The 72,089-nt window shown below is 39.2% G+C and overlaps 2 protein-coding genes and 1 long non-coding RNA gene across 3 annotated transcripts; 2 read left to right on the top strand and 1 right to left on the bottom strand.

The window, feature by feature from the left end:
• The first annotated feature begins 20,811 nt into the window (after positions 1-20,811).
• LOC149834245 (uncharacterized) lies at positions 20,812-34,149 on the top strand. Its single transcript, XR_016432517.1, has 2 exons — positions 20,812-21,133; positions 33,820-34,149. It is a non-coding gene; the product is annotated as an uncharacterized LOC149834245 (long non-coding RNA).
• Positions 34,044-42,874, top strand: LOC149834244 (uncharacterized; the record flags this gene model as incomplete). Its single annotated transcript, XM_090009323.1, has 9 exons — positions 34,044-34,152; positions 34,393-34,658; positions 35,990-36,121; positions 36,463-36,585; positions 37,824-37,973; positions 39,466-39,671; positions 39,855-40,008; positions 41,265-41,577; positions 41,763-42,874. Coding segments are annotated over 8 exons (1,359 nt in total), but the record flags the coding sequence as incomplete, so codon positions are not given.
• Positions 42,875-58,360: 15,486 nt separating this feature from the next.
• LOC149834243 (aspartyl protease family protein At5g10770-like) lies at positions 58,361-60,579 on the bottom strand. The gene is made up of 2 exons (XM_090011290.1): positions 60,377-60,579; positions 58,361-59,769 (listed from the first exon to the last, which is right to left on the bottom strand). Exons 1-2 carry the CDS (start codon positions 60,528-60,530, stop codon positions 58,718-58,720), a joined length of 1,206 nt encoding a protein of 401 aa, XP_089867416.1. The 5' UTR covers positions 60,531-60,579; the 3' UTR covers positions 58,361-58,717.
• Between the last annotated feature and the right edge of the window lie 11,510 nt (positions 60,580-72,089).

The raw sequence follows: 72,089 nt of genomic DNA, 5'->3' as shown, positions 1-72,089 counted from the left end.
GACCTTTTTAAGAAAAACAATGTGATGGTTTTGGTTGTGCTAGAACGACTAGAAGATGCATGGAAAAATGATTCCTAACATGGCCGATTGGTGTGAGTTTATGATTACAACAAATCTACGTTAGCTGCCTCAGGTTTCAAATAATTTGACATAAACCACTCAAGTTTTAAGAGTTTGATAGCATTAACGCTGAGAGTTACTTTCTGTTCACCTAACTCTAGCTAACTCTTATTTCTTCTATTCCATGACATAGTTGGGAAATTAAGGGCCTTCCTTGTTTTACCACAGTTATTCAACCATTTAAACATCAGTAGGTTTCGAACTTGCAACACCCCCCACCCACCCCCGGTTGATAACTCTAGCTAATTCTTAAAAATTACAGTTTTATCTTTTCCTTGGAGCAAATAAGATGGTGATTGAAAGAATGAAGATGACAGCTTTGTTGGTATAGAAGCAGAGAGAGAGGGGTCAACTTGAGGGACCCACTAGTTATTTTGAGTAAAAAATAAGACAGGTGTCAGGCCATTTGTTAGGGTTTTACAATAGCAGTGTAAAACAGCATTTTACCTGAACCGCTCACCCCCACGTAGTTGGTTTGGGCATTCAATACCGGACCCCCTAATGCAGCTACTCTTCTTCTTATGCAACTGTAGCGGTTCAGAACATAGGTAATTTTGTACATGTTATATCACGAAGGGTACCCCTTCAATTCATTATCACAAATATAATAATGCATTCCATTCTCTCTCTCACAAAGCGTGCACTTCAATCTCATTATCACAAATATATAACAGTGCATTCCATTCCCTCTCTCTTTCCTCAGAGTTGTTGACATCCATGGCCTTGGCTGATATTTAAGTTGTGGGTTTTAATTCAACAGCTTAGGTTGGCATTAATTATTAAATTGATTAATGTTAGCCAACCATTATGCGCGGTGTAGAACACAGCAACGTTATCACAATTAGTTTCTGCACCGAATCAATTTTGAAAAAGTCAGAAAACCAGCTTGAGCCAGATCAAATCCTATCAGCTTGAATCGGTATGCTTAAAAAACTGATTTTAAAGAATCTCATAGTTACAAGCTGTCCTAGGAGGGGAAACGCGCTTCCGAAGTGAGAAGTGCCATGCTTCTCCTATAGAGGAACTCGTTTCCTACTCGCTTTTCAATTGGTTCTTCTACATCCTTTTTCTTTCCCACTCAATTCCTCTACATTTCCTCCTTGCTTCCTACTTATTTCTTGTGTTTTCATGTTAATATTTTTTTTTTTGCATTTCCCTCACTCCTCATTTCGGCATCCCTTCCTTCTTGTTTCCTATGTTTTTCATGTTAATATATTTTTTTTGTTTTTCCCTCGCTTCTCCCTCATTTCTTGTTTTTTTTTTGGCTTCTCACCTGCTTTCTCAATTGTTTCCAAAACAAATCCCCTTGATACTTTAACACTCACTTCCCCTTTTTCTATTTAGGCATTGCTTCCCCTATCCATTTTGCTTCTTAATAATGAAAAAAATCAGAAAAATAATTTAAAAAGACAATTGATTTTGATTCCAATGGGAAACAATCATGACTTGATGCTTTAATAAGTTTCTTTGCATATATGAGAGAGAGAGAGATTGCCAATCAACCTTATTAACCATATAAAAGTAGGGATTGATGTTTCACAAGTTCTGCAATACATTATATTTTGTGCCTGTACATAAATGCGAGTGACATCAACCTTTTCTAGTTTAAATGGTTTATTAAACAGGTAACCTGACTCTGACCCACCAACCCGTTTAATAAACAGGTTGGGTCGACATGACACGATTACACGACATAGTGACCAGTTTATTAAACGGGTTGATGGGTCGGAGTTAGGGTTAGATAAGTTAATATATATAAACGGGTCGGCGGGTTGACCCGCCCGTCTAACCGGTTTATTAAATGGGTCAAACGGGTTGGCAGGTCGGAATTAGGGTTAGATAAGTTAATATATATAAAAATGGGTCGGTGGGTTGACAGGTTCATGTAAACGGGTTGACCCGCCCGCCTAACCCGTTTATTAAACAGGTCAAACGGGTTGGCGGGTTGGCATACCCCTAACATGAACACGACACGTTTAATAAACGGGTTAGGCGAGTCGACTCGTTTACGACACGAACCCGTTTAAGCCAAACCTTAACCCAGCTAAGAAGCGGGTTGGCGGGTCGGGTCAAATTTTGCCACCCCTAGTCGCTTGTAAGATGAAAAAGAGCACAAGGGGGTTGGCATAGTGGGGGTGGGGCCTGGACACTAGATGGGTGGTTAAGGTTCGATTCTCACGGGTTCTCCTCCCTACACAAGCCAACACCCTGCAATAGGTGTCGGGGGTAGGAGGCCCTAGCATCGGAGTTTATGTCATCGGTAAGACGACCACATATATGGCAGGTTGAGCCAGCACGACCAGGTCTTCCTCCCGAATGTATTTTGATGGAGTTATAAATAATAAAACAAAAGATGAAAAAGAAATGAGATATCAATTTGCGTCAAATTTATTAATGTTTTTTGTTAGTTGGTCAGTCTCTTTCATTTTAAAAGCTGAAAGAGAAAGCACTTTTTTTTATAGTTTGAAAGAGAAAGCATTTGATCCAGCAGAATAGATAAAAAAAAACCTTTGGGCATAAACAAGTACACAACGTGCATTTTAAAAGTAAGAACTTCATGGTACTTGGTCAGAAGGAACATTTCCTACAAAATAACATCCCTCTTATCTAATATTACGCGACTATGCTATTGCCTAGCATGTATTCAAATGAGCAACGTCTCTCTCTCTCTCTCAAATGTTGTATCTTTCAGTGATGTGGCGCAGGTGTGTACCATGGAGGCAGGTACCTCTTCATTTTCGGCGGTTAAGATAGGTTCGCTTTGGGTACCGTTGAAGGCATCCAGTGTCGTCTGTCCATCCCATGATGTCGGTCGGTCGTCAGAGTTATACCGCTCGTATCCTAAAGCGTCCATCGAGAAGCGTCCTTCCAAGCCGACAATCTGTCTCATCCGCCCTGATGAATTAATGAGTAAAACTGCTTTCGAGATGGAGTGTGGGTCCACTTGCGTTGAGAATTTTTCGGGCTCTATATGTTCATCTGGTTTGCCTCTTCAACTATTGGGCCGCCAGCACGATCTTGCGTCTGGGAGTTGTGCTGCATCTGTCGCCCATGATGGATCCTGGGCCCGTTCATTTTTCGATCATCATGGGAGCTTGTGTTCAGTCGATTCTATAATTCGTATTCTGACGATATTCCTACCATGCAAAGGCGTCCTGGTGTGCATGGGGTCTGCCCCAACGTGTGTTTTGGGTTTTACCTGCGTGGTCTCGTTGTCACCTTGCATGCTGCACCCAACTCACTTTTTGAGTTCGGTGGACTGCTTGCCCGATCAAGACGGGGGTTGTCCCATGGAGGGTTTCGGAGCATCGGTTCAGGGAAACTCGGGGGCCTCCTGCTTGCAACCAGTGCATCCACAACCTTGCCCAGATTCGTCAAGTTCGGGAGGTGAGTCGCAGGGGGTCGATGACTTGTTTGACATATGGGGTATGTCATTCGTCGAGGCTGTGCAGGCACTAGGAGTGCAGATTTCAATCGGGCAGCTTTCTTCGATCCAACAACAGATTGTTCCTCGAGCACGATCGGCAGTCAGGGTCACAAATAGTCTTCGTAGAGCTAAATCATTGGCACGTTCGCAAGCCCAGATTCAGGCAGATGGCTCCAGCTCAGTTCGACGCTCAGCCAGGCAAAGGCGTACTAGGGTGTTGTCTGATTATTTATCATGAAAATGTGTATTTGGAATACTAGAGGCATGAATTGCCCCCGTAAGCGGTTGTTTTTAGCTAATTGGATTAGGTATAAAAGTCCGGATGTCGTTGCAATTTGTGAAACCAAAATGGAGGATATTCCATTATCAGTGGTATCTTTCTTATGGAGAGGTGCGGCATATGCTTTTAAACCGTCCGTTGGGTTTGCTGGGGGAATCCTGGTTCTTTGGAAAGCTTCTCTTAAGGTGGCGATAGTAGATATTGGTCTTTATTCAATCTCCCTTTCTGCAAACTTGTTGTCGTCGCTGCAAGATGTTGTTCTCACCTTTGTGTATGGTCCTGTCGTGTCTACTTCGCGACCAATGTTTTGGGCTGACTTAGATCGAGTTCTGGTTATATTTGGAGCTCTTCAGTGTTTAGGAGGGAATTTCAATTGCCTGTTGTCCACGCAGGATTCTAGTTTACTGGTTCTTCTCAACCCCTCCATTAGGGGGTTTCAAGAGTTTGTTCAGCGGAACCAACTTTACTCAGTACCTCATGTGGGGGAGAAATTCTCGTGGTCAAATATGAGGTCTCGCCCTTGCTTGCGGATACTTGATCGTGTTTTTCTCTCCCTAGAACTATTTCACGCAGTTCCGGATGTCACTGCTTGTCTGCTGCCACGGACCATGTCCGATCATGGACAAATGACTGTTTCGTGGGGCGCCGGCTTCAAGGCGTGTCGTAGGTTCTTCTTTGAGGAATGGTGGCTTCAGATGCCAGACTTTCAGCAGTTGGTAGGTCAATCGTGGGCTCAACCTGCTACGGGATCTTGGGTGGCCATCCGCATCCATGCTAAGCTTCTTCGTCTTCGGAAACGTATTAAGGAATGGCTAAGTTTTAATAACCTGAACAAGTTTAGGCTCATCGGCCAGTGGGAAGCCGAGCTCTCCGATTTGGCCCAACGTCAGGTCGATCTTGTTGGTGTACCGGAGGGTCAAGTGCTTCAGTTGCAGGAGCGTATTGTCGTACTCTCTGCTCTCGTTGCAGAATGGAGAGCACGAGATGAGCTTAGATGGAAGTTGAGGGCTAGAGTTGCATGGTTGGCTAATGGTGATGATAATACACGTTTTTTTTATATGAACGCATCAAATAAATACAGTAAGAACCGGATACTCTCGATCGAGATCGATGGATGTCAGTTTGGTCCGCACAATTGCCTGCCAGCTATTACTTCTTATTTCTCCAGGTTGTATTCGGCCGACTTAGGCGTCGGGGGTGTCATCGGCGATATGGGCTATAAGCGGTTGGCGGCAAACCAATCAGTTTCTTTGCAGGTTAGATTCACTAAAGTGGAGATTTCGAATGCTATTAGCGAATTATCGGGATGGAAGGCACCAGGCCTTGATGGTTTTCACATCGACTTCTTTAAAGCATTTTGGTCAAGTGTTAAAACTGACCTGCTCCACTTGTTCGATGAATTCTATCGTAATGCGAGGTTGCCTAAACCATATCATGTGGCAGTCATCTCTTTGATTCCTAAGAGGCAAGGGGCGTTAGACATATCCAACTTCAGGCCAATTTCGGTGATGAGTGCTCTGTATCGCATTATATCTAAGGTGTTGGCTAATCGATTGCGCGCTGTCATTGATCAACTTGTTTCTCCGAACCAAGGTGCTTTTATTCCAGGTCGAAGTTTGCAAGGATCTTTTATTTGTGCAACTGAGCTTCTTCACTCTTTACAGTCGACTGGATCACCGCACTTCATGCTAAAATTGGATTTTCACAAGGCTTATGACAGTCTGGCATGGGATTTTCTGATTGAATCTCTAACAAATATGGGGTTTGGCAGCCGGTTTATAGCATGGGTTAAGGAGTTGGTCACAAAATTCGTATCATCAGTTTGCATCAATGGAATGAGAGGGGAAGAATTCAAGTTGGCTAGAGGTGTACGACAGAATTGTTCTCTAACACCTATCCTTTTTAATATCGCGGTAGATGGTTTACCTATTCTCATGAAAAGGGCAAAAGAAACAGGCTTCTTGGAATCCTTGGGCATTCATGGTTTTGTTGGTCACACAATTCAATATGCAGACGATACTTTAATATTTGGACATGCGAATGTTAATCAAATGTCCAGGTTGTGCTTCATTATTAAAGTCTTCGCTGCAATTTCAGGCCTTCGCCTGAACGAGAGTAAGTGCGCTCTGGTCTTACTCAATGTTGATTCTCTTCTCCAATCGGCTGCTGCAAGGATCTTCAACTGCCCAATATTTGACCTTCCTGTCAATTTCTTGGGTCTATCGTTGCACTCTCTGCAGCTAACAGGAACTTCTACTTGGATGTCTACCATAGAGCGGGTGCAAGGGAGATTGCAGGCTTGGAAGGCTCGATATTTATCTTTTGCGGGACGAGTGACGCTCATTTGCCATGTTTTAGCCAGATTATCAGAGTTTCGAATGAGCATGTCTATTATACCGACGATAGTAGAGCAGACGATTAACCGTTTGCTTTCGCACTTCCTTTGGTCTGGGAATGTGTCGCACAAAAAGTACCCGTTTGTTTCTTGGCAACAGATCGTTCTCCCGAAGCAGCGATGCGGCTTGGAGATTCCAGCTCTGAGAAAGAGGAGCATCGTTTTAGTCTTGAAGTGGGCTTGTGAAGCTTCCACATCTCAATCTTCTTGGGCTACGTTTGTTAGGCAAAAATATGGTAGTCTACATGAATCCTTTTTTTCCACACCCAGTTTAGTGTGTCACTCGTCCCTCTGGCTGGAGTGGCGGAAGACACTTTGATCCTTCAGTGGCAGAGATCTTAGGCCGGTCCATGGCCTGCCGTGGCTTCACTGGGCCATGGCGAGCGAAGATAGGTTCTCCATTAAGCAAGTTTACCATTCCTTGTTGTCGTTCGGGATGGACTGGTTTCCCAGTGATTGTATGTGGGGTAAGGGGTCAGCTCCAAGGGCAAAAGCTTTGGTGTGGCTTGTGGCTCGGGACCGTGTTCAAACCCAAATTAATGTCAGGAAACGGGGAATTCAATTTCCAAGCATGTGCGTTCTTTGCGAGAAGGCTGTAGAGGATACGACTCACCTATTTTGGTTCTGCCCGGTCGTTCTAGACTTATTTTTTCAAACTTGGGGTGCGTCACCTGTTCAAACTCGTCCGTGCTTCGTTATTCGGGACCTCTTGCTTGGTCCCAGGATTGTACGACAAAAAAAAAATGGAGATTATTGTGGCGGGTTTGGTTGCTTTCAGCATGGTGGGTCATATGGACCGAAAGAAACGACATCTTTTTCAGGGGCATCAAATTCGATTTCGGAAGGCTTCGGCAATGGGTCATGTCTGATGTGTATCTGGCTCTTAAGTTACATAGTAGGGGGGAGGGGCTGATCGACTTGTACTCTGATCTATGCACAATCACCATCTAGATTGTGGTTGTTTTGCTCTTATGTTTCTCTTTTGTCTCTCCCATCCAATATTCTGTTGGATGTATTTTGGTAATGTTGAATGGTGAATGTTCTCTCTCTCTCTCTATCTATATATATATATATATATATATATATATATATATATATATATATATATATATAGGCTAATGATATGGTGCTCTGGGTGTACCTATTCCCACCTAATAGAAGCTTTAGATTTTCAATTTTTTTGAACTTTTTTAGTTGATCGGACCCTATAGATATGATCTACAAGCATTATTTAACAGAAAACAAGTTTTGGATCATGTGATTATAGCATAATGTTAGTTTTTGAAGATATTTAAAAAACCAATGGCTTACAATATATAAAAATTTGATTACTTAAAAAATCTTGTTTTTATGTTAAAAAAACATGATCTCAACCATGATTCTTATCAAATAAACTACGTTGAATACATCAATGGTAATGAGAAGATGCAACCTGCAACTATGATTTCTAGTATGTAAGAGTAGGTGCTCCAGAAACACAGTAGCATTACTCTCTCTCTCTCTCACACACACATATATATATATATATATATATATATATATATATATATATATATATATATATATATATATATATATATATAAGTCCTTTTTCTCGTTTTGCCTCATAGTTTTGAAGTCATGCTCGATTTAGTAGGAATCAATTCCTGGATCATGTTTTTTTGACAAAAAAAATATAATTTTTATGAGCCGGGAAAACTAGTACCTTCATAGCCATTGATTTTGGATCACCGGAAAAACCTGTATACAGGTCAGATTCACGGTGTTCCAAAAGCGGGTTCCCACTAAACAAAACCTATAAATCACATATATGGTGTTAGATGTGAGAAAAAATGCCAAAAACAATAATTTTTGAAGGGGCAGAACGAGAAAATGGGCAAAACGAGCGCATTACTCTATATATAATAACATACTTGTGTCTAATATTACCAAGACTGCCATTGACATATATTTCAAAGTAGTAGAACTCACATTCAAATCATCATCACCCACACTCTCTCTCTCTCTCTCTCTCTCTCTCTCTCTCTCTCTCACACGCATATACACACAATTATTTCAGAGACATGATATCAGTAGATTACGGTACTTGGTACAAATAGATGACACATGCCAAAGAATATTACAATCCTACTCATTCAGAAATGGGCACCTCTCAAAGGAACTTTGTCATTGCTCAGGCTAAAACTTTGGCTTGGAAAGAAGGAGCTCCATTATTAGATTCCTGTTGGTACCAATCACACGCTGGAGGATGCACAATAGCTTGTGTATTATAACATACATATCTTGGTATTAAGTTTTAACGAGTAAATCCGTAGGTCATTCATAGTCCTTTTTAATGAATTTCACTCTCTCTCAAATCATTTAACTTGGAAGCATACCCACAAGCACAATGAAACGTTAAGCCCTTTAAAAAGTATTTTAGCAGCATTCAACTAATTGAAATAATGAAAAGACACTTAAAAAATGATGGCATTTTTTTAAATATAAACTTGCATTTATGGATATTGTAGGTCTCTCACACATACATGCGTGCACACACACACACACACATATTTGATACTTGTGAAGGATGAGAAAAAAAGTGAAAATGAGAAAAAAAAAGAGGTAAATAAATGAGAAAACCATTTTCAAAGATAAATAAATGAGAAAACCATTTTCAGTCAGGGTTGGACAGTGCCTCCCAGCAAGGCTGGTATTAGCCTGGCCATTTCTTTGCCAGTGGCTTGCCGGAAAAGTGAAAAACGAAAAGAAAAATAGGCTATTTTCAGCCAGCCACTAATTGAGAAATAGCCCATCATTTTTCAAAAATAGTGGCGATTTTGAGAACATATAATTACTTTTCTTTGGGATAACAAAGTTATAATTTTTACTTTTCAATTTCAAACTATTAAAATGTGCTTTGTTATTGTTTGAAAATGTGTTCAATTTTTTTTTTAACAAATGTCTCACCCAACTCCCTAATAAAAGGTAGATTGTTTTTAAAGGGACAATGTTTGCACATTTGACACCCTGGTGAAAAACTGTAATATTTTTATTGTTTTTTAGTTTTTTTGCACATCTTACCATCAGATATGATATACATATTAAGTTTAATAGAAAATGACCTTTGGATCTTGTTTTTCTGACGTAGATGTCAGATTTTTACAAGGGTTGAAAAATAACAGCCTACCATGTACCAAAATTTCAAGCCTAAAAAAACATTTATTTACTTCAAAAAACTATGATCCAAGGGCCGATTCTTACTATTTTGACCATGCCGAACATCGAAAAACTATTGTTTGGGTTTTCATTTTTTATATTCACATTCGACTATTTGGATTCGGGTCAAGTCTATTGATGGCCCCTGGATCTTGTGTAGTAGCACGATCCAGGACTGTATGGTAACCATGTTTAGGGTTGCAAATTTTCTGTTTGGGATGAATGTACCAGATGAAATGTGAGTCCACTTAATCCATTTTGGTAAACAAAATCATATCCGAATAGTAATCGGGCTTTGATTTCTGTTTAGCGTTCTTGCATGTGAGTTTCAATCCAATACAAGTTCGACATGACCCGACTTGATCATATATAAATATAAATTCGATTAGGCCATGTTCTAATTAGATATGTGTTCCATATAAGGTTTGTTCATCTTAGTCTGAATGTCAGTAAATTTTTTTTTTTTAATAAGGAGGACGTTGCTAGTAGGGGTGGGCATGGGGCCAGGTCCGGCCCGGCCCAAATCCATTTGTAAATAGTAATAATTAACAAGTTCTCAACTTTTCATGCACTCAATTAATTATCTTTCTCGTTTTCATAAAATTAATATAACTAATTAGGTAAATAATAATAGTTACCAAGTTACTATGCAATAATTAATTTTTTATTTTTATGTTATTAAAAATTAATAAATAACTCAACCCCATCAGGCTGGCCCGACCCACATATATAACGGGTAGGGTTTTGGCCCGGTACCTAAGAGGCCCGGGCCTAAAACCTTGGCCCAAACCTGCCCCATGGTAGGCTGGGTTGGCTTGGCCCATCGGACTTTCCGGCCTGTTGCCCATCCCTTGTTGATAGAAAGCTATGTCACTAATGTGCCCACCTCCCTAAGAGGTAAACCTCGAGTGGGATCGAGAGCATATCAGGTCAAACAATGGGTGACATTACCAAACTAAAACACCACTAGAACGCACCACGTGTCCTAACTGGTTCTCACTAAAAAAGATGGTGTAACAGAGTTGTTACTGCCATTAACCCCATTTCTTTTCATTTTCCGTCTCTCTCTCTCTCTCTCTCTCTCTCTCTCTCTCTCTCGACCTCGGTCAGTTTTGGATGTGATTGCTATTTGTGAAACAAAGATGCAAGAGGTTTCTATTGCTTCAGTTTCAGAGTTGTGGAGGGGTGCAAGCTTCTGTTTTAAAGTGGTTGTTAATCGTGATGGGGGTATTTTAATTTTGTGGAAGTCTTCATTGGGGCAGCTCAAGTCGACCTCGGTCAGTTTTTGATTTCCATCGCTTTCACTGTCCAGGCTCTGAACCGTATGGTCGTGCTTACTGCGGTGTATGGCCCAAATTGTGCTTCTAGAAGATCATTGCTATGGGAGGATCTGAACTGAGTGCTCACTCTGGTTGGTGATTGCCATATTCTATTGGAAGATTTTAATTGTTTATTGTCCATTCAAGATTCGAACAATTTAGTGATGTCTAATCCGTCGATCAGAGGATTCCAAGATTTCGTTGCCGCAAATCAACTATACCCCATGCCATTGTCTGGAGAAAGGTTTACTTGGTCTAACCGACGGACACGACCATGTTGTAGGGTGCTAGATAGAGTCTTAATTTCAACTGGATTCCTCAAAATCATCCCAGATATAAAGGGGTGGATTATTCCCCCAACCGTGTCCGACCATGGTCAGGTGATCGTGCAATGGGGAGGAGGCTTTAGATCAGTTCATCGATTTTCTTTCGAGCAATGGTGGTTAACTGAACCAGAGTTTCATTCAGTGGTTGAGGGGTCGTGGACTTCGAGGTTTCATGAAGACAGGGCTGCTATCCGATATCAAAAGAAGCTTTTGCGCCTAGCTAAGGATATTAAACTTTGGTTGCAAAGGCAGGCTGTGAGTAAGTTTCATGAGATGACTGAATGGCAGGCAGAGATCTCATCATTGTTCACCCTATTATCTTCCACCGAAGGATTGTCGGACGAGCAGTTGAAGGAGTTGCAAAGCAGACTTGCTGATTGAACGACGTTATTGAAACGTTGGAGGATAAAAGAGGAGTTGAAATGGAAGCAGCGTGCTCGGGTGAAATGGTTGGAGGCAGGGGATGAAAATACTCATTTTTTCCATTCATGTGCTTCTGATCAGTTTAGACGAAGTATCCTTCAATCGATCACAATTGATGGGGTGTTATGGGAAGGGCAAAATCTTCTGTCGTCGATCTCTAACTATTTCGAGAAGCTTTATTCTGTTTCGCCAAATATGGGAGGTAATATTGGGCATGAGGCATTTCCTTCTCTTCAACCAGATCAGGTCTTAACCTTGCAACATAGGTTTTCAGAAGCAAAAATCATGAACGCAATTAAAGATTTGTCGGGTTGGAAGGCACCAGGACTATATGGTTTTTCTGTAGATTTTTTCAAAGTTTTCTGGAGAGTAGTGAAGAGTGATTTGTGTACAGTGTTTGATGAGTTTAATCATAACTCTAGACTGCCTAGGTAGTGTCATGTCGGATTAATCTCTCTTATTCCAAAAGAAAGCATCGCCACAGATATTATGCGCTTCTATCCCATTTTCATAATGGGAGCCTTGTATCGTATAATCGCAAAGGTCTTAGCATCAAGACTAAAATTGGTGGTATCTAATCTTTTCTCTGATTTTCAGTTTGCGTTTATTTCAAATAGAAGAGTTCAACAATCATATATATCGGCTTTAGAGGTCATTCATTCCATGCACGAGAGTCGTACTCCTTACTTCGTGTTGAAGCTTGATTTTAATAAAGCATATGATTCTGTGTACTGGCCTTTTCTTTTGCAAGTGGTGAATCACATGGGATTCGGTAGCCGTTTTTCCAGATGGGTGTCAGAGCTCCTTACCAATGCACAAGCCATGGTGTTCATTAACGGGATAAAGGGTGAGCAATTTTCATTGCGGTGTGGCCTACGACAGGGATGTTCGTTATCTCTGCTTTTGTTTAATGCAGTGGCAGGACTTGCGGTGGTTCTTAGACGCGCGCATACAAGGGGCTTCGTACAGTCATTGGATATCCAAGGTTTTTTTGGGCATATTATACAATATGCAGACGATATGCTAGTCTTTGGAAGGGCTTCAGTGCAACAGATGCTCCGCGTAAGGCTTATTCTCATATTTTTCGCAACTTTGTCTGGGCTGAGGCTCAATGAAAATAAGTGTTCAGTTACGCTTCTAAATGGCGATCTGACCAGTCAAAATGCGGCGAAAAAAATTTTAAACTGCGCTTTAGGGCTGTTGCCGATTAAGTACTTGGGGCTACCCCTACAAGTCAAGGCAACCTCTAAAACATCATGGGCACCGGTTGTTGACAAGGTGTGTCTTAAGCTTCAATCTTGGTGTGCCAGATATTTGTCTCTTGCAGGCAGAATTACTTTGATCAGGCATGTTTTGTCAACGATTCCAGAATTCTTCATGTCGGTTTGTGTCATGCCAGTCAATGTTGAGCAACAGCTTAAGCGTGTCCTGTCAAATTTTTGTGGCATGGTGTAAATGGACCTTATAAGAGGCACTTGGTGGGATGGGACTCCATCGTTATGCCAAAGACTATGGCTGGCTTAGGAATTTTTGCTTTGCGTAAAAGGAGTGTGGCATTGGCTGTGAAGCAGTGTTGGTTGGTTCATAATTCACAGGATGCATGTGCAAACTTCCTCCGGCTGAAATATAGTCTAATTGATTCACTTGCTATGCGTCAGGGGGTTCGTGGAGCATACACATCGCATCTGAGGAAAATGTGGTTTAGGGCATTGCGTTTGTTTCATGATAGAGATTTGGACGTGGGGGTAAACAGTTCTTGGCTTCAATGGACAGTCTCAATTGTGGGAGTTTTCCAAGTCCACAAGGTCTACCCACTAAAAGAAAAATGCTACTTAGCGACTGAAATTTGCGACGGATTTTTTTCGTCGCCAATTAGCGACGGATTAGCGAGCGAAAACTATTTGTCGCTAATGTTTAAAATATTTGCAAAATTAGCGACGGAAATATCTTCGTCGCTATAGCCGTCGCTAATTAGCGAGGGATTAGCGACAACATTTTTTCGTCGCCAAAACACTACAAAAAAATGCTAATTAGCGACAGAATTAGCGAGGGAATTTTTTCGTCCCTAATCCATCGCTAATTAGCGATGGATTAGGGACGGAAAAATTTCCTCGCTAATTCCGTCGCTAATTTTCGTCCCACCTGAGGCACGAAATTTTCCCTCTCTCCGTTCAAAAATTTTCTGCCCTTTGTTCCCCCCCCGTTCAATTTAAACCATCTCCACTTGAGGCGCTTCTCAGGACGCCAGAAGCCCCGCTGATGACACACGCACAAAGAGTCGATCCCCACGAGAAGTCGCAGATGGAGCCGTCGTGGCTTCGCCGAAGCCGAGACGTCAAGGGGGCGACGAAGAGGAGGCGTTGGGGAGCCACTGCAGCCTGCCGGAGTCGAAGAAAGTGGTGACGAAGAGGTGGCTGCTGTTGGAGAGCCACTGGAGCCTGTCGGAGTCGCGAAGATCCGCGCGAAGAGCCTGCCGGAGTCGCGAAGAGCCTGCCGGAGTCGCGAAGAGCCTGCCGGAGTTGCAAAGATGTCATACTCGTTGCTTTTCCCCCTGTAGCTCGCGAAGATCCGCGCAGAGTCTCAACTGAAGCTGAGTGCCCCCGCCGTGAAGCTCTTCGGATGGTTCTCGTGGCAGACCTGAAACTTGAAGAGAGGAGCTCCCCCCGAAACACGCCACTGCCGTGAAGCTCTTCGGCTGGTTCTCGTGGCAGACCTGGAACTTGAAGAGGAGCTTCCCCCGGATCTGCGTGGAGTCGCAGCCTGCCGGAACGCGCCGGTTCTGTGCAAAAAATAGCGCCGGCAGCGAGCATTTTTTTTTTAAATTTAATGACGGATTAGCGACGGATATTATCCATCGCTAATTTAAAATGGCGAAGGACTCGCGATGGATCATATCCATCGCTAATCCGTCGCAAATTAGCGACGGACTTAGCGGCAGATAAGTTCTGGCATGGATTAGCGTCGAAAAATTCGCGATAAAAGTTTTCAGTCGTTAATCTGACGCTAATCCGTCGCTAAACAGTTTAGCGATGAATTAGCGTCGGATTAGCGACGAATTTAGGTCGTCGCTAATCCACAGGTTTCTTGTAGTGACCGTTCTCTTTTACCTACAGGTCCGAGCTCGATCCCCAAACATGCTTTATGGGCGAAGAGACCACCTCCGAGGACCAAGGTATTGGCTTGGTTGATTCTTTATGATCGGATACAAACCCATAACAATATCAAGAGGATGGGGTTTCAGTTTCCCAGTTGGTGTGTGCTTTGTCGACAGGCTGAAGAAACCACATAACATCTTTTTTGGTTGTGTGAAGTGTTTCGGGAACTGTTTTCTAAAACTTGAAGGGCTCCATCAGTTGTTGTGCGGGAGGGCTGCTTTGCGTTAGATCTTATCTTTGGCTCTGCTATAATAAGACGCGAAAAGAAGTGGAGGACTATTTGGAGAGTCTGGTTATTTACAGTGTGGTGGTTTATATGGATGGCCAGAAATGATGCTACTTTTCGGGATGTCCCGTTCAACCTTAACCGTTTGACTCATAGGGTCTTGGCTGATGTGTATGCTATCTTACGCATATATCTCAAAGACCTGCCTCTGCCTCCAACCGATCCTCATGTAGATGTTTGTGGTCCTTGATGAGTTTTCTGTTTTGTGTTCGGATTTTTCTGTTTTGTGTGTAAATGGTGTTTTCATGTAGTGATGTTGTATTTGTGCTTGTGGGACTCAACGCTTTGTTGAGTTTCATTTTTTAAGTAATGTTGATCGCTTTTTGGCTCTCTCTCTCTCTCTCACTCTCTGCCCACAGCTCTGAGTTTTCTTACGATCCTCTTTCCCTTCATACAAAACCCTCCCTCCTTGCCAACCGTAGAATTTGTTAGATTCAGAGTTGACCATTGGGTCTTATAATTAAAGGAATCTAATAACCACTAAGATAGTGAACCCTTGGGGTGCAGTTACAGTGAGGGTGGTTACTCGAGAGTAGGGTAAGTTATCCATAACTTGTGGTAAATCCCTTGCATTTTCTAGACTGATGGCAACACTAAGGAGATTAATCTATAAGGGTTCAGGGGTCTATACTAGAGATACAAGTTTGTAACAATAGAAGCAGAAAACCCCCTTGAAGCAAGCCATTAAATCCTCCTCCTCTCTATCTATCTTTCTCTCTGCTTGTAAATCCGCTGCATCTAATCAATATGGGTTTTCTCGACCCTCTCATGCAGAAGAGGAAAGAGACCACACAGTTCTCTCAGGTGATGCAAAAGAAGAGAGAGACCAACGATCGGGGAAACCACATACCAGTCGACCAGAGAAAAACAACTGACAATACCACTGAAGGCAAAGCCCTCAGATCCACTAAAGAACCAGAGGAAGAGGGCAATCAGCCATCCCTGCAGTGGTCAATAGAAAAAAAATATCCATGCAGATAAACCCCTCTCTCATAGCTCTCTCACAAATTTGTATCTCCACTGTGCAGTGGGTCGAATGAGCCTGACAGAGTTGTCGGAGGATGGCGGCTGATGAGGAAGGATGAAGGATGAGATGAAAGTTGTGCAACCTCCATGGCGTATTCAAGGTTGTCAACGACTATGCACACAACCAATGATTGTTTGGCAAGCGAGATACCAAGGTGTGAATGATGGTGAGGATCGATTAATACCTGCCTTGATCCGTCAAAACAACACCCATCCTTGGATCTTTGGTGGCTTCAGTGACATCACCGTCTCTGATGGGCAATGGGTGGCATGCTCGTACATCGCCTGGGTGCTTGCATTTTCTTCGCTAGTCCCCAACCATTGGAAGGCCACTCCCTATTTTCTCTCCTTCATTTCTCCCCTTTCTTCATATGAGATTTCAAAAACCTAACCTATATTGGTGGGAATTAAAAAAAATGGGTTAAAATTTTTGAAATTTGCATTTTAGTGATTTAAGTTTTATACAATTCCAAACAAGGCTCCTTTTTACTTTATATTAAAATGGGTAGTTAGAATTTATATATTTTTTAAGAGTCTACCTGAGTCTCTGTATTTGCAAGAAAGTTGTAAATTTTATGATATTTTTTAGAAAAAGGGTTTCGAACTTATAAATTTTCAGATAAGCTATCCTAATTTTTGACGTTTTCATAAAAACTATTCAAGTTTTGATTTATTACATATTGATGCTTTAACTTATAATTATTTTTTTTAGGTTTTGGTTTGTTGTTTTTTCTCAGAATAACCTTTTGACTTTTTTTATTTTGCATAAAAGTGTTTTTGGTTTGCTGAATACCTTTCAGTACTTTATCTTGACAGGCTTGGATCTTTTATTTGGATCATGAATTATTTCATGAGTTTGATATTCGAATAAGGTAATATTCAATGGGTTAGAATATTTGATATTCAGTTTTTGACCCAAAAACTCATGGTTTGTTTTTCTTTTAATCCAGTTGTAATTTGGATTGGATCTCTACCCTGATATGGGAGAGTTTGAATCTTTTAACCTGTATCTATATTGGATCATGAAATGCTTTGTGTTATTGCATATTGTTTTTGCTAATGCATTATATTTTTTGTTAGGATGTTCAAGCATGTTATATTTACAAAACTGTTGTTTAAATGTTCTGGTTTACTTTTTATTGCTTGTATCTTTTTGTTTTTACATAAATGGCATTGAAGTTTGAGAATGACTATAAAATTATAAAAAATTAAATTTGCATGACAAAATTAGATATGATTCATCATGAATATTATGAATTTATTTTTTTGGGGCAATAAAAATGATAATTTTTTTTATTATATGAATCTTGAATGTTGATCTATCTTTGTTTATGGAATGAGCTAAAGAATAATGCACATATTTTATATTCATTTAAGTTGATTGATGACAACTTACCTTAAAGTGAGCTGAATTATAACTTGCACATATATGTAGATATTTTTATCATGATTGCTTGTATAAATGCATAAAGAAAAGTTTTTCATGCTTTGAAAGCTTTATGCATAGTATGCAACATGATTGTATTCAATTTTATTTTTATAATCATATTTATGAATATTTGGATTTGGTCATATTAATCTAAAATGATCAGGTAGTGGATAACTTGATGAATGTCTAAGCATATTGTATGTGATAATGATGCTATTGGATAGTGAGAGTATAATGTATGGTAAAAATCTTGAAAAGTGAAAGCATTAATCATGTTTGACAAATCAAATTTTTATGGATCCATGGAATGTTAATTTTTTATAAATCCATGGGTTGCTAAAAAAATCTATAGTACCCTACTAGTGTGCATGAAAATTTTATGCATGGTTATTAGGATATGATGATGTCCTATGACATAATCATAAAAGAGTAATATGAACCCCATGACTAACTAAGAAAGTAAGATCCTCATTATAATATATGTGCAAAATAATTCACCATGGTGTAAACTGCATAGTTAAGGATGCAGTGGAGGTGAAAATGAAAATAAAATTTTCGCATGGTATTGCACATTAAGGGTTATAATTGAAAATTTTGACATCATGTGAAATCCATATAGTTATATGAAATGATTGCATGAAAAGATTATGATAAAAAGTCAATCTAGTTTGTAAATATCCTAATAGAGATATATCATAAAGAAAAAGTCTAGCTAGCCTATGTAAAAGCTCATGATGTCATGGCTAAACTCATACTATATGTGAAAAAGAATCATGATTCATATGATGATGAAAAAACTATATGTATATGCTAGAAATAACCCATAGCATGTGAGAAAAACATCATACTTAGATATTTATATAACCCTTAGAATTGTGCAAGGTCACTTGATGCATGTTTTTCTATATATGATACATGACGCACCAAGTGTGATATAATATATTTGTTCGCCCTTATGGCCAAGTGAGAGATGTTGGATCTAGAGTTGGCCATTAGAGTCTTGTAAAAAAAACCATTAACCACCAAGATAGTGGACCCTTGATGTGCATTGATAGTAAAGGTGGTTATTGAAGAGTGAGGTAAGTTATCCATAATTTATGGTAAATCCCCTACATTTTTTGGGTTGATGACAACGCCATTGTTCGTAATCTATACAGGCCTAGGGATCTATCCTAGAGATACAAGTTTGTAACAACATAAGCAAAAAAAACCCTTAAAGTAAGCCATCAAATCCTCCTCCTCTCTCTATCTATCTCCTTTATCTACCTATAAATCCTCTGCATCTATTAAATATGGACCATCAGAATTCACGAGATTGAGCACTAAAGCATACAGATTCCGACACCAGCTAGTTGCCTCGTTATGACTCACGACAATGCAAGAGAGGTTCTTTAGGTAGGACATTCAACACAATTCTCTTGTGACACCCGCAAATCAAACCACATTGGCATGGTCTGCGATGGAAGAGGCGACAATAATGAATTTGTCCTTGTCATTGGCAATCGATGAGCATTGACAATCGACATAATGGTCTCCAACATCTCAACTAAGACGATCCACCAGCTGAAAACCGACAAGGCAGGTACAGTCACCTTCTCGATCATCGGTACAGATGCCAAGGGAGCTGCAAATGGTATAGATGCGACATGGTCCTTCTGGCGGGACCAGAACATAATCCAAATGCTCACTTGGGAGGACCAGGTGAGCTATCGAATGACGCCAGAGCTGTCGATGATGAATCGCGATAGTGGGTGAAAATCTGCCTCGGGCTTGCTGTAGACGAAGTAGGCATTCAGGGTGAAGGGCTTCTCGAAGGTGAACTTATAGATCTAAGGCACGATCATCTCTGGCATATCAGAGAAGGTATCATCCATCTAGAGTCTGAACGCAAGAGAAGATGAAGTAGGTTTCTAGTGTGTTGGTTTTTAGAGCGAGAGAGAGAGCCCAAAAACCTCTTCTTTCCTTTCGCCGCTCGGAGTTCTTATAAAACCAAGCATACATATCACATCTGTATGGTTATATTCAAAAGAAAAGAACAAAAAATCTATGAAAATCGTGGTTCACACCTTGGTTCTCATATTTCCATTTATCATATTCTAGTGATTTATAAGGGTTACTATAATATGTAAACGAGCAAAATATAAAGATACTCTTGGATCATTTGATTACGATGAATAAGAAGGATCTTTTAAGTTTTGAAAATTAATGGCTCAGATTTTTTTAAATATTCAAGCATAAAAAATTATATATCCTGATCCGATTATGATGATCCAATAATCGATTTCAAGCAAATGAACCACGCCAGGGTTAAATTTGTAAAAACCATATGAAAATCTTTATTCATACCAGTTTACATATTTTGCTGGTTTACATATTTTAATTTCCCATTTATCCAATTGCCAAGAAAAAATAAAGGGCCGGAAGAGAGAGAAGGAGAGAGAAAGATGACAAACAAAAAAGAGTTAACGACATTGGTTGTTCCAATAACCCTCTTTTTGTGGGACTTAAATAGGACACGTGGTGCACCTTAGTTGCATTTTAGTTTTAGAATATCATCCACCGTTTGACCTGATTTTTCTCAGTGGGATCAATGACCAACCTGCCTTAAGTAGCCCCGCGTGGCTAGTAGGGTGGTTACGTGGGTGCTCAGGTGAAGGCACTAGATCAAGCCCAACTAGTGCACGGGTGTGTCCATAGCTTTTAGAGGTGGCCCATGTAAGACAGTGGTCATGGGGCCCCACCCCGGGTTTTTCTCACTTTAGCGAGGTTCCTCGTCATAAATAAGAAAAGAGAAGAAAGCTACGTAAACACATCATGTCAAAGGGCTCGATCCAAAATCTTTAATCTCAGTAACCTTTGTCACAAAGATACGAGCACCACTCGATAGACAACTCGAGTTTGAATATTTTAAAAAAAGATATAACTGCAAAATTATTTAATCAGTAAAAAATTATTTTTTCATATTCTTATATATAACAGTGTATTTTTATTGCAATATCTTTGAAAGCATTAAAATAATATAAAAATATTAAAGTAACATTTTATACGTGTCAGAGTATTTTAGCTTGTCTGACTCGTGGAGGGCTCTATACTAAGTTAAATCGTATCCGAAGCGTGTCCCCTCACCACATCCTATGGAGTGCAAAGTTGAAATTCAAATATATGAAAAAAAAAAGAGTAAAAGGAAAAAATTCACTAAAGCACCCGTGGTAAAAACGGAAATATATCAGGAAGTTTCACAGTCACCGTTCCCTTGTATGGTACTACGCTTTTTTACTCCGACTGATGAAAAAGAAAAGAAATTGAGTGGCACCATAGTAAATAATCATTAACTTCTAGGCATTTCTTAACGATTTCACCGCCTTTTATACCGCGCTTGGGCTTTGAGAATTCTCCCCTCTCTCTCTCTCTCTCTCTCTCTCGTGCTTCCACTGGCCGGGAAATCTCGAACTCTGGCGACCAGCGAAATCGGCTCAGATTCCGGTCCCCCGAACTCCTCCACCCACGAAGAGTCGCAATCCTTCCAGGAAACCCGAGGGATGGTCGAGGCGTGAATCCGATGGCCAGGGTGGTCGACGTCGTCTACAGCAAGGGTTGCTCCCGCCTCCTCTCCGGCGCCTCCGTCAATTTCCCGTCTATCGGAAGCCTCCGACGCGGTGATCCTCCATCATCTCCAGCGTCCTCCGGCGTCTACGGCGTCTCCGGGACGTTCTCCGGCCTCGTCATCTGCGTCACGGGATTTTCCAAAGGTGCGTTTCTCCCCCTTCCCTGTGACTCCTCCCCGGCGAGGGTTTCCGGACTCTGGAGGGGTAAAATTGTAAATTTCAGGAGTTTGAATTTCTACTGGCTCGTCGTTTCCTTTCTCTCTTTTCGAAAATTTAAAAGATTTTCTTGGGCGCATTGACCTCAATGCCCTCAGTTTATTCCGAAATGGACGAAGGTGTCCCCTGAATGTCGGTCGCCGGCGTCCCTCGGGATGTGATCGGACATTTGGAAAGACGATTGACAGAGATTCTAAATATTAAGGGCACGTTTGGAAGAGAGGAAAACTCTTATAGGAAAAGAAAGCTTTGCTAATGAGAGTTTTTGATATGAGAAGTTCTCCAAAAGCAAGTTTTTAGCTTGTTGTAACATGAGAAAAATAAAGTGAGAAAATATAAAAAATGAGAAAGAGGAGGAGGGTGGTGGTGATGGTGGTGGGTGGTGGTGAGATGGATAGCTGGGGTGATGGTGGTGAGATGTAGTGACATGGGTGATGAGGAGTGTAAAAATAAATTTTATTTTGGTAGAAAACATTCTTCTATCAAAAATTTTACTTTTTAGAAAAAACTCTCTCGAAAAAGACTCTCTCGTTTATTTTGGAAGAGTAGGACGGATCCATTTTACATAACTTTCTTACATCTTTCTCTCTTCCAAACGTGCCATTCACTTTTCCTACATATTTTCATTTTGCATCAGGTTTTTTTAAGTCTGAGTTTAAAACGGGGAATGAACGGCAATAAATAAGTCTTCAAGACTTCGACTTTTTACTTCAGTTTTTATCTTGAAAATGAAAGTGTTGTAGATTAATAAAAGAGATAGGAAGCAGAAAAAATTCAATACAAGAGAGGTGAAGAATAATCAAACTGGGCTTTTCTTGTTTTCGACGATAAATTTTCGATAATAATTGCAGCGATCATATGGAAATTTCTATAGTCGACCTCGAGTATATTGTCACGATATTTTGAACAGTTGGTAATTCTAAGAGCTGCCTGCTTGTTGAAGGGGGGAAGCGTGATGCTCTATGATTAGGGATGGCAGTAGGGCGGGTCTGGGGACAAGGTCTCCACCCCCGCCCCGCCTCAAGATTAGAACCTCCATCCTTGGTGGGGATGGATTTTAACCTCTACCCCGGCCTTCATCCCCGTTTCATGTCTTCCATCCCCGGTTCAAACGGGGATGAGGCGGGGAAAAGTGACAGGAACGGGGCGGGGGCAGGGCGTGGCGGGGAAAAGGGTACGTCCATCCCTGCCTCCATCCCCGAACGGGGATGGATTTTAACCTTCGTCCCCGCCTCCATCCCCGTTTCATACCCTTCATCCCGGGTCCAAACGGGGCGAGGCGAGGTGGGGCGGGACCCGCTTTCCCCGGGTCCACTGCCATCCCTATCTACGATTGACATTTAGCCTTCTTCCATGTTCACCTCCTCTTTTTCGTTCGTTTTTTCTTCTATTTTAAACATGGCGAATATGTCCCTTGAAGAAAATGTATTTCCTTTAGCAATGGGGGAATTTTTCTTTTTTCGTTTATTACTCAAAAAACCCGAGACTTAATCATCGTCCAGGCAGCGTTAAAACTCCAGAGCTAGGACCCTCACCCCTAAAGCTTATGCTGGGCATCAGCTTAGTCCAAGGGTAGCGCTACGGGAATCGAATCTGACTGCTTAGGAGACAGCCTTGGCCCGTTCCAACCACCGTAACCTGCCAGTGGTTGTCATTTTGATGTTTTGGATTCGAAATGACAAATATAGACTATAAAGCAGGGGCATGACGGTCATTCTGGTAAAAGAGAAGGTTGGTTTCTCATTGGCACACTGCTGCTGCAAATAAACAAGGTTGTCATCATCATATTTGTTTGATTAATCGAGTCGTTGGGGGGAATTGGTTCGAAGCAATTATATCGATATAATTACTGTTACTATCCGAATGAAAATTTTCCTTCAATCTCAAAAAAATACAAACGATATGATCCTGAAGTTTCTAAAATCTTCATACAAGCTGGCTTGGGCGAAACCACAAACTTTTTTGCATCTCGAAAACTTTATGAGAAACTCGTTTTATGAGAACAGGAAGCTTCTCTTTTTAATGACAAAACCAAGCTTGATAGTTGTGACTTATTCTTAAAAACTCTGTTTGTTATAAACCTTGCACATAATTCGTATTTTTGGTTAGTAAATGCACAGGTTTTATCTATTTTTTTATGTAACTTCTTGCTTGCTTCTCCTTGCGTTTTCCCTAAACGAAATTTTGATATAGTAAGGTCAACTCGTGATGGTGACCAAGCTGAAGGGACGTCACGAGTTGGAAACCCATAGATTCGTCTCTCTTTTCCTGGGGCTGAAGCTGAGTGTACTTGCTGGCCAAATCGGTTTCACTCATCTTCTATGTCATGAACACGGATCCCATCAGTTGAAATAAGATGGGTTTCATCATACATTCAATCCTAGCCATCCAATCAATGGCTAGATGGTTTTGCTGGATGGCTTTGAATGTATGATGAAACCCATCCTATTTCAACTGAGGGTATGTGTTTCCCTATGCCATCCCCATCTTCATACCTCTCTTTGGGATTTCATCGATGCAAGTTGTTTTGCTCAAATGGGGCTCTACAGATGTGATCTACATGATTCATTTAGTGAAGATGAACATTTAAATCGCCTAAATCCGACTTGTGTGCAGGTTTTTTTGGCTATTCAGAAATCAGTGGTTGACAAAACGCAAAATTTTGTGATTTAAGAATCATATTTTTTTTCATTGGAAAAATACGATCTGAGGGTCGATTCTTGCTAAATCGACTTTGCTGGATCCGTTTATGGGGTCAGATTTGATCAATACAACTTTCATCATAAGATTTAAGAGGGGTATAAGACATAGGGGACCAATGAGCTGGCGAGTGAGTGAGACGGTTTGTCCCTATTTTGACAAAAAAAAAAGTTTCTGATTTGGTTACGGGACAAGGGGCGTCCTGGTTGTCACTTTTCAGGAAGATCCCTGTTAGGAGCAATTTACATTAGTAACGTCCTTGAGGGCTTGATCTTTTTATGGATGGATGTTTCTCTTACTTGGTCATTAACGAATGCCAACAGCGTCGTTATGATGTTTTCCGTAATAGGAAGGTTGTTTTTTATGTTTATAGGAAATGAGTGAAGGGTTTCTTTCTGTAGTTTTCATGGTGATCAACAATTGGTTCCCTCTCGGAATCTTTAGTGTGGTGAACATGTTTTGACGATTCAAATATTCTCATTTCTGCATTGACTGCACATCAATAGTGTTCCTTTGTCGCTACGTGGGCACCTGTTTGTAACGACAAGCCTGCTCCAGAGATGACCATGTTCCCACTAGGAAGACCTCAATGATAGTTTTTCTTCATCACTCTCAACTCCCCATATCATTATCTGTGATCATTACTATTATTACTATCATGAGTGCCACTTTTTATTATTGGTATTCTTATTATTATCATCATCATCATGCGTGCTACCGTTATTGTTGCTATGATTCCTACCACGGGTGGGAAAAGACAACCGTGGTGCCAACTTGTCTTTGATAAAGGAGCACTGGAAGGAGAATGATAAAATGTGGTGAAACCAAGGAGGCATCTCTTTGCGGTTTTTGCTGGTTTGCACGTGGTTCCCGATATGGAGCTTATGCCACGTGAAGCTGTTATTATGGACGAGGTGGCCATATTCTTCCCTTTCACGTGGCTCTTTTGCTGTTGCCGAGGTGTCATCAGGGATCCGGTTTGTATGGCTCAGAGGAAGTTCAAGGAGAGAGAGAGAGAGAGAGAGAGAGAGAGAGAGAGAGAGAGAGAGCCGAACTATAACCATCAACATTACGAAACGAAAACAGGTTCAACCAACATTGAACCTACCGAGAAACCAAACACGGGCCCAAGACATGCCAAGGAGCCCCAAAAAAGGAAAAAAAGAAAAGGAGAGATGCAAGTAGAGAATGAAGAAAAAACAAGAAGCAAATACAGTTAGGCGACGAGCATCACCCAGGATCATGAATGGTCCCTGGAGGCAGATGGTGTTGCAGATCAGGGATGTTGATGCGGAGAATGGCGTATACGTCCGCCAAAATAAGGTTCACCATGTTGTTGAACACTGCCGGAATATGCCGAAAAATAGCGTTGTTGCGAGTCATCCATACGACCCACCATGACGAGAGAAGCCAAGTTCGCCAAATAATACGCCATTTGTTGCAATGACGAACTGGTTGAGGACCCCACAACAAATCATTGGCGAATGATTCCTGACGCACGCTGACCCCTGGCTTATTCCAAGTCACCTTAAAGATGTTTTGAAAAACAGAGCACTCCCAAAAAAGGTGAAAGTCAGATTCTTCAGCCGCCTCACACAACACACATTTACTCGGCAGATGAAATCCGATGGATTTGAGGAAGTTGTCAGTCTGCACCCGATTGTGTAAGATTAGCCAAGCCAGGAAACATGATCTCGGAGTGGGACCCTTGCCCCAGATCAGGTTCGTCGGAAACCGGTCCACCCCCGACGGAAGGAGAGCGAGGTAGCCTTCTTTAGAACGAAAAAATCCGTTCGGAGCAAGGTTACGACCAAAGAACGGAGACTGTGATTCAACATTGCCATTATGAGACAGAACTGCAGACCATGCTTGGATCCATGATCGCCGAAGCTTTGACATAGATCGCTGACGCATGCTTGTGACCCCCACCAATGATTCCACACCACTGTATTTAGCTAGAAGCACGCTTGCACACGGAGACCCAGGTTGGTGTGCAAGCCAACTCTGCTTCACGACAAGAATCATACTCCTCAGTCGGGGGTCCTTGATTCCCAAACCCCCCTATTTTGGGGTAGTCGAAGAGTGTCCCACCCTATTAGGTGGCGCTTGTTTTTTGGACCACGCCCAGACCACAGGAAGTGCGTCACTACCTGAGTTATCTTCTTACTAACCCCCATGGGCATCAGGAACATAGACATAAAATATTCTGGCATAGTAGAAAGAACGTGCTTAATGAGAGTTAGTCTACCTGCGATAGAAAGGTAGGACGCTTGCCAGCCCAAAATTTTTTCCTGAACCCTTTGGATAGTGGTGCTCCAGGCTGCCGTTGATACACGACTGATTTGAAGCGGCAGGCCCAGATAAGAGAAAGAGTTATTCGAAACCGAGCATCCGAATATCCGCTGGCCCAAGTCCAACATTGAAGCAGGGGCGTTGACCATGGAAAGACAACACTTCTCGTAGTTCAAGGATAGACCTGACATCGATTGGAAAAAAAGAAGGACAAGCTTGAATCTTAACATTTGTTGGATGGAGGCCCTTCCGAAGATAATTATGTCATCAGCGTATGTCAGGATCTGACTACGACACTCTTGAATACCGAGAGATTCAATTAGATCACCCTCCACTGCCCTCTTAACCAAGACCACCAGGCCTTCAGAGACAACGTTAAAGAGTAACGGAGACAGAGGACATCCTTGCCGAAGACCACGACCAAGTTTGAACTGTTTTCCCTTGACCCCATTGATCTGAAACTGTGATTGAGCATTGGTTACCAGCTCATGCACCCAGCTAGAGAAACGCCTACCGAAGCCCAAGTTTGCCAACATGTTGAAGAGGAACGGCCAATGAACCGAGTCGTAGGCTTTATGAAAGTCAAGCTTCAGAGTGAAAAAGGCCCCCCCGCTGATCTTGAGACAGTGCAACACTTCTGTGGCCAAAATGAAGGAATGTTGAAGTCTTCTGTTAGGAATGAAGGCGAACTGAGCCTCTGAGAAAATCCTAGGGGCAATTGACCGCATCCTGTTAGCTAAGACCTTGGCGATAATGCGATATAAACTCCCTAACACTGATATAGGTCTAAACCGCGAGATATCCGATGCGGCTTCCTCCTTAGGAATAAGCGACACAATTGCTAGGTGAGAATGAACCGGCAATCGGCCATTTCGATGAAACTCGGCGAAGACACTAAGAATGTCACTCTTAACGCATTGCCAGAATATGCGAAAGAAATCCACAGGATACCCATCAAATCCCGAAGCTTTCCACCCAGACAACTCCCGCACCGCCGAGACGATTTCTTCTTCGGAGAACAACCCCTGAATCGAGTTGGCTAGCGCTCGATCCATGGACAAGAATAAAGTTGAACCCATATTGCCACCTACAGCTTGGTTGCAGGAATACAAGTTAGAAAAATAGTTGGAGACAGCATTGAGCACCTGATCGCCCGAAAAGGAGACACCATTGATATTCAGAGTGTGAATCGCATGTCTTCGATGCCTGTGAGATGCTAAAGAATGAAAGAACCTTGTATTTCCGTCACCCGCTTTAAGCCAATTTACCCTTGACCGCTGCTTCCAACGAATTTCATCCTTTAGACGCCACGATTGCACTAGAAGAGTCAGCTCGGCCGATCTAGCATTGAGACATTCAATATCTGATGCATTCATATATGACGTATCCAAGAGAGACTGATTGATAGATGCCAGCTCTCGCTCCCAATCCCCCAGATTTTGGAATTTACTTATTCTATTGGAGATGAGCCAAGATTTGATATCGCGGGATAGACGAAAAAGCTTAACCATGCATCTTGTAGCTGCCCGGACTGCAAAGCAAGGTCTACTCCAAGATTGATGGACTAACGACTCGAAGCCCGCCTCCTTAAGCCACCATTGCTCAAATCTAAAGGATCTAACGCCGGTGAAGCCTTGACCCCATCGGATAACCATTTGACTATGGTCTGAGACAGATGGTGGCAGAAGACAACAAGAGATGTCATTAATAGAACTCAGCAGCTCTGACGAAACGAGCACCCTGTCTAGCAGACGGAAGCACGGTGTAGATCGTCGATTGGACCACGAGAAAGCTTCACCAACATGGGGAACGTGGTACAACCGGTTCATCTGAATAAAATTTTGAAAGCCCCTCATTCAAGCTGAGAAATTAACCGGAAAGCTAGAATCGATAGGAGACATAAGGCAGTTGAAATCTCCCATGATAATATGCTGATCCCCGAATGAAGCAATAACCCTATTTAAGTCCAACCAAAACTCCTCCCGACGGCTTTGACGGTGGGGACCATACACCATAGTGACCACAACTGGAATAGACTGAGTAGGTAAGGGAAGAGTGATGGATATGGAAAACGTACCTTCGTCCACCTGTTGTAAGGCTAGAGAATGCTTCCCGAGGATGAGGATGCCTCCCGCATATTGAGTCGCAGGTTTGAAGAAGGAATCTGCACCACGCCAGATTTCGGAGATGACGGAGCTCGAGATATCTGCCATCTTCGTTTCACAAAGAGCAATAAGATCGGGCTTTTCTTGACGGATCCAACTTGCCAGGAAAAGACGTTTGGTGGGGCAATTCAGTCCCCGAATATTCCAACACAAGATCTTCATAACTGAAAGTCCGGAAATACCCGAGGAGTGCGGATCCTCACAGACCGCCTAGGAGAGACCCCAGACTCGCCGGATGGAGATAGCGAAGGTCGACGACGTCTCCTAATAGGGAGACCACCCCACCCAGGAGGAGATAACCCCTCGACCGAAGGAGATGGGGTGTTGATGAACGAGATACGCCCAGCATCCGCGACCAAGGTCGGTAAACAATCTGCGATCGCAGCCAAGGACTCACGCATAACAGAATCGACGTTGAGGAGCTGGGCTTGGGAAAGCGCAAGCTTGAGCCGCCGAGCTGCATCGTCCACAGACAGACCCAAAAAGGATGAGAGCTGACCACTCATAGAAGACGAACCCGCAAATGACGGATAGACCAAGTTTGGGGAGGCCTCCAGGCCTGCGAAGTCGCCCTCCCGGATGAAAGAGAAGGAGTTCAATGCCAACGGAGCCCTGCAAAACACGGCTAACAGAGGGGCACTTACCAAACTGATAGAGACCAGGCGCATCGGACAGACGATGCACTTTGATGAGAAAGATGAAACCAAGACTGAAAGGCCATCAACCAGCTTGAAGAAGAAACACTGTCGGATTGGGACTCCGATAATAGGCGACCTGTGGGCTCGAGCAAGGAGAGAATCCTCCGAGAGATGAGACCTCTTACGCGAGAAAGGCCCAAACTCAAATGCCCTATAGGTCGAAGCAAACAAAATAGAGGATGTTGCAGCTGCCGAGAGGCAGAGAGAATCCTTAGACGCTAAGGCGACACCTGACGGTCCCCGATCCCCATCAAGCTCGAAGAAAGGATCCACCAAAAGGCTCCGCAACAACATAGCCCAAAACTCAGACCACCCGGGAAGCCACGACAGCCAACATCTTCCTGACCGAGGCCAAGATGCCTCGTCACACCCGCCATACCACCTGAAAACCCGTCCCGCTTCGAACAACGAGCCCAGAAAGGAAGATACTACAGATGATGATGATGCAAGCAAACTCACACCCCGAGGCTGCAAAACGTCCGCTGCCGACATAGAGACACAAACCCCGCCAGGGAGCCGCGGTAGCCCGAACCCCAACGCCCCCGAAGGAGAGCAAGATGACGACAGCGGACAAAGAGAATCTCTGCTCACCCAAGAAGACCTCGCCACGTCGCTAAAGGGACCCACGCTATCCACCGATCTCCGTACAGCTTGTAACCCATGTGGCCAGCACGACCACCAAGACAAGGAGAGGCGAGATCTCGATAATAGAATCGGGGAGAGCCTGCTTGCCTCACCTCTGGCCATAACAACTCCTCGCACATCAAAAAGAGCGAAAGAAGAGAAAAAGTACCTTCGTCGAACAGAAAAAAGAGAATAAATCGAAGGCACCCCCGAGCACGCGACCTGCATCCCCGATCTACGCCGAGGAGAAAAGGACGGAAAAATCGCAGGCATCCCCGAGCAAGCCGCCTGCACCCCCGAGCATGTCGCAAGCACTCCCTGACTGCAGAAGTCACCGGACGCGGAACCCTCAGAGACAGAGGTAGCACAAAGGACAGGCGGGCCCGACGCAGCAGAGCAGAAACTGTCCCGACCCAAGATGGCAGGCGAGCCACTGGTACGATCACGACAAAGATGGGTAAGATTGAAACGCTTCCCTGCGAAAGACATCGGAGCAGCCGTAGATGGTCGCATCGGCACCCAAACAGAGCCGATCTTGAATCCCAAAAATGACGACGAAGGATCTTCCAAGATACCGATCTGGACCCAAGGCGCGAAAGAGGCTTTGCGAAGGCGGTGCATACCTCGCGAAGAGGCTCGTCCGAGGGAGGGAGGAGGGACTACCGCCCACGAGTGCCTCAACACTGGGTGCCGCCGAGACCTGAACAACGAGGCGCAATGGAGGCAAGCACGACGCCTGCGAAAGTTGAGAGAAAGGCAACCCGCGCACCACCAGTCACCCGGCTTCGCCTGTGAAAGAGAGAGAGAGAGAGAGAGAGAGAGAGAGTTGGATTTTGGGATAGCCAGTTTTCATTGAAACTGTCTGGATAGGCTGAAAATTACGGATGTACTTCAGGGTATATTTGAGTTGGCATGTTGGGCACAAGAGGTCAAGCTTGTTTAGTGAATTCTAAATAACGATAGGTGTGTCCTAGATATGCTCAGGATTCTTTCTTTGTCTAATCTCTTTAACTTTTTAATGTAGGACAAAGTCACACTTGAAGATGTAAAAGGAAAAAAAATTGAAGCGATTACAAAAACCGTGAATGCAATTGTTGGAATTAGGCTCCTGCGGCTTTGCCTAGATACCAACCGGACTGTTCCAACTAATGTTGTACAGATGATATGATCATAGTGAATGAGTTGGCCATTTGATAGTGGCAATACTGATGATGATGTGTTAAAGATAGGAAAATGCCCGATATTTGGATCGAGGGATTTGATGATTATCATGAGTTTTGGCCTAATGATTGTGATGATCCTTGTCTATTGAGTATCTTGCTTGTTTTTAATTCTAGCAATTCTAGTCTTAGCTTTCTAACACTTACAAAATTTCTCCCAACTCTCTCTCTCTCTCTCTCTCTCTCTATATATATATATATATATATATATATATATATATGAGTGATTCTACCAACATGCCATAGTCAGAGAAATAAATATCATCCTGTTAACAAAAGGAGAAAAAACAACCACACACGAAAACAAAGATTTTACGTGGTTCAACAAGAACTGCTTACGTCCACGATCGCATTAAGCCTTCTTCTTTATTGATTAAGACAGAGGAGATTGTCTCCTTAAATAGGAAGAGTCTACGGATTTTACATGAAGTCTACTAGTGTTGCTGGATACAACAAGGAGTCTAGGGTAAAATTATAGAACTACCCTAAAAAAAAAATCACCTTGAGGACTAATGCCTTCGAACCCTCACCTTATGGGAAAGGGGCCAACACCCCGCCAACTTACTGTGAAGTTGGATCCACGAAAATTAGGAATTTATATCCAAGTAGGAAACATGCTCCACACTCCTCCAATACATAAAACTCTCATGTTGCACTAAAAGCAACATTACAATGGCATCCATTGGATATAGTGCTTGATAATACATGTAAGTTGGGCGGGGAGTAAGAATGAACTGTTTCTGGCAACATAATCTGAGGCTTTCTTTAGATGGAGAGTTTGGAAGAACTCAAAGCTAAGCTCTTTCTGAATTGAGTGTTATCAAGGACTTTAATGATCATCCTGCACTTCTTGTTCTCTATGCCCACTATTGATCTGTATTTTCAATCTTTTAGCATGAATATTATTGCTAAAATATGTTGTTTAGGCATGGTTGTACTGTTCAGGATATATCATAGGCTAACTCAAATGATACCTTATACAAAGAGGTGATTTGATGCGGGTTGTAGAATCTGGTAAGGACTTAAGAACTTGGGAGTTGGGAGGTTGTCAAATGTGGCTTAAAAGGATTGAGAGTAGCTCTTAGTTTAGCCTTCGTAGAAACAAGTGCTGAAATATTCCTAGCAAAACTTTTTAGAATTATCTGGTCAAGCCATGATAATGATGAGTTAATCACCTGTGAAAAAATCCAGACCTAAATGGGGGCGTGTGATCTATTCTGATTATTCTTATTTGTCATTTAGTACTGAAGTGAATACCTTTGACAGTGGCCCAAGTAGTACATGGCTTTTCATTTTTTTTGGTGACAAATGTCAGTTTGGGCTGCAGAGTGCAACTGTGAGTGGGGCTGATGCAATCGTCAATATTCTTGGTCTTTGTGACCCATCATTCTGGTAGCAATAAGCTGCATGTGTGTTCATTCTGGTTAGAAATGCACATAGACACATATATTTGCATGATGAGATCAGCCAGTATAGAACTATTTAATGCTAAACTTATACATGTGCGACTTCATATGTAGATGTCATCCAAAACAGCCATACTTGAGCAATTTATTTTTTCCACACACCGGCAATGCATACACGCATTCATGAATCTGTGCATGTCTATACATCTCTCAAAAGTCCATATCAAAATTTAAAAGTAATGTTTTTTCTCAGGAAAGCATTGGGACATTAAAAAAAAAAAAGAATATTAAAACTTAATGTTCTACTAAAAAAGATAATTGTGAATTTATCATGATAATATCCAAGGATTTCATCTTGTCAATCCTTTCAATTTATCTTCGTGTTTTCTTTTTCATTTTGAGAAAAAACCTTTAGAAAATTATAAACTGAATATCATGATATTTGGTGGCCATGGTCAGAATATGAATTTGGTAAAATCTATGTCTATTGTAGGGATGGCAATGGACCGGGGAACAAGGTCTCCACTCCCACCCCATCTCAAAATCCGAACCTCCATCCCTGCACGGGGATGAATTTTAACCTCCACCCCCGCCTCCATCCCCGTTTCATGTCCTCCATCTCCGGTCCAAACGGGGGCAAGGCGGGGGAAAGCGTAAGTCCATCACCGCCTCCATCTCTACAAAGGGGTGGATTTTAACCTTCATCCCCGTTTCATGCCCTTCATCCCCGGTCCAAACGGGGCAAGGGGGGTCGGGGCCCTGCTTTCCTCCTGTCCACTGCCATCCCTAGTCTATTGCACAAGCCTTACTGCCCAGATTATCCTTATTCATATTGCCTAGTTTTCATTATTTTTCTGTTCTTATTCAGATATTAAACTGTGAAGATGCTACAAGTGCAATAAAATGGTATCTTTCTATGTAACCGGGACACGGCACTTAGGGTGCCGTACTCGTGTCGACACAGGTAATGGTACCTGGACACGGCATTTTCTGAGTCCTATATTATATTATATAATTTCAATATATAATATATATTTTAGATATATAATATGTATTTTAAATATATATTTTAGATATATAATATATATTTTAGATATATAACATATATTTTAGATATATAATATATATATTTTAGTATATATTTAGCCATGTCCCCATACCCACATTTTTTGGAATTGTCGTGTCGTACCCTCCGTACCCGTACCCAGGTGACATAAGTATCTTGCCATGACTGATTTTATGAGCCTGAATTTTCTTCATCAGATTGCTTAATTCTATCTGTTTCTGTTAATTCGTGATTGAGCCATTTCATATGAAGCTCTTTCATTTCAATGCTTCTCGTGTTCCTTCATAAGGTGGCTTATTAATTTTTCTCCCCAGTTCCTTATTGAAAAGTTTGGTGTATATATATATATATATATTTCACTTCTACATCTTTCAGTTTCTAATAAAATCATTTAGAAAATTCTCAAGCGAATTTGCTCATTAAAATTTCATACTTGTCCACAGAAGCAAGAAAACAAGTCATGGAGGCAACGGAAAGATTAGGTGGTCAATACAGCTCTAACTTGCATCCTCAGTGCACTCATCTTGTGGTCCAAATATCCTAACCAAACTGAAAGGCCCTTAGAGAAGGCTCTATTTGCTGTTGCCTCTTATCTTTCTCCATTGTATTTACTTTCGTAGACTGGAAAGCAGCAAAATAGTCATCCTCTTCATGGAAACTTAACTTTTGCTACAGCTTTGGCAGCCGCAAACTTGAGCATGCACTGAAACATGGGTCACGGAATGGTCTCCTTGTTGTTAGTTTGGGCTGGTTTGTAGACAGTGTCAGGCAGAATGGTAAGTGATGATCTTTGATGGGTATGTACTGCTGGCTTACACTATCTATTACTAGAGACAAACTTTGGGTTTCTATAATGAATCAATGATCATAGAATTTAATAAGGCTTGTGTTATCATAAAGACATTATTTTTGTTTGTTAAACTCAGTTCATTAAATGTGGAAAATCCAATATAAAAAAAATGTGGAATCTTGCTTCATTAAAATCCCAACCAAAGTTTGGACATTTGATACTGCAGTTAGGCTGAGGGAATCACTTTACAGTGTTAAAACTTCTGTACGTGCTGGATTGCTTGTGGAGGACTCGAGCCGGTTGACATCATTTTCAGAGGCTGAAAATTCTTGTTTGCCTGCTGCCGTGCTTGAGAAAATGGAGTCGCCCAGCATGAATTTGCAGACACATGTACAATCCTTTGGGAAAGACTTTTGTGCCAGCAAGGGATCCATTTTTGCAGGTTCCTGCGTATTTATTGATCCAGATATTTCTAGTGAACTTCATAACAAGGTAATTCATGGCATGTCATTCTAACAATAACTATATTTTCTTTGGAAATCTGAGATTTTGGTGATGGTGCAAATTCTTTTAATATTTTTATCACCAATAGGTGTAATAACTATGCTTCTGTTTTTGTCTGTCAGTACCTTTTATTTGATTCCCATTTATGGTGTTTGTTTTCTCTTTCCTCCAAATGTATTCTTATGATATTGGTTATGCAGATGAGGGATGTAAGAGTTAGGAGAAGACAGTAGACAGACTGACAAAGATGAATTTGGTGGACATGACCAATCTTTTTCACTAAGGATCTGTCTAAACAAGCAGGACCTTTGTGTCCTATCAGGGTTCACAGATGATGATAGCAGAGAAGCGTGAAAATCCAACCTGGCTTTGTGCCCTGTCAATTGTTTAAACCAGATGATGACTTGGGAATGATGCATCTCTGTATATAATTGGTTTACATTGTAGATGAAATAAATTGGAACAGTTTTTATTCTGTCTTAAACAATTTTCCTCATATTTTTTAGATTTGGTTCTTTTGGGAGCCAGTAGTTGGGAAAGGAGTAGCAGATCTTGGTTGGTTGGAGTTGGATCACGCTCCTCTATCTATGGTTATTTGGGAGAAAGGAGTTGAGGAGGTAGTTACAGGTTTACTCCTTTGTTTTTGCACCCAAAAGCGGAGTTAGCAAATACCTCCTCCTAGAGGTGCTAGTTGCCAGTTCCAGGAATTCAAGGCCTTTCAACTTTCCAATTCCATAACTCCTTCCAACTCCAAGATTCCAATAGAAAATAAATTTCCTCAGTTAACTGGGCATCATCTGCAGCCTATTTTCATTCATTGTGTCTCCTAGAGGACCTCGTTTAGATAATCTGAGCTGCATTGCTTCACAAGGCAATTGTGGCACATAGCTTTTGTTAGGGCATTTCTTGGACCTTTTTGCAATCAAATATATTCCATTTGAAAAGCTTTTCAAAAGTAGGTTTGATTTCAAATTCTCATAGGAGGTGAGTTTTCTTGCAAGCTAGACGACCTTAATTTGACTGGTTCATCTTGTGTTTCATATGTTCTATCCTACGTACTGTATGTTTTATGCTTAACATTGCATTTACCTGTTACTTGGATCTTAGGATTATTTGAAAGCACTGATATGTTTATTAATTTCTTAGTTCTGATCATTGACTCACTCTTTGTCTCAATAAGTCTATCCCTCACCAACCCATGGAGAATTATTTCCTTTTTCTAAATGTGCCAAAACTCATGAATACTTGAGTGTTTGTTTCTGAATTTGTTCAAAAAAGCTTTTGGAGGCTAATCAAAACTTTATGGGGCATCTTAATAGGTGCTTGAAGCTGCAGTTAGAGAAGGTGCAACATTTGTGGACAAGTGGTTTATCGGATGCAAGGCCACTCATGTAGTCTGTGAGGAGACTTCTGTTCAAAGATATATTGGATACACCGGAAATCTTGTTACAGTAAGTGCCATGAGATGCTGGTTCGCCATTAAATGTATTTTGAAGCTTGGTGAAATGGAACTAGTACTTGACTGACTTGAAGTGACAGCCCAAATTCAAGCTTGAGTCAGATGCCTGGAGACATGACTAAGATTCATCTCTCCAAGTGCTTGATGGATTTGTTGGAAAAGTACCTTTATTCCAGATACAATTGGGTTAATTCATTGGGAAACTAGGTTACTTGCGAGGGTCATTACCCATCAAAGTCACAAATTATTTCTCTATTTAGCGCCTTTTTGTGAATTTTGACTTCTTCTTTCATAGATTGACTTGCCTTGAAATGTCCTTGTTCAACAATTCAGCCACTCTGGATTTTGAAAGCAATGAAGGAGAAACATATGCAAAGACTTGTCCATTTTTCAGCTGATCTTGCGCGGCGGATAGCTACAGTACTTGATAATGCACAAATTCATCTTGATTTACAGGTTTTTTTATATCATCCTCTTTCTCCTTTCCAACAAAATTTATCTTAAATTTCCTTGTTTATGTGATTTTCTTATGTTAATAATAAATCTCATTTGAAGAGAGACTGTGTGTGCATGCATAATTCTGTTGCTAATTTAGTTTCTTCCTGAAACCATTATGCCCCTTTATTCCATGAGGCATGTCCTCCAGCCATGATAAGAATTTGAGATATTAGGAGCATAAAAGAATTTTAAACATTGTTATGCAAATAGGTCTGCACATGTGCTAAGGTGAACCTGAGCCTGGGCTGTTTGACCTAAGCTTGAGCAATCATGAGCTTGGCTATGCTGAGCTTAAGATAGCTTTATAGTAAAGCAAAAAATGATTTTTTATTTGAGTTTGTCTTTTGGTAGAAACAAGGGAAGGTGGTTCTTGATCTTGTCACCTGCTGGATGCGACACATAGGATGAATCGTACACTAACACCTTTTTTCATTAAAAATATTGCATAAAAGGATGTAAGCACACGTAAATACTTACGTATATATGTACACACATACATACATTCAAGTTATGTCACACAGACTCTTCTAACAGGGCACCACACCCGCATCTCACCCGCACTCAGGCGGGTGTGACACTTGGACACAGCTTCCTTTGTGTTAGGTGTAGTCAACCACACTGAGGTCCATTTCTATCCAAAAGTGGATTCAGTTAACCCTAATCAAGTCCATTTTTATCTATATTATATATATAAATACATAAATGCACACAAATACACATAGTGTTAACTTAAAACTATTAAAAATGATATATATATATATATAGAGAGAGAGAGATCCTCCTCGCACCCAAGTTTTTTTAAAGTGCCGCATCTGCACCCGCACCTATGTGGCATAGCATTCAAGCTAAAAAAATGACAAAAGTGTAGATCAACAAAGACATGGTGGAAGGTAATAAGTAGATGTGATAAACTATGATGTGACACAAGCTTCTGGTTTTATAGTATGAATAAAGAAATAGGACTTGTAAAGACACCTCATACAGAAGGACAAAGCTTTGTGATAACAATGAACCACATCATAATTCCAAATATTTTTTTTGTTCAGGTGTAGAACTGATGGCTAGGAAAGTTTAACATAGTGCTCACATAGTACTCTCTCGAATGTCTCTGAATCTGTGTGCTTATTTCATTCAACCTTATGCACAGTAATCTATATTGCTTGACTTTTTATAATGAAACTTTGTACTCTTTTCAGGACAAAAATGGGCTAAGACGCCCTTCCAACACTGGAAATTGTGGAACACCATTTGCAGACAAAAATATTGATGACTGTGTTGAAGAAAGACAGCGGAAAATGGACTTGGTGAAGATGGGTATCCGAAGTCACCGTGGTAGTCAAAAGCAAGTTAGTGCAGTAATCCTTGTTATGGCTATATTACGTATATTTTAAGTGTAACTCTTTAATTGTTGATATCTTAAAGTTGCTATTAGATATTCTTTTGTGGCTTAATCATGAATTGTTGTTTTGGTAAGTACTATGGATTATGACTGTTGCAAAGACACATGCTTTTTCATGTCATTGCAACTCTATGGTTCTCCTTTTCTTGTTATTTTTTATTACATGTTGATATTTACCATTTTCACCACAAATATACATAAACAGTGGTTCATGTGGATCAATTGATATGACACCTTTCATAATTCACATTCACGATTCATGTCATTTGGGTTATCCCACTTGCACAAATTTTGTTACAAGACCGGGGGTCAAATATGACCCTTCTCTTAGACAAGCTCATTTCCATGTCTCTGTTCAAATTCTTGCTAGTATTATATTTGGCCTTCTTGCTAGAACATTAATCCAATTTATTCACTGGGCCAACTAGGCCAATTGCCTTCTAGTTCATTAATCTCAAGCATGACTTAGATAAGAAAAGTGGGCGGCAGAAATGAACTTATTGCCTCCAAAAAATGAAAGTGAGCTTGAACACAAGGCACTCACAAGACCGTGCACCTAGCATTTAACTGAAACTGGTCTACACCAATCTGCGTGAACTGTCCTGGATATCCACTAGACTAGGGGAGTCCTGAGGTATGCATTTCTAAATGCATAAAGAAAGATCTCTGGGGTGCTTTCACACTTTGCAGTTTGTGTTCACAATATTAGATTTCAGCCTCTTTAATTTCCATACAACAGTGGATTCTAGATAATCCATCACAAATATAGGCCAAGCTTTGCCCAAACATCAAATCCAAGTTGAATTTTACAACTTTTTAATGTTGACTTGTTGGTCCGTGGATTCTTCTCTTATGTGTGACTCATGAGTTGATAGGCTATCACTCAGAACACCCACTGGACTGTTCTGAATGGTATCCCTCCTAATGGGTGGCCATGGTGCCTAGAAGTGGTCCACAATCAATGTTGTCCTGCTCATGCTGGGTAGGATAATGATTTTGTTGAACCATCATCTGTTAACACACTAGGTTGACATTTTAATATCTGCATTTTATCTTAAACCCCCTTGCATGTGTACATATGCACATGCTTTCTCATCATATACATGTAATGTTACAAATTGATGTGTTGAACCATGATAGCATGCACTTGCATCGCCATGATAATGAACAGTTAAGAAATATTACTGATAATGAAATTTTAAGATTAGGTAACATTGAGGTTTTGGTCTGATTCCTTTGGAACCACAAGGAAAATATGGTCCACTAGTCTACTTGACTAATCGTTTCTAAATCCTTTGACTCTACTCGTTTGATCGACTCAGAGCTTGGCTTAATTAGTTCTCTTCATAGATGATGTCCAACATGCATGGCTTCTTATTGCACACTGATATGTCAACTGCTTTTATTCTCATTACTTCTATTACTCCTGCACATTCCAGGCATCAATTCGACCAATAACCCCATCCAGTCTTCTCGATTCAATATGCTGGTCAATATCTGAGCCAGCTTCAGCTGCTTGCACGTTTCTGGATGCTTCTGGGACAGAAGATGCAAGTGAACAAGCATCATTTTTCTTTGATGCTAAGGGTGATGGAGAAGGTTCTGAAGTAGCAGGAGATAATCTGTCACGCCCATTAAAAGAAAGGTAGTTTCATAGGCAAATTACTTCATGATTTAATAAAGAATTAATTGATCAAAGTCTTAAACTTGAATTGTGTAATGTTGTTTGTTTTAAAGCTTTTTGTAATTTGATTAAGATTAAATTGATCAAAATCTCAAGTCTGAATTATGTAGTTTGAAGCATTTCTTTATTTTTCTTTAACTGCAGTGAGAAAAGAGAGGTGATATTCAAAGGTGCATTTCTCACTATACTTTTTCCAGTTGATCGCTTTGATGAAATGGGGCCTTCATTGAGAACATTTTTTAGTGCTAATGGATTCACGCATTTACAGATTTTGGATCATATTTATTCATTTTACCAGGTAACAACTGAAGTTGCTTCAAGTTCTGATTTATTAACATGTGATGTTTTAAACTTTTAGCTGGTGAAGTTCATTGTCTACTGATAAAGATTGTTCTCTTTCTTTGCAAAGTTTATTGAAGCAACATGTTGCTACCTGCTATGTGATACATCTCTGTTCATAAAATAACACCCTTAATATTGGTATATTTCATTGCACTAAGCTAGAAAGTCCGTTATCAACTAAAATCCATGGTTGGACACGTTTCAATTTCCAAGCCTGTGACACTTGTAATTTAAAGGCTCACTTTACATAACTGATTTAGTTGCAGCTGGTTTTCTGAATGGTCGTGAGACTCCAATAAAGTAAGTTGACCCACTCTTTGATTGGCAGCTTGATTTTGTGCATTATTGACAATCTGTTTAACAGAGAAAATAGAGATCGAGCGATCTATGTAATTGTTCTTTAGAGACTGACTGAGACACAAGTGATTTAACTCATAGCTGGGTTTTCTCATTTCTGTTAAATTAGTGACAGAACAGTCATGAGAGAGAGAGAGGCCTTGAACGTCTGACTCAATTGTTTCAGAGAGAGAGAGGCCTTGAACGTCCGACTCAGTTGTTTCACTCCACTAATATAGGATGATACTGTGTCTTATCTTGCGATATGCTACCCATATAAAGAGAATTATATTCTTTTTTCATCTCACATTGCAAAATGCTTTTTATAATTCATCTGGTGAGGTCTAAGGCAGAATGTCCTTTCAGCTTCTGTCTCAAACCAGAGATTAGATGGTCAGACAGGAAAATTTGTCAGTGAACATATTTTTGCATCTGATTTGTGATTTCTCACTATTCTTTCCTTTTGTCTTCTATGTTATGTCACAGGGACTCGGCAAACTGGGTGCCGCACCCGCGTCGACGCGATGCGGGTGCACGTGCGGGTTCGGCACCCAGTGCGGTCAACCTGACCCTGGGTGCATTGACCGCACCCAGGGTCATTTATGTCCAACTTTTGGACTTTATATATATATATATATATATATATATATATATATATATATATATATATATATATAATATTTTTGCTGCACTACCCCGCACCCCTGCACCCAAGTTTTTTGAAAGTGCCGCACCCCCGCACCAGCACCCGCATCCGCACCCGCACCCGCACCCATGTGACATAGCTTCTATGTGTTCTGATTTCTGATTTCAGACAAAAAAGTTTTTACGCCTTGCACATAATTTTATTGAGCTCTTTGTTTCCTTTGGATTCAGGAGAACATGTCAGCTGAAGAAATAGATCTTGCAATCCACACAGACTCAAGGTATGCTGATCGGCTGAGGTCTGTGTATGCCAGCAAACGATCAGTAGAAAATGGTTTTGTGCCTTTCAGAAGGATAGATTTTCTAGGTAACCGAAAGAACTTTGAGCTACTGAAGCGTGTTAGTGGGGAGAGCGGAGGCCACGTATATGAATTGCTAATAGGGTCATGAGCACATGCTGCAATCTGTGCAGTGGGAATACAGAAAGATGATGGTTAAGACATTTTTGAGTTCTCAAGCTCAAAATTTTAAGTACATGATACAGGTGATACAGGATATGAATGCTTTGAACCTCACCGAGGACATGGCATTGGATAGAAATGATTGGAGGAGAAGGATTCACGTGGAAGACCCTGAATGATTTTCTTTTTTGGTTCATATCGCCGACCCCAATTGTTTTGGGATGAAGGCGTAGTTGTTGTTGTTGTTGTTGTTTGTTGTTGTATACAGGTGAAAATTTCAGATTGGATAAGGAAAATGCCATCGACTTTCATAATTACTGAAAAGAGCAAATGGAAACCTCACTCTGCAATGACTAAGATTTCCTACTGTAATGGGATTGCCCTCAAGAATTTTTGAATTTGGAAAGTAGCACTTCCAAGATAAGGGCATTTATTTACTCAACCTTCGTCTTGGCATTAAATCGATTCTCTGAAATTTTGCGTTACCTTTAGCCCATTTACTTTTTCCCCAGAAAGTTGACAGGTCTTGAAGAGCTTTGCTTTTGAAAACATCCTGCCCTTGCTACTCAATTTTCTTAACCATCATTCAAATGATCCTGATTCTTTAGGATCATTTGTTGATTGTTGGTTGTTATTGTCTTCCATCTTTGTAAATATTAGCAGCCCATGACATCCGTGTAAAATGTTGTTTGGCAGAACGCCACAGTTTTCAAATAATGTTATAGTGAAAATTTCTCAAAGTTTTGAAGTGTTTGTGCTACTGCTTTTATAACTGAACCAAATAAGAACTTTCGGTTCCTCTGGACGTTGGTCACCACTTATTGTCCAACCTTTCAACTTTTCATTGCTTAGAGTTTGCCTCTAATCATAATTCAGTTGGCCAAACCCTTGTAGGAAAACTTCCCAAGTGTCCTGCTTGGGGTCGTGCATTTGGTTCTGTCCTCCCAGCTAGTCATGAATGTTTTGGTCTGAATAGTTACTTGTGGTTAACATAAAACAAAAAACCCATTAAAAACTGAAATGATTCATTCATTTAAACAGATATGGCTGAGTACAGGTTAACCATTCTGAAAGTCAATGGCATGTTAACCACATCCTGAGATCACCATTCATGTTTGCGCGGTTCTGGGAAAGAAGGACAATATGGCTGAGTACAGGTTAAAGCATTGCAACATGATATGCTTTCAACTCAGAAAACTAATCTATGTAATTTGGATGATGCTTGTACTGTTTATTTTTTTAAGTTATGTTTCTTACACAATTAACATGTAGCTTCTCATTCTCGAATCATTACACTACAACGGATACTAAGTTCATTTTGTAAACATTATTCCATGAAATGATGAAGGTATCATGATGTGCGCATGCTTGCATTTTACCTGTGCCAGTCTCTGCATTGTTTTAGTCTGAAGAATCTATCATCTGAAGTCCACATTATAGAAACATTTGGAGAAGGGTAAGGACCTATTTGTTTGGGGAAATAGATTTTAACCTTCATCCCCGCCTCCATCCCCGTTTCATGCCCTTCATCCCCGGTCCAAATGGGGCGAGGCGGGGCGGAGCCCCGTTGTCACCCAGTCCACTGCCATCCCTATCACCAAGGCTCGAGAAAAATATGAAATACGAACAAGTATATAGAAGTTAGAAACAATCATGCATTAAAATAATAAAGTAAATGAAATAACACACATAAAATAGATCGAATCTCACCTTGGGCTTAGGTAGCCATTTTCTACGATTGTGACGAGTGTGGTGGAACTTGGGCAACACTTTGACTATGCAAGAATTCTAAAAAGATTGAGTGAGATAAGAGATTTGGTTCATAAATTAGGTTAGGTAAGCTTAACTAGTCTACACTTATTTAAGTTAGGCTAAGATGCTAGGTCTAAAAGGCTAGGGCGAGTAAAAGTTTTTGCAGTGTAGGGGTGCTTCTAGATCTCAGATGCTAAATGTTAAATTGGGGAGGAGGGTTGAATTTCTGGTATGATTCTTATGTATTCGAGATTCGGAGATCTAGATGCATCCAAAAGTGAAATGGTGAGAACTGATCACTTGGAGTTTTAGAGGTATTTTTTTTATTAGTTAAGGGTTTTCTAGCGTAGCAATTACGAAAGAGATAGAGAGACTTAAGATTCTAAGAATAGGGGTTAGGTTCATTGAATTCTATCGTACGAGTTTGTGAGATGAGGATAAAATTTCAAAGGCTTATCTTGAAATGACATACATTTTTGGACCAAATGAACTGCTAATGATAATTCATGTCATTAGAAAAATGTTGATGACACAACATGATTCCCACTGGTTGACGATAATCGATGCATTGTTAATAGAATACTGACGACACATCATGGTTCAGGTCAACTGCTAATAACACTTTATTATGTGTTGACGATACTTTAATGATCTACTAATGACAATCCATGTATAGTTAGGAGCTGCTAAATTGTTTTAATCATATCTTTTGATTTTTGTATCGGAATGACTTATTTTTTGACTTGTTTAGAAGTTGAGATCCTTTAGTTTAATTCATCTTTAAAGCAAAAATTTTGATAAAGCTATTTTTAAGGCAAAAAATGAGGTTGAAGTTAGCATTATTTTTAGAATGAGCTGAAAACTTTGAATTTTGGTCGTATGAAATGACTAGGTCAAAATTGTGGTGTCTATAGGTGCATAACAAGGTTAAATATTTAAATATGTTAGGTTATTTTGAAAATTACACAATTTGTTTGTACCATTCATAAGGCAAAGTCGGGATCAATCTATATCAATTTGAATTGATTCAAGACCAAAAGAAACTTACAAGAAGACTTTTCATAAATTAAAACTTCGAAGATGGAATTGAAACTAGTAGTTCAATTTGAATGGTTGTGACCCAATGTGCTTTATGGTTCAAAGAAGTCTATCAACCTTTATGTTTGTAGAGAGATGATGAGCACCGGTTCAACATCTAATGCACCTATTTCCAAGGACCTTTGACTATAATGTCCAATTCTTAAAAGGGGAGAAAATATGTGCTGAGTTTAGTGGAAGGAAAATATTTGGGATGACGGCTTAGAGAGTGAAGGATGGAGTGGGCATGCCTTGACCAAGTTAATCATTACTTAGATAGTCAAAGCCAATTGATGATGCTCTCTCTCTCTCTCTCTCTCTCTCTCTCTCTCTCTCTCTCTCTCTGGACTTAAACGGCTCGGATTCAGATCGGATGTGGCTAATACCATATTCAACTATCTGGATATTTGCTAAACGGATTTGAATGGTGAAAAGCTCATGTCGGATCTACTTTTTTACATGTAAACAGATTCAGATGTCTCACATTTGGATATTTGTTGGATTCAGTAGCAAAAAATCAAAATGATATCGCCGATTATAATCAGATATAGTTTTAGCTTACCAAATGCAACTAAGTGAAATAGAATTTAGTCGGATATCAGATAAAATCTGATTCATTGTCATCCATTCATCTTAGTTCTTGTCGTAGTGTTTGCAACTTGTTTTATGCCCATGGAAAACCTGCAAACTTGAGCTGAAAAGGTTGGGTGATGTAGCCATGGAACTCCAAGTTATGGCCATGCGGTCCAGGTTTCACACTTGGACGTAACGATTGGTTTGTCTTCTACAATGTTGATGTGATCGGTGAGCATTCAATTCACAACCTTATGCTGATTTCTACGGTATGTGCAATCCAGCTCGTGTGATAGATGATATTGAGGGTCTCTGTCATTTTATTTTCTATGCTATCAATGATTATGAGGATTTTACTGTGCTTTATGTAGGCCACCTTCAAGACTGGCTTAGCAATTTAACCAGAAGCCAAAAGATTGCCTGTTTAGCCAAACTCTCTCTCTCTCTCTCTTAGAGCAGATCCAGTGATCGAGCTGAGTACTTTACAAAGTATTCGGGTCCCATAGTGATTTTCTGTATAAAATATAAAACACAGAAAATTGTTGTGCATATTAGAGATTTTCTACTTTTTGTATTTTACACAAAATCCGTGCACGCATAGTGATTTTCTGTATTTTATGTTTTACTAAGGCACACAAAAACACAAAAATTGCTAGTGTATAGTGATTTTCTGTATTTATGTTCTACACAACAAATCGCTGCACACTCAGAGGTTTTTGATATTTTGTGTGGCCCGGATACTTTGTAAAGTATTAGTGTTGGGATATATAGCCATAAGATAACCATTGAGAAGGGTCACCTTGAGTGGTTATGTCTTCCAAATAATTACTAATCCAAGGGTCGTGACCCTTAAGGTTGAAGGGGTATTTCTCCTTTGGGCACGCGATCCAGCACCCTTTGATGGATAAAAAAATGGGAATAAAGTTATATAGTTGAGAATACATACATTCTCAAGTATTCTTGATAATAAGGAAATATAGAATGATCAAAGGACTAGAGGTTGTGATTTAAAGTCATTTCCCTTAGCGATTTACAATATAACAACGGACGCCCTTCAATATCCATTTCATTGCTTTCACCTGTGCATGCAAGTTTAATAGTGGTATCAGAGCACAACCCAGCTGGAGGCTCGATTATCACCAAAACAAAAAAAAATAGAAAAGGGAAAATTGGTGAATAAAGGTCAATGATTTTATTTTCAATATTTCTATTTTTTTACACAAATAGTGAACCAAGGATTCTCGATTGTGAAAATCATGTTCTTTTGGGTATGAAAGGGAAAAAAATCATTTTAAGTACCTGGGTTTTTCGTTTGATGATCGGAGTCTGTCATCAGAAAGGATGTATCCATGTTGTAAAAAAAAAAAACAGAGAAATCAGAAGAGGGGTGAGCCTAAAAGAATTGATCCTCGGGTCGTCGAAAACCGGCGTTAGATGAGTCGCTCCTCAAAGTCGCTAGAGGTCAACCCTATAATAAGATTCAGACGACCATAACAACAAGAGGGAATGCAGAGACCACTAGTTTTTGGTGAGAAAAACCTGTTGTCTCAATGGGGCCAACAGAGAAAGAGAAACCAGGAGGGGGACCAACACCGAGTTGTTGCCAGTGAGGGCACTATCACCTTCGGTGGGTCGAGGGTGATCAAATCCCTCGATCGCGCCTGCTGACCGGTGAAGCCACTGAAAACCTCTAAAGCCCTAGTAAAAGCCCCATAATCGAAGGTGATAGAGGAGGCAATGTCGCCCTCCTCTGTTGCCGGTGAAAATTTTCCCATCACCGAAAAGGCCACCATCCAATGAGAGTCGCCGGTGGTGATCTACGATCACTGAAGGAAGGAGACAGTGACAACAACAACAACGCCTTCATCCCAAACAATTGGGGTCGGCGATATGAACCAAAAAGAAAATCATTTTGGGTCCTCCACATGAATCCTTCTCTTCCGATCATTTCTATCTAATGTCATGTCCTCGTGAGTTTCAAAGTATTCATATCCTTTCTTATCATCTCCATCTAAGTCTTCTTAGGCCTACCCCGACCTCTTTTAGCTAATAGATTTTCCCATTTCTCCATCCTTCTAACCGGAGCATCATTAGGCCTTCGTCGAATATGCCCAAACCATCATAAACGATTCTCACTCATCTTATTTTCAATGGATGCAACACCTACCTTCTTACGTATTTTCTCGTTCCGAATCTTATCTTTTAGTGTATTTCCACACATCCATCGAAGCATACACATCTCAGTTACACTCATTTTTTGAAAATGATGTCTCTTGGCAGCCCAACATTCTGTACCATATAGTAAAGCGGGTCTAATTGTCATCCTATAAAACTTTTTCTTCAACCGCAATGGCATTCTACGATCGCACAACACTCCAGTTGCACTGAAGGAAGGACACAGTGACTGGCCAAAAAATTGAAAGAGGGGTTTCCCAAGTGGGAAAGGAAGAAGGGTCGAAAATGCCCTGCTTTGGGTTTTTTATTTTAAGTTTAAGGTATTTTATTGAAAAAATCATAGAGATCCACATATTTTTTGTTTTTTTTGTTAAAGACCTCTATTTTATTTCAGAAACAGAGTTTTATTTCTAATATTTTTCTGTCAAAGGTTCTAATTCTTAAAATTGTCAAAAATAGCGTTATTGCCTGGTGAATTTTTAGAAGCAAGTTCTTCACTTTTTTGAAATTACAAAAAGGTGGCTAAATCTTTTTGTTTAACTAAAAAATTACAAAAATAGTATTTTGTAGTTCTGTTTTGATATTTATTACTCAGAATCATTTTCTGCTTTCTAAAAACTAAAGAAAGGGATCTCTAGTTTATAAAATACTCCCTGTAGTGGTATTTTGATAGAAATTGCATGAGATTTGTATTGTTTTGATATTATCTATTGCATGCCTAAGACTAAAACAAAAATAATGACATTTGTTTAGATATTTGTGCAACTGTATTGAGAACAATTAGTTAACAAAATTATTTTGGTTTTAGTAAGATAATCAATATCGAACTAGAATATAATTGGTTGTAGGTATGACCCTGGTCAGATTTGGATTCATATATGTTATTAATCAGACCTGAAATAGTTAGTGAGATATATTATAATCAAATCCATATTATATTGTATGTGATACAATATAGGTCAATTTGATATTTTTGACAAGTTTAATTGATGGGTGCTTATATAAGATTAGGTAAATAAAAAACAAAATAATCATGGTTTTAGTAAGATAATCAATATCAAACTGAAATATAATTGGTTGTAGGTATGAATTTGGTCAGATTCGAATTCATATATGTTATTAGTCAGACCCGAAACAGTTATGAGATATATTATAATCAAATCCATATTATGTTGTATGTGATGCAACATAGGTCAATTTGATATTTTTGACAAGTTTAATTGATGGGTGCTTATATAAGATTATGTATGAAAAGTTTTTCTTTTATATCATGCTATGAAGATGAGATTGGTCTTGACTTGATTCTCATAATATTATTTTAAAAACATTATGGTGAGAATAAGAAACAAGATATAAGATTTTCAATGGCATTAAAAAGAAAACTTTCATATGCCTAAGTATCTTAAGCCAAAACAAGATGAATAAACTGATAAGATGTATTGTGGATATAACAAATATGAAACTGAGTTGGTTTTATGAATAACTTAGTTAATCATCAATTAAAATTGAATCACCTTATTGAGATTTGATTGATTGACTCATTTTAGATCAAATCATGCATTTTGGATTGAATTGTATATATATTGATCCAAAATTGGATACAATCACATTCATTAGATTTTATTAGTAACCAAATTGGATAAATCATGGGAAACTATTTGACATTATGTCATGATTGATCTTGCCTAATCAGATCTGATGAAATGCATTAGATCCATTTAGATAAGGTTGTGTGAAACTGAGTGAATTGATGACTCAATTTTGAACATGATAAATCTAATTTTGATAGTTAGTTCAAGGTTAGATCATATCAGATCTAGTGAACCTTGTTTGAATCTATTTACACCAAATTGGATTTATAGAGATGTGGTTGGACTTAGAAGATCATACTTATTTGAGTCATGCATCTCATACTGAATCGATTTGGATTCAGTATATTGGTTCAAACCTGATGGATTGTATGCTTAATCAGTTTGAATAAGGCCCAAATCATGCTTATTGTAATTGGATCAAAATTAGAGCAAGTCTACTTAGACTCATTTTGATGATTCAATCTAGATGAACCTTAATAGATTGCTTGAGGATATATGAACTGGGTCATATTCAATCAAATCAAATTAGATTTGAATAGACCTAGATGAGGCAGTTTGATCCAGTTGAAAGTTTTGGTCAAGACAGGACCAAATAGAGTCCAGTCAATGAGGATTAGATCTTCTTTGCTTGAACTAGTTATACTAGGTCAATCCCTATTAACCATACATATTGGTTGGATCAAATAAATGATAATTAATCTTGATTATAGTGGTTGACTCAAGTCAATGATAATTAATTTTGAATTAATGAGTTAGATCTCATGTGTTTGTCAATGTGATTTAAAAGCTAAAAATTTGGCTCAAACTCATGCAATATATGTTATGATCCAGTCAAGATATTTACCCACATGAGTAAGTTTGAAGATAGATCCGGATAATCATAATGAAAGTAAGAAATGTTTACTTATGTGCTTTGGATAGCTTTGGTCCAAATGTTATATTGGATCAAAAGAATATCATGTTGAATAAAGATCCATATTGATAGTATGAGATCTAGGATTTTTTTATGACATTGCATGTTTTGTTGGATATATTGTGTTGGTAATCTATTTTTTGTTTTAAGCATATTTATGTGTAAATTATGATTTAGATTATAGTCAAATCATGATAACCCATAATCAAACATATGAATGAACTTGATATATAATCAATTTGGATCTATAAAATTGCTTAACTATGTCCTTGTGTAAAGCATATTTTAATGTCTTGATAATAATATCTCAAGTTGATATAGATGTGTAAAATCCAAAATAACATAATAAGATTCAAAAATATCTTGAGCATTATAAATGATCCATGTTTTGGTGCAAAATTATTTGATGGGTCTGAATAATTGGGTGTTAGATATTTTCGGATTCATATATATATAATGAATTTGGACTATAATCAAATATTATATAACCATGGTTTTGCTTGAATTATTTAGCCTTGCATAAAGATTCAATTCTAACTTGATGATAACATCTCAAGTGAATTTTATAACCCATATGAATCCATTAGAATGAGTATGTTAATAACATGCATTTGGACTATATTCAAAATCCTATATAACCCATGATCGAATAAATATGTTTTATGTTTGGATATGGTATTATATCTATTTGATTTAGATAGTAATCATATGAATTTAGCTGATAGTCAAATTTTATATGATCTATAGTTGTTTTGAAATAAATATGATATCTATCTTGTTTGGTTAGATAAAAATATCTCAAGTCGGATTTGGATATGAATTGAATTCAATAAACTTGCTCTTAGATCTATATATGAATATAAACTAATATTTTAAAGGTTAATGTGATTTTTTTTATGAGGCATAAAATGGGTTTATAGCCTTTGATACAATCAGAGTGATGGGATAGACAAAAAACTCTCATATGGTTTGGATCTAATTCATATCAAATTGGTTTTGATTTGAGGACTTGTGTTTTATCTTGAGAAATAATATATATGTTTGACATGTGATGTTTTGCATTCATAAATTAATATGCATGAAAAAAGTGAGTAAAATTTAGTTTTGCTTCTTCATGTTAATATTTGTTTAGAAATGATGATAAATAATTATCATGTATTAAGCATCTTAAATGATTTAAAAGCTAATTGAATGTCATAAGGCTAATGCATAGTGTGTTACATGGATTTGGTAGTCCAATTCATGATGACTTGGATTAAGTGATCAGGAAGTAATAGGCTTGATTAGAACATATTTTATAAATATACGATAAATAAAAGTATATGTTTGGAAATGCACACAATGTTGATTTTCTTTGATGTTTTAAATGGTGTGCATGGATAGTAGGAGTTTGGTCTACCACTAAAAAAAAGGTATGTGTATTTGTCATGGATTCATGCAAGTGATGAATGTTCTTCACTAATGTACATATAACTGTTATCTATAAATCAGGGTATATTATACTAATTTAGTATTAGACTATGCACAATGTTGGCATAAGATGTCCTATGGTCATGAGAAAGTCACAAGAGATCCCAGTTGACCAATTTATATATGTGCTTTATGAAGAATTGATTATATGAGATAAGATAACGTTATTCATATGTGATGTATGAGCAAAAGGATGCTAGAACTTTACCATGGTGGTACTCTAAATAAAAGTATATGTTTGTTTGCTTTATTAAGATGTATAAGTTTAATGCATTATTTATACTAAGGGTTGTAATAAAAGAATGATTGAAAAATTCTCTATATTTATGTGAGATAGACATGACTTAAACCATGATGGTGATATGCTAGCAAAAGGCCTCATGATGCCATGAAAATTTATAATGTATGTGAATAAGTCTCAATCATTAATATGCATGTTAACATGAAAACTCATATATCTTGAAGATAGTTATTTCAAAATATTATAAAAAAATGTTTGATGCATAGGATGACAAGTTTGAGATGAATATAAAATTTTACTTGTCCATGAGAGGTACATTGATGTTGATTAGTGTAACAACTAATATCATAAATAATTTTATGGCATATAAGTTATGTCTCATAATTAGATAATTAACTATTTATTTTGTGCATGTTATAAAAATAAAAAATGATAGTAGTAGATTATTTACCTCCATGTCATATGAAAGTTGATTAAGATTAAAAGCAAATGACTTTTAAGGCATGTAAGTCGGAGAAAACTTTAATATTTATAAATAAAAGTCCTGCGAGGAACATATGAAAAATCCATAGAATGCGTGACTAACATATAAGCAATAAAATTCCTATGAGGTATGTATTAAAAAATCCACAGAATGCGTGACTAATTTACATGTAACATAAGTGTACCAATGCAAAACCCAAAAGTAAGAGTAAGCTTGGTGGTACAAAATTGCTCCTTATGGCCAAGTTGGAGATATTGGGATATATGGCTATAAGGTAACCATTGGGAATGATCACCTTAAATGGTTATATGTCTCCTGAAAAATAACTATTAATCCAAAGGTTGTTACCCTTCAAGTTGAATAGGCATTTCTCCTTTGGGCACACCCCGATCCAGACCTTTTTAATGGATACAAAAATGTGCTTAAAGGTCAGTTTTCATAAAGATGAGAATATAGTTGAGAATACAGACATTCTCAAGTATTCTGGAGAATAAAAAAATATAAAATAATCAAAGGACTAGAGGTTATGATTTAAAGCTAGTGCCCTTGGCGATTTACAGTGTAACAATGTATGCCTTTCAATCTCTATTTCACTACTTTTACCTATGCATGCAAAGTCTAATAATTCAGACCCAATTGCCTAACCACACCTCTTTTTTGCTTGTATCTATAAAAAACAAAGTGAAAAAACATCTTAATGTCATATTCAGGGGTGTCTCATTGCAATGCTTTCGTTTAGGGTTGTAAACGGGTCAGATCTGGATGGATTGTGGTTGATTCATATCCAAATCCAAATAATGAAAAAAAACTCTTAGTTTGAACCAAAGATACATTCCATTGTCTCTATGAGAAAACTTTAGAATTGATTCATTTTTTTCTGTGTATTAAAGATAAGTTATCTCTTTGATGCTCTTTCTAACGCAATTGAACCCATGAATGACCAAAGGGATGTTGTGTAAAAGAGTTTCTTTCTTCTTTTTTTTTGAATGAAAAAAAATTAATTTTTATTTATAGGAAGAATTATAGCACACATAGAGGAAGTAATGAGGTATCACTCCTCGTAGATAAACAATACAGAAAAAGCATCCCCCAACAAACAATTCAAAGTTTCACTATGCTAATATTTAGCTAGGGTGATGTCTAGTAAGGGTAGTCACCATTTTTTTAGATGGTGACTGCCCAAGCCAGGTGGAGTCCAAAAAACTTGTAACTCCCCATGTTTCCTAAATGGATGGAGTCTTTCCTGTCAAAATACTTCTACTAACACAAAATCCTTATTGTGCCTCTCTTATTTCTCCCTTCTATGCTTTATGGAAGACCTCAGAGTGTTGGTTGATGAGTAAAAGGCAACCTCTCTCTCTGCACACGCAGAGACCCTTCTTGCCAAAAACTTATGTCCCATGGCAAAGACAACTTTCGATCGTCAGAAGCTTTTGTCCCTACTGGGTCCATCACTTGAGTTTTATTTTATTTTTCAGTTTTGTACAATGAACTATGTGATGTTGCAACTCAAGAAGTTATGCATCTTTGGGTTTTTTTGTTATTTTTGTGTGATTTTTATTGCCATGTTTCTATAAAATTTAGGGCTTGTCATATTGGTAAAATAAATACAATATTAGAAAAATGAAAATCGTGGAATCTTATTGTTTCTCCTTTATATGCCTCCATTGATTTAGAAGTTGAATTTGCTTTAGTGTTTGTTCTTTTTATTTACTCTCAAAAGAGGAATAAGTAAAATCATGAAATTTGTTTGTTTCTCCTTTATATGCCTCCATTGATTTAGAAGAGTTTGCTTTAGTGTGTGTTCTTTGGATTTACTCTAAAAGAGGAGAACAGTGAAAGTAGAGATTTGCTATATGATGTTTGACAAAAAATCAAAATATCCTACACCAAATGCAATAGTTGGTCTCTCTCTGTCCATTATTTTAGCTAATGAACATATATGTGCTTTGCAAGTCGAGACAAAAATCCTTTCCTGATAGAGATTATGCAGAGATAGAAAAACTTTGTAAAAATCATATCTTTAAGGTTGATTCCTCATAGTTTGGATATGGAAGAACACAGGGTTAAAATCTTGAAAGTTGATTCTTCATGGTTTAAAAATAAAAAAACAGAAAAGTTGCTCCTGAATCTATGATTTTCTAGAACTTGTTTTGTCAAATAACAAAAATAGCATGTATTACAAAATTTTTAGCTCTCTGTTTGAGTCAAATTTAAGTCTGGGTTTTTTATGAGCTTGAATCAATTATATCAAACCATCTATTATAAAAATCCTAGCATTTATTTTGTTCTGTATGGTTTATGATTGATTTTACATAAAACAGAATTAGACAAGATTATTCTATAAATAGAAAACAGTCTATGTTTATGAAAATTTTAATTCATGTTCTATAATAAGATAAATTCTAGTTTTTTGTCAGTATGCATGTAACATATATGATTTTTTTTTGTGAAAATATCATAGCCTAACTCCTTCTAGCTGATTTATGGTAAAATTTATAATGGTTGGTAAATTCTGCATTAACAATCCCAAAATTGGCAAATTGTGTTTGAATACATGTCATAGTTCTAAAAGTGAACCAAATGAAGATAACATGGTTTAAGAAGTGAATGGGCTTATTGAGGCAATGTGATTGTGTCATCACTTGGGAACATCTTTTGAATGCTATGATGTAAATTTTTGTTATGTACAACATGATGTTATAATTATGCAACATAATGTTATAATATATTATGATGTGCTATAAGATATAAAAAACATTTATGCATATATGGATGCTTACAAACGTGTTTGTAGTTTAAAAAAACTAATGTGGTGTCATAAGTGCATAAATATGTTGTGTGGCATGTGATGATAATGTGCTATAAGGCATGAAAAATATGCATGCTTATGGGATCACTCATAAACAAGCAATTTTTTTGAAAAGAACCAATGGGGTGCTGAAAGTGCACCAAGATATGAAAAAAATATACATGTTCACATAACATAATGAATACCTGACTTGTTTAAAGGCACTAGGGTGTATGGATGCTCGACTGATTTAAAGGCACCAAAGTATACTGAACAGGTTATCAACATGAATGAGCAAATAAAAATGAATTATTATTATGAATGGGTAGTATGATGCTCATGTCATAAAAGATAATGTAAAAAACTACCATGAAGGGGTACTTGGGCTATTGAGCCATAGAGTGTTGAATGATAAATAGCACATGTGATGAAATACAACAAATCCTTTAATAAAAATACCTAATAACCCATTCAGACTCGAGCTTACCTTGGACAGAGTAGGTGATACAAAACTTCATTGGACTATTATGTTTGTTTTGTAAGAGCTAGGCATCTCACTTGGTTCCCAATTCTTATAGTTAGGGAGTCAGATTACCAATGTGTCATAGGTGGTAGGTCTATGTCTTTTGCAAAAGTTTAAGATGTATCCTGATTTTTCAGTGGCCTCTAGGATGATATATCTTAATCACGGACCTCATTGGATCTATTTCAGGTTGTTACCTGGGTTATTAAAATACATAGCATAATAAATTCCTAAGTGATCTCATCTGACTTGACGACAGTAGCTGAAGAGTACCCACGAGAGAGTAAGAAAGAAAAACATAAGCCTTATACTCAAGCATATTTATTTTATAGAAACTTGTATTGAAAATATACCCTATTAATGCAAATATTGAATCATGGATATGTTTATGTTTTGTAACATGCTGCATGGATTTGCCATAATTATCCAATTAAACGTAAGGATTTAATTATTATAGTTTGTCATTGGAATGTATTATGATATGATATTGCATTATACATATTATATAAGAATATATGTGTTCATATATACTTATTTATATACATATATGCATTGTAATCATGTTTCTACTGAGACTTGATGAGTCTGACCCTTACATCATACACATTCGGGTAACGAGTATGGAGCTGGAATGATGGTGGAATGTTATGGGTGGTGCCACCCAAATATCTAGATCTGATATTTGTGTTGGAAATAATTTATGATTTATTAAGACTTGTTATTGTTATTAGTCATATTTTCAAGCATTTCAATTAATTCATGAATGATATTGGCTTATTTTTATCTTGGATTCCGAATCTCTGATTTGGATCAATTCACAATTTGTTTATAGACTCAAGTTCAATATGAGAATTGGATTCAATCTCATGCTGAATTTAAATATCTGTAACATGTCTAAAATTCTAACCAAAACTAAACTAAATGTTTTTTGATGTATTTTTGTTTTCTTGATAAAGGGTTTTTGCTCTTGGTTGTCCCCTTCGTGAACTTAATTCTAGTGGGCTAATATATGCTAGTACTTGCACATAAACGGGCTCTCTAGTGCTTAGTCGGGTTAGAGTATTATCATGGATAAGTTATTGCATTAAAAAATTTGCTTTATTTTTTTGTTAAAACTTTAGGGCATTACATAGTCAGAATAGTGAGTTTTAATAGGTTTAGGGAGAAAAATCAGTTCTCCCAAACAGTGCAACAAAAAAAATCTCAAAATCAAAAGGATGATTCCATACGCCCAAAACTAGGTTCAGACAAAATTTCAAGGGCAAACAACACATAGTTTTTAGTTGCGGAAAATATTTAGGCTTGACAGAGACATAATGGGTATAATACAGACAAACCCAAATTGTAAAATTAATTTCTCTGTGCTGGAAACTCAATAAATCGTGGATTTCAGAAAGATGGTTAATGACACATTAAAAAATATTGGGTCCAAAAATTATATCTAGATTCCTAACAGTTTGGGTTGGGGGATTTTTTGAAGGTCTGACAGGATTTAGGTAGGCTGAACTGGGTTACAATGGTTCACACTCGGTTTGGGATAAGGCAATGAACTTGGCTAACTTTCTTGGACCAGGGTGACTCAGAGGGGTCTTCTACATAGGGTCGGATTGGTTGATTGGGGTCGAATTCACCAAAGGTCAGCTCAGGATGGTGTAGACAGTCGGGGCTTGGGTTAGCATGTGTAGGGTTGAGTGGGACCTTGGGCAGCAACCAAAGCTCTAACTTAGTGGACTCGACCTACAAGAGGTCTTATTCACCAAAGTGAGAGAGTGAGAGGGACAAGCCCTTGAGAGAGATAAAGAGAGATAGTCATCTTTTAGAGAGAGGTGTGAGAGGAAAAAAGGTTCAACTTGATTTTTATTCATTTGCTTCATTTGGAAGAGGGCGAAGCAAGGCCTCTATATATAGGCTTAAAGGTCCTTATAAGTTCTAAGCACATAAATACAGAAAATATTAAAGATTCTACTAAGATTGGAAAAAACACATTTGGCCCAATTTTGCTTGGCTATTTCTGGAGTCATGGCCTTCAAAATTAGCCATCCTTTTCTCTATTCTTAGACTTCTCCACACTTAGAGATCTCCAGAAATAGGCCTAGTCTAAGTTTAACTTCCTCCACTTTTAGTATCACCATAAATAGGATTCTCTGGAAATAACTTAGACCAAAATTAGGATCTTCAGAATTAGCTTGCTCTACTTTTAGGTTCTTCAAATTTAGACCAAGCCAGAAATAGGGTTCTCCAATTTTAGCCTAGGCCAGAAATAACGAAGGACTCCCCCGGGATGGCCACCACTAGCCACCAACTCTTTGTTGAATGGGTTTCAAATCTGGATTAACGTGATATGTATCACCAGTTAGAGTCAATATGAGCTTAAACCTAGCTAAAGTGCTTCCCAATTCGAGTTTATACGAGCTTAGACCTAACCATATATAGTACTTCTCAGTTCGAGTCAAGAGGCTATTCAAGGTGATCTGTGTCAAGTTACTCGCTCTCACACAGTACAAGACACAACCTAACCCTCGCGGGTAGGCGAAAGCTCAACTATATCATGAGAGCGATGTTGCATGAATACTCATTGCACTAAGAATTTAATCCTAAGTGTAACAACTATCACTTTAAAGATAGTGTGTCTAACGTGTACCTTGAACTGTACCTAGTTTAAGCTCATTTGCCATATTCACTGAGTTATTTTCACAACACAAGATCCAACCCATCCAAAGGTTGTTAGTGCCGAACCATAAATAAACGCGTTATTTATGTTTTTATGGGTTATTTTTCATGAAAAAATAGTGTGGTTTTTTTTTACTTATATTTTCTTATCAAAAATCATTTTTTATTGCCGAGATTTTGCCTTAAAACATGAGATTTAAAAAAAAAAAAATTCTAGTAAGTTTTTGGCTGCCGATATTTTTTCCGTTTTATACTTTTTGTCACTATGGCTGACACCACTCTAACACGTATGAACATTATTCCAATGTTTTAATAGTTTTTAGTGTTTTTTTTTTATCAACATCTCAACATAACTTAACCCATCTGTTAGATTGGATGATAAAAACTTAGACAAAGGGGTTCTGTTCAGATACTGAAACATGGTTCAAAGTACGAACATTTGCCCAAACCAAAATTAATTAGCACAACAGTAGGCACCAGAATTCTGTGGACACTGTCTCTATGACAGAGATCTTGATCAGTTGGTTCGGTCTTCGATCATCTTGACTCTCAATTGGTCCTCTGAACGGCCTTAAAATTGATTGCAAGTAGCAACATCTATCAAGTAGAAAAGTGGACACTTTGGTCTTATTTATTTATTGCAGCATTGCATTACATTTTGCACCATACATTTATCTCCAACAAAGGAAGAAGAAGGAATGACACAGATCCGCGAAATTCAATTGCAGGCTCCTGGTCTGAACCCAATCTTTGCATTGGGGATGTCATGCACTACCAGAGTCTTTCTCTGCTGCCAATTGCCTATGATGGCCGTGTCGAGCCCACTATTGGTAGCAAAGGCCAAGCAGAACTTGGAGCTCGACACAGGAATGAAGATGTGGGTCGGGTCCAGGACCAAGTCTGTGCCTCCCTGGAAATGGAATGCAATCCTAGGGACCTCAATTGATATGTAATTGGAGAGGTCATAGCAGGTACCGAAGATATATACTAATTGGCTGGCCCATTGGATATTTGGTCATCTTGCTACGGAAAGCAGAACTTAGTGCACTGTAAGCAGTTGGTGGCAGACGGGTGATCACAGTCCCAGAGTCTATGATGGTCCCTGGGCTTGCTAATACAGAAGAAGAAACAGGCAGTAGCTGCCCACCTACAGTTATCCCAGTGACAGAAACATAGTAGAAGGGTTTAGCAGTACTGGGTAGCAGTGGTGTGAACTGCGCGGAGGCATAGGACGGATCGGGTCCGAAGGACAAGGATCCGGGTGAACCTGGTGTCGGCAAACAGTAGGCAAATATGCCACCGTACTTGTTGGTGGCTTGAGATATGACCGAGAGCTTGCTCCGTCCTAGTCCGAGCAATCCCCCAATCATCCCGAACAACCCGCTGTTATTATGACCACACCCGAAGGCAAACCCAGGGAGTACGTCGTTCGGGGTCAGGGTTAATGTGTCTTGGCTGAGGAGCCCAATGGTGAACGATCTGTCTCCATAACCCACACCATAGATGCAATGGCCGGAAGCCGAGCATGCGATCTGCCCATCAGTCTTGACCTCTGAGCATTCGGGTGCAGTGCAAGATATGGTTTTGTAGGTGGAAGAGGCAGAGGGAGCGAACCTAGGCCCCGGATGCGGGTAGCACGAGAGTGCGCAAGGGTCGCACTGGACCCAGCTGAGGTCGCTGCCCGTGTCAATGCCTAGGTTGAAGTCTTTCTTGGGTGTGCCTAGGCCTACACTCACAATAAAGTTTCCATAGCCTACTGAGATGCCTGAGTAAGCTGGGAGATCTGTTGTGGCATCAGTGTGAAAGAGGTCCTGTAGTTGTTTATTGTGTGATGATGAAGAAGAAGATATCCTTGAATTGATCCAGTCCACCCGGGAATGGTCTTGCTGGAGGATCTCCTTGAAAGCCTGCTCGTCGTTGAACGTCAATCCCGCCTTTGTGTGCAAGGGGGAGCAAGGCCCATGCAGATCGAATAGTTTCAAGTTTGAGTTCCCTTGCTCACCATTTTGGAGACCTGCATGTGAAGATTAATGAATGAGCTAGTGGTTTCAAAGTTGGACATAAAAGGTCTTAAAGACGTTTTTCAAGTCCGCCATCAGATCTCAAGGCTCAATTTTGGAAGTGGAAAGCACTAAGTTGGAACGTCTTAGGTGCAGAGGGAATTAATTACCTATGCCTAGAAATAAGAACACAACCAGTGCTGCTGAGCTCGCACTCACTTAACAGACAAAAGCTAAGGAACCTGATGAGTCGAGATACTGGGCGCCAGACTTGGTAAGCTAAATCAACAACCAAAATTTAGTGTCTGAACTCACCCTTGGAGTAATCCTTTGTGTATATATACCTGAGCCCAACTGAGCTTGTCCTAACTGATTTGTCTTTGTGGTAGATAGAATTTAGAATGAGACCCTTGCTCGAAGGAATGATCATGTAAAAAAAAAAACTGGAACAGAGGTAAATTTGTGGTTGCATGGTCTAAGACTGATTGATACAGCAATTAAGAGATTCCATACGGTAGTCTCAAATTTTCCTCTAGTTAGATCGTTTGTTAAAGAAAAATTTTACAGTAAATTTGTGTTGAACAAAGTACAAGTTGGAGCTTATGAAGGGAGATGATTCACCTTTTCCTGTATTACATCGGCGCGGCATAGTCAGCGCGTCAACTGCAAGAGTCTGAAAGTGCTGGTTCAGGTATCCTGCACTGGTGAATGGGAAGGACACAAGACAGAGGAAGACAGAGAAGAAGGTGAGAGTGAAGGGTGAGGCCATTGCCATAATTGAGAGTTTTTTTTGTGGCCTACCTTCTTTTCTCCTGAGATGAGACAGGCTTGTGAAATCTCATCAAGGGTGCTCAATCAATTTATACACAATGTGTGCTCCTGTAGCCAAGTTGGATCCACCCATATTCTTTTTTCTTTTTTCATATGTTCTAAGCTAGCCATACGCGCAATTAATGAAAGCCACAAGTAATTAACGATGATTGAGACAAATGTGCGTGTTTTACACGGGGCTCTTTTTCCTTTTATTTTTTTATTATGAAAAAATAAATGAAATGTATATTTTTAGAAAAAAAAATTACTGATATTTTTTTCTAACATATGATAATATGAAGGATCCTAGCCGTCCAACTGAACCATTTGGGTGGCTAGGATCAGTCCACATGCTGGTGAGAATGTGGACCAATCCAAGTCGCTGTTTGAATTACTAGGATTTAATGTACGTTAATGGGGCGTCTGATTCTCTGTTCCTCGCCTGTCTGTGGGACGCCCAGCATGCAAGCCCTGCACGCCCACTCAAACGCTGCATGGAGACAGGAAAATGGTGTCCGCCGCTGTTCTGCCATCACCCCCCCCCCCCCCCCCTCCCACAGAATAGGGAGGACAAACAGCGCATGTGATTTTTTTTAAGGCACTGGACAGGGCGGGACAGTGCAGGACAGGACGCCCTGTTGCGTCCACACACATCCGTGAATCAAACAAGTCAAATTTTCTTTAATAAACAAGTAAAAATAGATATTACATGCACACTTGGTGTCCACCGCTCTCTCCTATGGCTACTGTTGCAAACGGGTCAGATTCAGGATGAGGCTTTTTTCTGATACGAAATCTGAACTGTTTGCATCCCTACCTATGGACAACCTTAACCAGAAAAGACGGGATAAATGAACATATATGCATTGAATTAGAGGTTGTGTTATGGTTGTCTCCATGCTCTCATACTCTTTGCTGTTTGGGAGCAGTGGTGTTGCTGAAACAATGCATTAGGACTTGACTGGTGTTGGCAGGCCCAACACCGCATTTCAAGACCTTTCATGAGAGGATGTTTTTGGCAATTTTATCTCTCAACACCACACATTAGTAAAACGATATTTTGACTAATACTAAAACCGTGTTTCTATCCCATTGCAAGGCTCCCAAACATAGCCTTAGTGTTTTTAGAGAGAGAGGATTAGGTCAGTGGTTAGCATCCAACGAATACTTTATGATTGTAAATCTTAGGTAGGGAAAGTATGTTACGCGCAAGTGAACGGACAAGAAAATTAAGTATGATGGCTACGGAGTCAAGTCTTGATCTGCTAACCAATACTTGAAGTTGATGTGGACAAGGAAGTCTTCCACGCATTTGGCTTCAGTGCAACTAGCTAGAAAAGAGATCGATCTTTCTTTTCATGGAAGACTTTGAGAAGCAAGTGCCATATTTTTGAGATGGGTAGGTGTGAAATTGATACATGTTAAATGGGTTTTTCTGCCCTTTATTTTTTAAGCAGTTCTGACCATATAAATGTGTTGGGCATGGTCTATTTACTAGGAAACTGCACCTGAATGATGTGTTCTGGATGAAAAAGAATGATATTTGGAGCCTCAAAATTTTATAAACATTTTGGACCATTGATTTTTTTAACCTTATTAAAACTCACCCATGTATCGGAATCGAACGCTTCACGAGCTGATCCCTATAAAATCAAGTATATAGATCACATCTGTACCATCAGAATTTAAAAATAAAACAAAAACTCTGAAAAACTTATTTAGCATATCATTTCGCATCTACCCATTACTCTATCTATATTTACTTATTTATAATGGATGGCCAAAATGTCTGACGCACACGCATCTGAAGTAGGGGTGGCAATCGGGTCGGATTGGCGGGTTGGCGTGTCAGCATACCTCAACCCGAACCCGACCCGTTTATTAAACGGGTCGGCTGTGGCAAACACTAACCCGACCCATTTAATAAACGGGTAACCCGACATGACCTACCAACATGTTTAATAACAGGAAAACGGGTTGGCGGGTTGACCCGCCCGCCTAACCCGTTTATTAAACGGGTCAGCCGGGTTGGCATACCCCCAACCCGAACCCGACCCGTTTAATAAACGGGTTAGGCGGGTCGACTCGTTTATTAAACGGGTTGGCTTAAGCCCAACCCGAACCCACCTAAGAGGCGGGTTGGCGGGTCTGGTTGGTGGGTCGTGTCAGGTTTTGCCACCCCTAATCTGAAGTCAATTTAAGTGAATTAGCGTGATCGTGACCACTGAAGGTCCTTTTTAAAACAAACGTGCACATGCCACTGATTGTGCGCGTCCGAGTAACATCGAACAACTTATCCTCTAACATATGATAATACTAAGGATCCTATGTTGATCCTTGCTGTCCAACTGATCCATCTGGGTGGCTAGGATCAGTCCACATGCTGGTGACAATGTGGACTAATCTTAGCCATTGTTTTAATGACTAGGATTGAATGTATGCTGATCCCATCATATGTCCAATTAAGTGTACATTAAAGAGACGTTTGATTCTCCATTTTTTGCTGTCTTGGGATGCCCAGCGTGCATGCCCCATGCACATTTGTACGTCCATGCAAATGCCGCAGCCCCCCCCCCCCCATGGAACAGGGAGGACATGTGAAGTATCATATGAGCATACACATTGTTTATAACACTGATTTGAAGGGATATGATCACATACCTGTTCCTGTCATTGCGCTGATGTGAGAGACAAACTATCTCCTCAACCGAACTGCCACTACAAGAAACATGTGGATTAGCGACGATCATAATCCGTCATTAATCCATCACAAATCCATCGTTGAACAGTTTAGCGATGAACTAACGACGGATTAGCGATGGATAACTTTTATCATAATTTTCTAGTCGCTAATTAGCGACGAAATATATCTGTTGCTACTTCCATTGCTAATTTACGATAGATTGGCGAATGGCATGATCTGTCAATAGGTTGTCGCTAATCCGTAGAGATTTGATTTTGCGGCAGATACACATCCGTCGCTAATTTTGTCGCTATTATAGCGACGGATTTATGACGGATTACAATCCATCGCAAAACATCGACCGATTCAGTTTTACGACAGATAAATATTTGTTCCTAATCTGTCGCTAAATTGGAGGTTGATACTAATTAGCGACGGATATTATCTGTCGCTAATCCATCGCAAAAAAAATTTGTTTGAAATATAAATATCAAGAAAAAAATTCTCGTTATACAATTTATATATCTTGTATATAAAAAATAAAGTACACATACAAAATATAAATACAAAGCAGTTGAAACAAATTTAACACAAGATACAAGGTGAAAAAATTTATCGATCCACTATAATCCTTGTCAAGTTCTAATTATTTACAAGTGAACATATACAAAGAGTTTCTTTTGAAACAACAAGAAGGTGCAACAAATTCAACATATGAATCTAATCATCGCCAAGACTCTGAGCATCATCATCTTCATTGTCTCGATTTGCCCCTTCATCCATGCCTCCATCAGCTCATCTACGTTGATTATCTTCAACATCCTACAAGATAACCGAAAGGTTAGTATTGATAAACAAAATATAATGAAATAAATTATATGCAATGCACCTAATCTAAGGCAATCAAAGTAATATGAATGAATTACACATAGACTAGCTAGCAATAAAGTAAAGGACATTAATTGAATTCAGATATGTGTTCTAAGGTTGACAAAAAAAAATCATAGTGATTCAATCATGCAGATATGTGTTCTAAGGTTGTCAAAAAACTTTCATAGTGATTCAATAATGCATATATGTGTTATAAGGCAGTCAAAAAACTTTCATATTGATGAAATCATGCTTACATATGTGTTCTAAGGTTGTCAAAAAACTTTTATAGTGATGAAATCATGCTTATATATGTGTTCTAAGGTTGTTAAAAAACTTTCATAGTGATTCAATCATGCATATATGTGGTATAAGGCAGTCAAAAAACTTTCATAGTGATGATATTATGCTTATATGTGTTCTAATGTTGTCAAAAAACTTTCATAGTGATTCAATCATGCATATATGTGTTATAAGGCAACCAAAAAACTTTCATAGTGAAGAAATCATGCTTATATGTGTTCTAATGTTGTCAAAAAACTTTCATAGTAATTCAAGCATGCATATATGTGTTCTAAGGTTGTCAAAAAACTTTCATAGTGATTCAAGCATGCATATATGTGTTCTAAGGTAGTCAAAAAATCTTTCATAATGATGAAATCATGCTAATATGTGTTTTAAGGTTGTCAAAAAACTTTTATAGCGATTCAATCATTGCATATATATGTTATAAGGCAATAAAAAAACTTTCATATTGATGAAATCATGCTCATATTTGATGAAATCATGCATATACTAGCTTGAAATCTAACAACATAAAATAAATGACATGAAACTTTCATACTTAACAGGCACATGCAGACGAAGTTTTCCTGTCCCCCAAAAAGTTGCATAACTCATTACAGACAACGTCGGAAATGGCTTCATGTAAATAGTCACGCATTGTGTCCTTAATAAGCTAACGGACACCATCCCAAGAATTAGCAGGGTCAATCAGACGCTGAGAGTTGATGCTGGCAGAAAAACTCTGAGAACCCTGGTTGGAGGAGGCAACGACTGGTGTTGTGTTCATATTACTCTCAAACCTGAACAAACGACCCTTTTTTGGTTCACCGGTTGCAGTCACCCAAGCTATAGGATCAAAAGGCGGATGCTGAGTGGAGTCATCGTCATATCGCTCTACCATCTGTTGCTCGTATGACTCCTACAAAGTAATGATTATAGTATGGATTAATAATTAAGAATTACAATATTCATGGTAACTTGTTTATTATAATGTTTATTAATACAATAAATACATACCGTTGTCGCTCTCGCCTTCTCTGATACGAACTCTCCTATGCTCTTACGTTTATGTGTTTCAACAAACACATCCTTGTAAGGCACAATGCCTCATTTTTCAGCTTTCTATGAGGTAAAATGATAAAAAAAATCAATTAAAAAGTATGTAACAATACTTATAAATATGACAATATATATTGACGAGTTACCATTTTCTTCAGGTGGCTCCCAAAAGTCCTAGATCCATCTGTGTGTAGATGGAAATCGGGCATCTTCGCTCGATTTTGTGCAGCCTTTGCTAAGCGGTTTCGAAATTCATGGCCCACTCACTTGTCGCACATTGCATCACAATAATTTGGCCTGATTGTAGAAGGGTCATGGCCCTTCCACTGTAGTGGATCATCTTTCCCACCATATGTTTTTATTGTTGCAGTCTTCATATTGTGCAACATGTCTGCAAATTGACTGGCAACCACCTTACCATACCTGTCTCGCATCATGCTCCTCTTTCGCAGTCGCAAAGCGATTCAAAGCCTACAAATAATTTTAGAAAGTTAGTACACATGACTATAACAAAAAATTAAATATAAAACACATTAGCTATGATAAACAATTGTATACCATGAATGAGGACCACAATCTTTCCAACACCTCCTTCGGGTACTCTTTTCATTAAGCGATCGGTCCTGAAAGATGCTGAACTAGTGACTGCCTAATTTCTTGTATTATTTTTTGTAGCTCGAACATCGCATTGCACATGAATTGGTACACATTAACTATCGATATACACTATGTATAAGATAAGTATTAGATAAGTAAAAATGAAATACTTATGGTCAATTATCAATATATACTATTTGAATGAGTCATTGTGTGTCAGACTAAGAAGACCCTACATCCGGCGTTGTCTCATGACATGTATGAATAGGTAGTATGGGTGGGTCATGTGTAGGTAAAACATCATTTATAGAAAAATGAGTTAGAAATTCACACAATGCACATTTAAACTAATCAAGTATGCAATCAGTTAAATGATATACCTATTGAAGCAGCCTGTGAAGATAAAGGCTGAGACTGGCTACCACTAGGTGCTCGACCACTATGACCTCCACAAACCATATTTTAACAAACAAAAATTTTATTTGAATCAGTTACACAACTCTATATCTTCATGGATACATAATCAAATCAGAAATAACTTTATGCAAGCATGCATACAATCACATCAAAACATTGCAATATATTCAAATCATTCACATCAAACACTGTAATACATTCAAACATAAGAGCATATGAGAAAGTGATGTGGTATGTATTATAAGATGTATTTCACTAGCTCGAGTATGCTTCCTCATCACATGTTTGACTTTCATATTCTTCTTCCTCCTCCTCCTCAACATCCTCTTCGTCTTCTTCTTCATTGGGTGCTCATCCACTTGGTATATCATTTGGATCACATTCTTCCATACCTGTGCCATCAAATAATGGAGATATGACATGCATACCATGTGTGACATCATGAGTATAAGAGAAGTCATACATATTATCTGATTGATAGTAATCACCCTCTTCAGCAAGATAGTGTGACTCTCGCAACCATTCCAAAATGGCCCATCAGCATCTTTAAGTAAGTCATAAAATCTACTAGTTGCATCGTTTGTTGCTTCTTTCTCTACCCAAGTTGCTACATCACTAGGACTCATAGCAGAACCCAGTTCTGGTCCTGTGATATCACATATCAAATCTATATATGGATTATCGTGCAACACATTAAACGTTTTTTAAATTTCAAATATTAGCTGTCAGATATGGACATCAAGTCAACACCTGGAAAACTTTAAGTCCTTTTTTGTTTCTTGTATTGTATTGTCACTGTTGAAATTTGAATTATGATTTAGGGTAATTTTCAAATAACCACCAAAGCTTTTCCTTTATCTAATATAACCACAAAATGTATTGGGCTTTCCAAATGTCCATCAAAGAATTTTGCACCTTTAAGCAAATGCACCCAACCTACAACCATCGGTAGCTTAACCATGATCCTCCATTTAACTCATGATTTGAGATTCTCATTTTACCCTTAAAAAAAATTCTCGGTATTGCCTTTAATTTTTACTCAACTAAAATTACTTTTTTTGTCCTTAAAATTAGAAATGCTAAATGGGTCAGATTTCTGACCCTTATTATAGATTCATATAATATATACCCAAATCCATATCAGATTGGGAAAATTTATATATGGATGGGTATGATTAAATCTTGGTCATAATTTGGCAAAAAAAAAATGATTTAATCTATTTTACCTTTTTAACATATAAATAAGTACATGTTATATATTTTCAATGGATTCAATACCAGATTGACTCGTACGTTGACTAGATCCTAGATGTTCGAATATGGTGAACTAGATTTATAATCAGATCTATTCTTCAAAAAAACCAAGTCCACTGCTATCAAGCTTGAGGTGTCAGATCTGGTTTGCACCTAGGTGAGTTTGAATCTGGATCTGACTTTGAGGCGCTTGTTTTCGATCCGATCTGGTCTGCTGTAAAAAGCATACCCCAGTCCTATAAGGATTACGTGAACCATACCGGCTAAAATAGTGTTTTCATCTTTTGGACCTGGGTCTAGTATGAATTTCACAAATGGATGGGATTACCTAGTTTCTAATTGAACATGTTGTTCTGACCCATTTTTTAATTGGACCTCCTTTATCACCAAACTTGGGTCTTGGTCAAACCTAGGCCATTGACACCCTAACCTATTTAGAGAGAAGATTAGGAAATAAGAAGGCACAATGAGGACATGAAAAGATTTTTTTCTTAATTTGAAAAATGTGTTTTGGATAAAATAATCATTCTAAATGGATAACTAACAAAAATTATAGAGGTAACTGACCTTTGTGTCATTTGCTTAACGCACTCAAAACCTTTGTTGGGAAGTCCAAAAATTCCAAACTTTTGGTGTTCCCGTTTTAAAAATTTCTCTACGATTTAACTTGAGTTAAAGGAAAATAATAAATACAGATTTTCTGGAAAAGTTTGACCAATATTTGAAATTTAAGAAATGTGTGGCCATATTTGAAATTAGGAAGAAAAGGTTGGCCAATAAATGAAATTTTCTCTAAAATAAAAACCTTGAGTCGACGACGACACTCTATGCACAAAGACCATGTGGGGTCCACAGTGGGCTGGATTTTAAGTTGGGACAAGTGTCCAGCATGAAGGAAGTTGCAGAGGGTTGGGGGCGGCTTTCATCCAACCAGGTAGTCAGAAACGCCTTGGAAAACGGTGGAGAATCCTACCGAAATCATAGTTGTGAGGAATAAGCTACTCAAGTATGCCTGGTTTTTTTTGGGGGGGTGGTTGGATTCGTTGGGACAATCGCTCCACCTCCCCTGTTGGCTAGTATAGGCTTTGGGTTAGGTTCAAATTTGGATCATGGGTTAAGTTTAAGTTTATAGGTTTTTGGATTGGGTTCAAGTGTAATGGAAATGAATTTGAATTAAAGTTTAGTGGCTTGGGTCCAAGGTTATATTTGAGGAGTTCATGCTGATTTGGATAGGGGTTAAGGTTAAAATGGGTCGAAATGAGAGGTATTTGGGTCAGAACCAAGTTACAACCTGTCTAAGCCAAACCCGAGCCGGTGTCATGTTGGTGAAAACTGGTTAGTGTGAACATGTTTTAAACTGGTTCCCACCTACCCATCATGAGTTGGTCTCTCCCGATGAGGAAGGGGAGGCAGAGTGAAGTTAGGGTTAGGAAACCCTTCACCCGCTTCCCATGGTGGGCCTCCGTCGAGGGTAGCAACCGGCCAGTGAGGGTTGATGGTGGCTCGCCGGCCATTCCTCAATCGAAGGTTAGGCCACTGGCTGGGTGTTGATCGATTTGCCCGAAAGAGAGAGGGCTGGTGATTCCTATCCTCACTAGCATGTTGTGAGTGTGGAGTGGCTCCCGTAGGCAGGTAGGGGTCACGCTCGTCGCCCATTCTCCAGCTGGCCGACTACAAAAATCTCTGGTGAGGTCAAGAGGGATCTCCGGCAAGAGATGTTGGCCAGCTACATGGGTCTGTGATTGGTCGATGGTAGGCGGTTACTGGGAGCGACGATGGGTCGATGGTGGGTAGCTACAGTAGTCAATGTTGTTGTGGGCAGCGTCACACAAAAAGAGGGAGAGGCGAATGGGCTCTCGGCAGGTAGGAGGTTCGCTGGAGCAACTGCAAATGATCATCGATGCCCGTGAGAGAGGGCTCGATGGTGGGGCAGCCAGCGTGAAAGAGGGGTATGTCTGGCGATGGATCCCATGTTGTAGATCACCCTGTGTGGAAGAGAGACCTGAGGCTGCATATCGACCCACGTAAGCGAGAGGTCAACAATGGTCAGTTGCTGCATATGGAGAATACGCTAGACAAGGGACAATTTTTACAAATCTGGCCTCAAGAAGGCTCTGGCGTAGAGAAAAGCTGGAAAATAAAAAAATATGATCTCAATCTGATTAGGTTCTACGTCAGATAGAGCGACTAGTAATGCAGAGAAAGAATATTGATCTCTATGGGTGGGCTACTGGGGAGGAAGCTCTGAAAGATGAGAGAGAGAAAATCTGTTATCTTTTGGACTAAGGCTTAAGAACAGGAAGAACAAAAAAAAAAACAATCATTTTATTAATTTCATAATTAATTAAAAATAATAACACCTATTTATACAATCTATCAAATAGTCTTAAAAGAAATAAAAAACTAAAAATAAGAATCCAAATAAGAAATAATCCCCTAAGGCAAATCTGGATCCATAACAGCTTCTCAGAGTCGGATCTGAGACAGTCCGTAACATGCACCTTCATTTTTTCCTTTTTGGAAAGGTGGAGTTCATCAAAAATTACCACGGACGAACCCTACAACCCCTTATACCAATTGATGCAGGGGCTCTTGCAAGACCCCCTTCGTTTCCTTTTTCTGGCAAAGTGGAACTCATCGTCGGCGAGCTCCACAGCCCCCTCTACCAATCGATGTAGGGGCTTTAGAGCCGCTTCGTTTCTTCTTCTTCTTTTTGTGAGGTGGAGCTTGGTGGAAATCACCACTAGCAAGCTCCTTTCCCCCCCCCCCCCTTTGTGTTTTTTTCCTTTTTTGTTGTTTTGCCCACCAGCTGGCGAGATGGAGCTAGTCCCCTCCCCTTGCTTATATGGTTCATTTGAGACGAGGCGGGAGCTCGGCGGAAATCACCACCGGTGAACTCTACTATCCCCTTTATGGTAGGGCTCAAAGAGGGGTGCACCATTTTTTTTTGTGTGTGAGGTGGAATCTCACCCAAATGGGATTCCTTTCTCTCACTAAACAAACATGAGAAAAGGAATCTCATATGATTTGAAATTCTCATGAGATTTCTTTTCATGTTTTAAAAGAGCAACAAAATATACCCTTGGATTTCATGCTTGTTCAGGCGTGCTTTTTCTGACCTTTTTTTTGAAGGCTTATCCTTTGGTGTATATTCTGATCCAATGCCAAACATGATTATTTGTAAATTACAGGCTTTGCGAGTACCATTCGTGAGGCACTTACCAGTCAATGACAACCTTCCTACATTTTGAACAGAGAAGGCGACTTTCCATCGCTTTGGATTTGATGATTGAATTCATTTTTATGTCTCTTTAAGCAGTTGTCTGTGATATCTTTGGTCTAGAAAGGTCATATCTCCGGAGGCATGTTTGGTTGCTAAAAGTGCACAAATTCCTAGACTGACAATTTTTCTACTTACTGCATCTGGTAGCAAAATGCAATTTCACTCACTGGCTGTCTCTTAAGCAGTTTAATATCTTTCGCCTAAAAAGAATGAGATATCTTGAAGGGTTATGTTTGAATTCTAGAAGTCCAGAATTTTCCTAAATTTTAGCATCGGTTGTCTCTCAAACAGTTGGCATGTGATATCTTGGTCTAAAAAAAATGGTTGCATCTTGAAGGGCAGGTTAGGATGCTACTAAAAGGTTCATCATTTCCTAGGTTTTAGGAGCAACATGCAATTCAAAGATAGAAAAGATTTTCAGTTCAATGCATATGACACCAAGATTAACTTGAAAAAGGTACACCAAGATTAACTTTGTTAGGATGAATCGCATTCAAGGTGCATGAGGATGGTGCTTAATGTATTATTTACTCTGCATACGATCTAATGATGTCATGACCAAAGAGAACCTTTAAAACCACACCTAGAAACACAATTGAATTGATGCAGCGTCATTTAGAACGTTTTCAATGCCTTTTAGAAGTCCCATCTTTTTGTGGACCAGAACTGCAAACAACATTTGCAATTTTCGAATAACATCTTTCAAAAAAAAAAAAATCGAATGACGGCCAAGAACCAAGATGAGGGCAAACAATAGCCTTTTAGAAGGGCAGCTAAGAGGTGTAAGAGCCTGAAAACCGATAGCTGCTAATGCATGGTAGATACCTGACATTCCTAGCTCATGCCTACAATTTATTGTGATATATCCATGGGCCCTAACGTATGCTCATATTTTCCATCACTTTTAGGGCTATAATCATCATTTTCGTAGTGGAATCATGTTTGCTAAGTCGACTGTATGAAAAAATGCTTATTTTTTCGTTTTTGTTTTCTTTTTCTTTTTTTCTTGTTTTTTTATGAAAGTAACCTTGCAAATGTGATCTACATGGGAATCGGCTTCAAAATCACCCCATTAG

The sequence above is a fragment of the Nuphar pumila genome, chromosome 6, assembly GCF_984573655.1.
Source record: "Nuphar pumila chromosome 6, dmNupPumi1.hap1.1, whole genome shotgun sequence".
NCBI lineage: Eukaryota > Viridiplantae > Streptophyta > Magnoliopsida > Nymphaeales > Nymphaeaceae > Nuphar > Nuphar pumila.
The sequence above is the reverse complement of the archived record's forward strand: the minus strand, read 5'-3'. Positions and strand labels throughout refer to the sequence as shown.

Coding starts and splice junctions, on each gene's coding strand:
- LOC149834243 (XM_090011290.1), bottom strand. CDS start 60,530: ATGGCAATGGCCTCACCCTTCACTCTCACCTTCTTCTCTGTCTTCCTC. Junction 59,770..60,376: donor CCGATGTAATACAGGAAAAG/GTGAATCATCTC, acceptor CTTCACATGCAG/GTCTCCAAAATGGTGAGCAA.